The sequence below is a fragment of the Bactrocera latifrons genome, unplaced genomic scaffold (genome assembly GCF_001853355.1).
Source record: "Bactrocera latifrons isolate USDA-ARS-PBARC rearing strain unplaced genomic scaffold, ASM185335v1 scaffold_113, whole genome shotgun sequence".
Classification (NCBI taxonomy): domain Eukaryota; kingdom Metazoa; phylum Arthropoda; class Insecta; order Diptera; family Tephritidae; genus Bactrocera; species Bactrocera latifrons.
Genome location: NW_017534553.1, coordinates 406666 through 474379, shown reverse-complemented (window position 1 = coordinate 474379; position 67714 = coordinate 406666). Strand labels below are relative to the sequence as shown.

The 67714-nt window shown below is 35.3% G+C and overlaps 11 protein-coding genes across 20 annotated transcripts; 5 read left to right on the top strand and 6 right to left on the bottom strand.

The window, feature by feature from the left end:
* Positions 1 to 333: 333 nt before the first annotated feature.
* Positions 334 to 4400, bottom strand: LOC108975101 (serine--pyruvate aminotransferase, mitochondrial). Its single transcript, XM_018943380.1, has 4 exons — positions 4254 to 4400; positions 3656 to 4157; positions 715 to 1577; positions 334 to 656 (listed from the first exon to the last, which is right to left on the bottom strand). The coding sequence occupies exons 2-4, from the start codon at positions 3803 to 3805 to the stop codon at positions 494 to 496; spliced, it is 1176 nt and encodes a 391-aa protein (XP_018798925.1). The 5' UTR covers positions 3806 to 4157; positions 4254 to 4400; the 3' UTR covers positions 334 to 493.
* Positions 4401 to 12110: 7710 nt separating this feature from the next.
* LOC108975092 (NADPH:adrenodoxin oxidoreductase, mitochondrial) lies at positions 12111 to 14400 on the top strand. The gene is made up of 5 exons (XM_018943365.1): positions 12111 to 12436; positions 12931 to 13303; positions 13362 to 13533; positions 13594 to 13917; positions 13979 to 14400. The coding sequence occupies exons 1-5, from the start codon at positions 12207 to 12209 to the stop codon at positions 14305 to 14307; spliced, it is 1428 nt and encodes a 475-aa protein (XP_018798910.1). The 5' UTR covers positions 12111 to 12206; the 3' UTR covers positions 14308 to 14400.
* Positions 14401 to 14527: 127 nt separating this feature from the next.
* On the top strand, positions 14528 to 16137 carry LOC108975072 (UPF0605 protein GA14893). Its single transcript, XM_018943344.1, has 4 exons — positions 14528 to 14645; positions 14712 to 15126; positions 15184 to 15346; positions 15731 to 16137. Exons 1-4 carry the CDS (start codon positions 14605 to 14607, stop codon positions 16036 to 16038), a joined length of 927 nt encoding a protein of 308 aa, XP_018798889.1. The 5' UTR covers positions 14528 to 14604; the 3' UTR covers positions 16039 to 16137.
* A 77-nt stretch (positions 16138 to 16214) lies between these two features.
* Positions 16215 to 17220, bottom strand: LOC108975081. The gene is made up of 4 exons (XM_018943353.1): positions 17103 to 17220; positions 16744 to 17046; positions 16510 to 16685; positions 16215 to 16342 (listed from the first exon to the last, which is right to left on the bottom strand). The coding sequence occupies exons 1-4, from the start codon at positions 17205 to 17207 to the stop codon at positions 16222 to 16224; spliced, it is 705 nt and encodes a 234-aa protein (XP_018798898.1). The 5' UTR covers positions 17208 to 17220; the 3' UTR covers positions 16215 to 16221.
* A 265-nt stretch (positions 17221 to 17485) lies between these two features.
* Positions 17486 to 24032, top strand: LOC108975158. 8 transcript variants are annotated; one of them, XR_001993856.1, is made up of 11 exons: positions 17486 to 17654; positions 19913 to 20978; positions 21051 to 21413; positions 21477 to 21687; positions 21745 to 21914; positions 21988 to 22128; positions 22208 to 22375; positions 22443 to 22675; positions 22736 to 22870; positions 22937 to 23503; positions 23567 to 24032. XR_001993856.1 is itself a non-coding variant. In XM_018943533.1 (11 exons), exons 3-11 carry the CDS (start codon positions 19932 to 19934, stop codon positions 23244 to 23246), a joined length of 2778 nt encoding a protein of 925 aa, XP_018799078.1. In that variant the 5' UTR covers positions 17486 to 17639; positions 19588 to 19747; positions 19913 to 19931; the 3' UTR covers positions 23247 to 24032. The 8 variants fall into 8 exon arrangements, 7 of the variants coding, with proteins under 7 accessions (XP_018799078.1, XP_018799031.1, XP_018799052.1 ...); XM_018943533.1 differs by adding an exon at positions 19588 to 19747 and having other exon boundaries at positions 17486 to 17639; positions 22937 to 24032; XM_018943486.1 differs by having other exon boundaries at positions 22937 to 23287; positions 23361 to 24032.
* Positions 24033 to 25272: 1240 nt separating this feature from the next.
* Positions 25273 to 26928, bottom strand: LOC108975229 (putative serine/threonine-protein kinase STE20-like). The gene is made up of 4 exons (XM_018943582.1): positions 26474 to 26928; positions 25976 to 26413; positions 25667 to 25906; positions 25273 to 25604 (listed from the first exon to the last, which is right to left on the bottom strand). The coding sequence occupies exons 1-4, from the start codon at positions 26787 to 26789 to the stop codon at positions 25531 to 25533; spliced, it is 1068 nt and encodes a 355-aa protein (XP_018799127.1). The 5' UTR covers positions 26790 to 26928; the 3' UTR covers positions 25273 to 25530.
* Positions 26929 to 26990: 62 nt separating this feature from the next.
* On the top strand, positions 26991 to 29789 carry LOC108975219 (probable N6-adenosine-methyltransferase MT-A70-like protein). Its single transcript, XM_018943570.1, has 7 exons — positions 26991 to 27325; positions 27392 to 27700; positions 27759 to 27886; positions 27947 to 28539; positions 28603 to 28826; positions 28894 to 29017; positions 29085 to 29789. Exons 1-7 carry the CDS (start codon positions 27163 to 27165, stop codon positions 29530 to 29532), a joined length of 1989 nt encoding a protein of 662 aa, XP_018799115.1. The 5' UTR covers positions 26991 to 27162; the 3' UTR covers positions 29533 to 29789.
* Positions 29790 to 31192: 1403 nt separating this feature from the next.
* LOC108975199 (mitochondrial Rho GTPase) lies at positions 31193 to 37568 on the bottom strand. 3 transcript variants are annotated; one of them, XM_018943543.1, is made up of 8 exons: positions 37463 to 37568; positions 36145 to 36509; positions 35874 to 36085; positions 35662 to 35814; positions 34628 to 35479; positions 34218 to 34567; positions 33232 to 33294; positions 31193 to 31969 (listed from the first exon to the last, which is right to left on the bottom strand). In XM_018943543.1, exons 2-8 carry the CDS (start codon positions 36341 to 36343, stop codon positions 31831 to 31833), a joined length of 1968 nt encoding a protein of 655 aa, XP_018799088.1. In that variant the 5' UTR covers positions 36344 to 36509; positions 37463 to 37568; the 3' UTR covers positions 31193 to 31830. The 3 variants fall into 3 exon arrangements, with proteins under 3 accessions (XP_018799088.1, XP_018799096.1, XP_018799104.1); XM_018943551.1 differs by having other exon boundaries at positions 33256 to 33294; XM_018943559.1 differs by lacking the exon at positions 33232 to 33294 and having other exon boundaries at positions 37463 to 37567.
* Positions 37569 to 37873: 305 nt separating this feature from the next.
* On the bottom strand, positions 37874 to 38835 carry LOC108974897. Its single transcript, XM_018943004.1, has 2 exons — positions 38739 to 38835; positions 37874 to 38702 (listed from the first exon to the last, which is right to left on the bottom strand). The coding sequence occupies exon 2, from the start codon at positions 38639 to 38641 to the stop codon at positions 38168 to 38170; it is 474 nt and encodes a 157-aa protein (XP_018798549.1). The 5' UTR covers positions 38642 to 38702; positions 38739 to 38835; the 3' UTR covers positions 37874 to 38167.
* Positions 38836 to 39334: 499 nt separating this feature from the next.
* On the bottom strand, positions 39335 to 40840 carry LOC108974915 (ATPase ASNA1 homolog). The gene is made up of 6 exons (XM_018943029.1): positions 40628 to 40840; positions 40395 to 40512; positions 40151 to 40332; positions 39808 to 40066; positions 39575 to 39751; positions 39335 to 39520 (listed from the first exon to the last, which is right to left on the bottom strand). Exons 1-6 carry the CDS (start codon positions 40738 to 40740, stop codon positions 39374 to 39376), a joined length of 996 nt encoding a protein of 331 aa, XP_018798574.1. The 5' UTR covers positions 40741 to 40840; the 3' UTR covers positions 39335 to 39373.
* A 7208-nt stretch (positions 40841 to 48048) lies between these two features.
* LOC108974908 (protein late bloomer-like) lies at positions 48049 to 59195 on the top strand. Its single transcript, XM_018943016.1, has 5 exons — positions 48049 to 48951; positions 58147 to 58305; positions 58364 to 58519; positions 58592 to 58789; positions 58861 to 59195. The coding sequence occupies exons 1-5, from the start codon at positions 48892 to 48894 to the stop codon at positions 58930 to 58932; spliced, it is 645 nt and encodes a 214-aa protein (XP_018798561.1). The 5' UTR covers positions 48049 to 48891; the 3' UTR covers positions 58933 to 59195.
* Positions 59196 to 67714: the final 8519 nt, after the last annotated feature.

Sequence of the window (67714 nt, the reverse complement as noted above, 5' to 3'; positions counted from 1 at the left end):
CGACAACACTGATAACCCTCACCATCCCAACGGGGACTGATAATCGTTACAACAACAACATGACCACGACGACAACTTATCTGACCCTTCACACCCTAACGGAGACTAGATAACCGTTATAACAAAAACAGACAGGGTCAAACAATGAGTTACCCGATGGYTGCGAAAAATTCCAAGACAGCCGCAATAAAATCTTCAAGTTGCTAGCCGGTAGCTCACGGGGAGATGACAAGATCCTCAAATATTAGTGGATTTTCAGTTCAACTTAATAGATTTGGATAGACTCAAAGTATATAAATTTTTAGGGATTAGTCAAATGAAAGAGTTTTTAGATTCATTTTCAAATATTTTGCATTTACTCTATAATTATAACTAGAGGCATGAGTATTACAATGGATCTGTATGGGAAAGTAACAAAATTAATGGATAGCCTAAATTGATAGAAATGTGACGTATACGACTGAGGATGAGTAACTAAAAATCAATATTTCTGTTAAATCTTTGATTTTTCAACAAATTTTGTGCTTTGTATAGCTTCATGCAAAATGTTGAGTACTAAGTCGACGCGTTCGTAAGTGGCGTTTGCKCCCATCAGTCCAATACGGAAGACTTGTTCGGCTGTGGGTCCCAAGCCACCGCTGATTTCCAATTTGTATCTAAAAATTTGAAAAAGTTAATTTTGTTTTTAATTAACTCAGATATTTCCGCACTCACTTTCTCATCGCATATTGAGACACCTTTTGCCACTCCACACCCGCTGGYACTTTGATGGTATTTACGGTAGGCAAACGATCACTGGCTTTCACCACAAACATTTCCAATCCGATCTCCTCCACACCACACTGCAGCCGATGTGAGCACTCTTGATGGCGATGTATCACATTTTTGCGGCCYAAAGCACAAAACTGTGCTAATGCTTCGCGCAGTCCATATAAAAGCGTCGAGGAAATGGTGTGATGATAGATGCGTGGCGTGTCGAAACAGTTCCAATACTGTCCAACGAGCAACGCATCAAAATAGTAAGACTTTACGTAGGATTTGCGCGCTCTTATACGCGCGATGGCACGATCACTGAATGAGACTGGCGTAATGCCGGCAGGTGCGCCGAGCACCTTCTGTGAACCCGTATAGGCCATGTCAACTTTCCAGGCATCCATTAGGAATTCAACGCCACCCAATGAGGCGACTGTATCAACCACGAAAAGGCAATTGTATTTTTCGCAAAGCTCACCGATTTCCTTTAGTTGTGGCTGCAAAATGCCCGTCGAGGAGTCACCTTGTGCAATAAAGAAAACTTGTGGTTTGTGTCCCTCAAAGGCGAATTCGATTTCTTTAAGTGACAATGCGTGACCAAAACGTGACTCCACATAGCGCACATCACCATTTAAACGTTTAACCATTTCGGCGGCGCGATATCCCCACAAACCRGTGCAGGCGAGTAGCACAATGTCGCCATCCTCCACGAGATTAACAAAAGCTGTCTCCATGCCGGCATGTCCCGAGCCGCTAATGCACATCGTAGCAGTGTTTTTAGTTTGGAAAATATATTTGACGCCTGCCTTGATATCGTCCATGATCTGGAAGTAAATGAAATTATCGTAAATATTAAAATTGGTASAGGTTGGTAGGATTTCCTGCAACTACTAATGGCTGACATTGATGAGAACGCTTTAGGGGTATAGCTTTACGTTTGCATAAAAGTCAGATTGATCTGATGTGAACCGAAACTAATGTGGATTATTTTCCGTCCAAGGACTACAAACATAAAAGAGTATAAGATCTTAGTCGTAATTTTGATCGGTCAGTGAGTGTGGTATGCGATCGGAGCAGAACAATGTGTGCGGAGATTGTGACGTTTCCTTGATCATTAACATCTTAATTTTGTAAAGGTACATTGTTAAATAAAAAGAGTCTGCCTTACAAGGACTTGATTTGGATCGATTAGTTTGGTGGTTATAGTGGTCTAATACTACTTTTAACACAACTTCCAAAAAGGAATGTATGACTTTAGGTTGAGTTSAAATCTGTAATGAAATAATAGGTTCAACTCATTCACAGTAGGAAACAATACACCATTTAAATAACCCAAGTAAATCTTCAGACTTTGTACGGTTATTTTTATTTACATTATTTTGTTTTCTGCTTTGCCATTATTGAAAACCGATCGATCAGCACCGGAATATATGTACTCCTACATGCGTTCCGACGAAAACGCCTTGTAAGGCAACACAGTTGGGGATCAAAAGTCATTGGCGGCAAGCAAATATAGGCGGCTAAGTTATCAGGGACTTTTTTATTTGAAGCGRAGCGAAATCGTCTGTATCGCTGCAGATGTTATATTTTTATACAACAAATACAAAGGTGCTATATGTATTTAGGGTGGGTGTAGGGTGGTATTATGAGAACTATGTGGTCTTATAAACTAGGATATTTATTTTTGAGTGGAGAGTCGACCCCTTCGGAAAATTTAAGGTATCAAAATTAAAGAATAGACAATACATACGGAATTTTTCGTACAGAATTTTTCGAAACACGAAAACTCGTCTTAAATATTTCTACTTTAGAGAAGACAGTTAGTGGCTTCCATAATGTTTAAAGGCACATAAGAATCGCCGGGAAGAAGATACAAATGGTGTGATCTGAAAGTTTGAATAAACATACCTCCCAACATAAAAACTTAAGACGCAACAACCCACTTCGCTTCGGACAAATCTATTGAGCCAACACTGAAAAAAGGAATGATAATCCCGTCCACTCTCCATATAACGGTTTGTTTAGAACTACTAAAAGTGCGAAAAATCAGTAGCTAAATACACCAGAGACAATTGGTTTTACAGCCGAGATGGTACGAGAGGGATTTATAAGACACGCGGTTGAAATAAGACAAAGGACGCGTAAAAATGTTCCCACGATAGACGGGTCTAAGTAACCGGAACGGACTGTCTACAACAATAGGTGGAATCGCACATCTAGACGACCGATGTATCTCTTATGACGTAATGCTTAATGGCAGTCTGTGGACCGAATGATGACGGAGTTCAGAGCTTAGTACGTAAGCGTACTGTGCCGCAAGTCCTGCTTGGGCATGGTATCAAACGATGTGTATCTTTAGCGGCCAATACGAATCGCAAATATCGTCCGGGAAGATGAAGGCATCCTTGAAAATACCCAAGAACCAAAAAAACCGCCTTATGACCAAAAATTGTTCAAGTCCGATCAAAACTATTCAACACACTTCATAAATTCTCTGTGAAGAAGTTCGACTAATATTGAAGAGAGAAAAGATCGAAGAATTCACTGCTCTTTTAATTTCAAAAGGTTTTTGAGATTTTGAAGCTTTCGGTTATGAATATTATTTATTGTGAATAAATTGTGCTTTTAAGGGTAATGCCACGGTCACATGTTATTTAGAGCAAGGATTAAAATTGCGGTAAAAATTTAAGGTAAAGTTTAGTCTGCTACGTTTGCCTCAGACTTTGTTAAGCGTTTTTTGACCGAAAAAAGTCGTTATAAAAGAGATCAATTAAGGTAAACATCACATTTTAAGTTGTAATATTTTCATCAAAAAGTCCGTTTTCAAGCATTCCCGAAAGTCAGTTACACATTTGCACTTGATTTAGTTTCAAAACTTACAATCGAATAAATTTATACATACCTCGAAGCATTCTGGGTGCATGTGTCCCAAAACTGGATTGCTTAACGAATCGAGTACACGTTGTGTACAATTGGAGGGACCGGGTCCCATCAGCGTTTTATTCGGCACATATAACGATTGCTTCAATTGCTCGGGCACTGGCAATTCCATTTTGTTAAATTTCTATTATTCTTACAATAACTAACGCACAAAACTTTAATTGCAATAYACAACACCAAAGATTGAAAATAATGTGTGGAACTTTTGTAACTGCAACTATTTTATAGAATTTTTTAGAAACCACAGCCGATTATCACAGTATTTTTTCAACACGAAGCATAGGAAACCACAACTCGAATCAACAACAAATTTATTATATTTATTTTAAATTATAACTTTTTGTTTTTTTTTTTAGTCTTAAAAACCACAAAATTGTCTACTGCTATCAAGCGACTGCCTGGGAATGAAGCTGGTTTTCGGGGTTCACAGGCATCTTATAGGCGCCCTTATCGCTTAGTCGGAGCTTATTTAAATCGTGGAAAAAGGTAAATTAAAAGTTACATACTCGAACAGACAAACTTTGACATATATACTTTACTTTATAATTATATATACTTACATATATACAGACGTATGTATGGTATGTAATGAAATAAGCGGCTAGGAAATAAGCCACGTTATCTCTGCATCAGATTTGACTCCCAAGTGTGCGAAGTGATTACGATGAAGTAGACACATTAGTGCTTTCTAATGAATATAAGTATATATTCATATTATATTATATTATAATTAAATRCCCGTATGCAGTTCTACTTCTAAGCTTAGCTTATTCAATGATTAATTAATCATTTAGAAATGTTTTGGATTGCAGTCTACACCATATTATATATAACTGACTGTGGCATAAATATTCTTCACACTAAGGCGAAAACGGCATCAAGATGCTTTTAAATTAATGCGCCTATAAAAAACTAATAAAGAAAGTGAAAGAGCCATATAGAGACATAGATAAGATAATTCTTACTTCATATTAAATCTTTATCTTCTTTTAAAGCTGTCTTCGAGTAAAGAATACCAATAGCTAGATGCTCAAGAGTAAAAGTGTTATGTCATTGCGCTCATTTACTCTGATATCAGAAGCCGGCAAATGAATGAAGTTTTCGAATATAATTTTTTCCATCTAACACTGCATATTACATATAGDTTGTCAAAAAAGTCTTGCGGTATTTTTGCTTGTTGGCGCTGAGAGCGCGTAGTTCTAGTTTTGTTCGTCGCATCGGGTCATGCTATACCTTTTTGAAAGCTCACATCACGCGCTAACACGTGTTTGATTGATTGTCGTTTCTTTTAAGTCGTTCGTGAGTTATAGCGTCGCAATTTTTCGAAAGAGACCGGCATAGTAGCAGCCGTAGCATCGGTCAAGAGCTGGGCATGAGTCATCAAACCGTTATAAAATAAAAAAAAAATTAATAAAAAAAAAATTTATAAAAAAATACCGCAAGACTTTTTTGACAACCTAATATATACTTATACACATCTGACATAGTCTTATAGGCTTGATAAGTTGACTATGGGTTAAAGAGAGCGAGTTACGTTGAATTACTCGCCTATATTTGATTGAAAGTTTGAAAAAATCTGTCCAACACAAATTGTAGCTCATAATGGATCTATGTTGGGGTCTGCCTCGCTGTCGACAAGTTCCGTTTCATTATACTCGTAYCCCCGTGCATACTACTAAAACCCTTTTCAAATAAAAAAGTTTCCATATAAGAGAAAAGATAAAGATCATTTTGAGATTCACTTCAAATCTAATGAGGAATTTTTATTATTCGAAAGAAAATTCTTTGGCATTTATTTTTTGAAGATAATCTCTTTCAAATGTTGGTCGCACTACGTCTCAGATGATCCTTCCAATGAGTTCAAYTTTCAATGACTCGTTCGAGCATTTCGACTAGTAACTAGCGAATGACACACGTGATGYTTTGCTCCAAGGCCTGAATCGAAGATTAATCGTCCCCATAGACTTAAGACTTTACATATCTCCACAAGAAAAAGTCTAACGGTGCGGTATCACATGATCTTTGTGGCCAATCGACCGGCCCAAAACGTTAAATTATTTGCCCACCGAAGTGTTCTCTCAATAAGCCAAATGATTGATGCGATGTGTGGAAAGTGGCGTAGTCTTATTGAAAACAAATTTCTCCAATTTAACGAGCTTCAAAATTTGGGCATCAAATAGTCGGTTACCATGGCACGACAACGGTAAAAAAAAGCAATTGAAAAAAGTACCTTTAAGTGGATCACCCATTATAATAAAATACTTCAATGTAGAAGTAATCGAATCGATAAGCTAATAAAAATCTTGTTTAGTGACACACATAAAGCATAGCTAAGTCGATTTAGCCTCTCAGCCTGTCTGCCCATCCGTCTGTATACATAAAAACTAGTTCCTCAGATTTTGAGATACCGATGTAAAATTTCGCATTCGTCCTTTTTTCAACAAAAAGCTGCTCATTTGTCGGAACGGCCGAAATCGGTACACTATAGCATATAACTGCCATCAAGTGCTTGTATTTTTCATTTGACTAGATATCTTCACGAAATGTGTCATAGAATTTTATCCAAGGCAACAAGTTACAATATTCGAAGAAATTTTTCAGATCGAGTTAATATTCTTGTATGGAATCTTTTGTATTTGTTAAGGATAATACCCTTCGGTGCAACCGATGCTAATCTCTATACCCTGAACGGGGTATATTAAGTTTGTCACGAACTTTTTAACACCCAGAAGGAAGGGTCGGAGATCCTATAAAGTATATATATAAATGATCAGTATGTCGAGCTGAGTCGATTTAGCCATGTCCGTTTGTCTGTCTGTATATATACGGACTAGTCTCTCAGTTTATAAGATATCGTTTTGAAATTTTGCAAACGTCATTTTCTCTTCAAGAAGCTGCTCATTTGTCGGAACTGCCGATATCGGACCACTATAGCATATAGCTGACATACAAACAGAACAATCGGAATCAAGGGCTTGTATGGAAAACTTTCGCATTCGACGTGGTATCTTCACGAGATTTAGCATGGATTATTGCTTAAGGTAGCAATATAATCTCCAAAAAAATTGTTCAGAATGGATTACTATAGCATATAGCTCCCATACAAACTGAGCACTTAGTTACTAACAGAAATGCACCTGTGAAGGATATTTAGCTTCGGTGCAACCGAAGTTGACGTATTTTCTTGTTTTTGTTATCATTTGCATTTGATCTGAGCAAAAATGGCTATTCCTATCATAAACCAAGTCGAACACACCAGTTGTAATTCATACCTAATTGATACAACAAGTAAAACTGTCAAGTATCGACATTAAATCCGTTTAAGGGCTGTCAGTCCAAAGAAATTATAATTAAGATCACAACAATGAGTTTAATACATTCAGGGAATCACATAGAATCGATCCTCGTTAAACTGTTTTTGCCTATTTACCACTGTGAACAAAAAATAGTAAGACTTTGTTCTTAATTTTAAAATTCTGAATTTATTCTCAAAAATCTTTGTTGTCCCCCTTGGCCCCAATATACTTGTGCCAACGTTTAATTTTACCAGCCGTTTAAGTCAATTTCCGGAATAGCCTTCAATGCGAGTAGCGATTCACGTTTAATGTCTTCAATTGACTCAAAACAGTTTCCTTGGAGCGGTCGTTTGAGTTTTCTAAAAAACTCACGAAGACTTGTCGCCCCTCTATTACTTCCTTGTTGACAGTTTGACCGATCGGAAGAAATTCGGAGTGCACCACACCCCGATAAACGAAGAAAACTGTCAACATAACCATGATTTTTGACCTGCCTTGACGTGGTGGTGGTGGACCACAATATTCGGTCGACTTATCATCTGTTTTCGGATCGTAAGCATAGATCCAAGACTCATCGACAGTAGTAATAAGTTTCATGACAGCCTGATAGTCGGAAAACATTGTTTCACAGACGTTAACGCGACGCTGTTTTTCGAAAAAATTGAGGGATTTTGGAACCAAAAGTTTCAAAATGGTTTTCATTAATCCTACAGATAGTCCAACAATGCCAATAAGATCTTTTACTGTTAATTGTCGATTCTCAAGCAACAATTGCTTTACTTTATTCACGTGTTGGTCATCACTTGGACGTGGTTCGTAGTTTGCTTGCCCGCAGCAAATAGTTATCGCCGAAGGCCTTTTCTACCAATTCGAACGTTTAGTACCAGAAATTTTATTCCACACACAAATTTTAGTGGAACTTATTTCTTGAATAATTTCACTGAACGTAAAACTCGCTGAATGCACTTTAGGTACTTCAGAAAGATAAGCGTATACTAAACACTTATGATAATTTCGATGTAACCATTGGCAAAGATGTAACTGACAGTCAGACCTAGAACAAAAATTTCGACGAAGGTTCTTACTATTTTTTGCCCGCGGTAGTAATTATTTATTTTAATATTTTACCAATATAATATTTAATGATTTAGATTGGTGCAGTAATTGTCGGGACACACAACTCTGAGTAATTTTATATTCGGAAAATATAATATAATATGTACAGTAATATAAATATATAACATATACATTCCATGATGTCAGAGAAGTAGGCATGACGCAATAGAGTCTTGAAAGACCCAATTTTTTTGTGGGTATCTCGTATTTGCGAGGTATGAATTGATCTTGTTCCACAAAAAAAAAAATATGCTTCAAGTTTTAAGACTTAAATATTGGAGTTCGATGGTGAGTCAGCTGCAGAAAATATTATATTTAAATATATGCAAATATATGTATGAAACTTCATTTTAAGACATACATATGTAGACTGGAGGCAATCTATGGAATTTGTTTTCAGAAATATTGGCATTTAAGTATCTGACCTTTAGGCTTTTGAGTCTAGATTGAACTGAAAATAAAGCTATCGGCTTGATTCATAAGTTATATAGACATGCGTCATTGATATTGTTATATAAAAATCGTTAAATATATTTATATAAAATAGAAACACACGCCGTATCTGCTACTCTATTATAAACAAAATTATGTGTAAAAATCTATAAGATAAGAATTTAACTGCCTTAGTTGTGATTCACTGCACTATCACCTTCTAACATTACGCTTGTTGGGTAATGTTGCAAATTTCTAACTGTCAGATAATGAAGTTTTGTTTAAAGGTGAATTGCAATTTTGTTATTCTTATTTGGCATGTATGTGATAACCTTGTTAAATGAAAGTTCAAAACACTTTAATCTATCAAAAATGTACATATATATKTATTTTTTATACGTGTACTATAAAGGAACAAATCAGTTTATTAAGAAACTAACTAACGTTATTACAAAACTATAAACAGGTTGAGATTGATACAGCGGCATGCGTGTCGAGCGCATATATATATTATATTATATGTATTATAAAAGATGCACACGTTGCTAATGATTTTGAAATAAAACGAGAAAAAAAAACGTTAACTTCGCTATCATAAAGCGATAATACCCGTCACAGGTGCATTTATTATAGCATAAAATGGCATAAAAAGGTCGTTGGCTTACAAATATGCTTTAGGTGCCCGATCTGAAGAATTTGTTCGCAAGTTGTAGCGCGACTTTGGAAAATAATTCATTTTGTGGAGATATCTTGTCAACAATTGTTTTTTCATAGTTCTTCTTCTTCATTGGCATAGACACCGCTTAGGTGGTTATAGCCGAGTGTACAACAGCGCGCCAGTCGTTCTTCCTTTTTACTGTTTGGCGTTAAATTGGAGATTCCAAGTGTAGCCACGCCCTTCCCAACCTGGTCTAACGGAGTGGAGGTGTTCTTCTTCTTCTGCTTCCACCCGCTTATACTGTGAGGAATACTATCAGAGCTGGAGTTTTTTCGTCCATCCGGACAACATGACCTTGCCAGCATAGCCGCTGTCTTTTAATTCGTTGAACTATGTCAATGTCGTCGTATACATATCTCATACATCTCACCGTTCCATCGACCATAAATCTTTCGCAGAATTTTTCTCTCGAAAACTCGCAACGTCGACTCATCAGTTGTTGTCATCGTCCAAACCTCTGCACCATATAGCAGGACGGGAATAATGAGTGACTTTTAGAGTTTTGTTTTCGTTCGTCGATGTTGATATTAATGCTRGTTCCAAGATAGACGAAATCATCTAYGACTTCGAAGTTATGACTGTGAACAGTGACGTGGGAGCCAAGTCGCGCTGCTTGTCTGTTTGATAATAGGAGATAATTTGTCTTTGCTTTATTCACTACCAGGCCCATTTGCTTCGCTTCCTTACCTTGTCTGGAGAAAGGTTGTTGAGGCCAATGATATAAATACATCGGCGCACCGCAACAGTTGTACATAAAGGCAGCTCCTTTTCGTGCTGTCAAAGCAACTTTAAATTCACCGAACAGGTGGTGAGTGTCGATCCTCTTTTCACGTGTTTTTTCCAAGATTTGAGGCACGAAGAATATCTGGTCAGTTGTTGATCTACCATATGTGTACTTGAAGGCTACTTTTAGTTCGCTGGGTGCTATATAAGGTGTATGCTGATAAGCATGAAGTGCAATGCTTATTGAAAATTAATTTACTTATGTATGCGTGTTTAGTCATATGATGTTCCAATTTTTTTCATTTGCAGTTTCGCTGTACAATTGCGGCTGTAACTTCAAATGCGAATGCGGAATACAAAACATTAATCAATTGCCCTCAATGTCAATAAAATATCATTTTTTTTAGTCTTTTTTACTAACATCATTATGAACTACAATGTGCTCGTGTATTTTCATATGTACATACCATACATCCAAATCTGATATAGGGCTAACCGGTAACGTTTTCAAATCATATTCACCTTTRATGTGAGGCGAAGGAAGGAAGCAAGGAAGATACATTAGTTGATCTCGAATTTCATTCAAATCTGTCAAATAATTTGTGAAATATGAAACTTTCTCGATAATATAACTTTTAGTGGACTGTTATCCGATTTTACCCATTTTCACATCTGGCTTTGTAACGATAAAAATTAATATTTCCGAAAAGTTGTTTCAACAAAAATTTAGTAGATGTCGACGTACGGAAAATTTTTATAGTAACGAAGCCACGCCCACTTATGAAAAAAGTTGTGATCTACAATCTAAATGTACATATGTATGAATGTACATAAATAATAAAGTTCTCTGTCATTAATCGCATCAGCAATAAATAACACTTACACTAATGTTCTTAGCAATTTGTTATAGAGTGAGATTACAATTTCAGAAGTTTTGTAGTAATGTAACGTTATAATTTTTAAGTTCATCAAATTCTTCTTCATAGACAATCTATGTATGTCATTTGCATACAAATAGGAAAGGGCAAAATAAGCGTTCATACTTAATCCTGCCATAAGCTCTGTTACAAGTTGAAACCATTACAATAATGAAAAATGCCGTTAATATTATTTAATAAAGCACACATATGTATGTTGTATGTAGGTTGCCTTTTATATTTCGGGATTCGGCAACACCAGTGTTACAATCAGAAACTCAAAATTTTATCGTAAAATGGTGGTATGCATATTCAGAATGTTTTACGATATGAGTGCTATTTATGTTGTTTATAGTAACTTAAAATATTCAAGAAATGGAATTAAATCAGGAACATCTTGAAACGATTATTTTTAACAAYGTGAATTAACACATTAGGAGTGCGTCCATGAATTCAATTTTTGACGATGAAGCTCCATCAAAGACCAATGTTTATCGATGGTATGGTGAATTCAATCGGAATCCAAGACGAATTTTGAGAATGTCGTCAAAAATTACTTGTTGTTCCGGAAACTATGGATGCTGTGCGCAAATATTTCAAGACCTATCGTCACTGTAGAAAAAATTGTTCACGTTGGATCCCACTCAATTTATCAATCGCTCATAAAAAGACTCGTATCCACTGGCCGAGAAAAATGTTACCAAATTAAAATAGCGGTGCTTCGAAACACATCTATGACACCGTGACAGGTGATGAATTTATCTCGAATAAGTCTTGACATTAAACTGGTTGATATATATATTTGGATGGACATTATTTTCTATTTAAAAGAGAATGTCTGCGAATGCCTTCGCGAATAGTTTTTATGGTTGATTTGATTCTAACCACAAAAGTACGACCACTCCCCTTTCTGTCATCAACTGTAGACGTTTGAAAAAAAAAAACGATCAATAGTGCGATAAGGAAATATTCTCAAAATATTTAGTTATTTGAGAACCTCAGAAATTCCACTTGCGCTTTTTATACACTTAAATATATAAAGCAATCTCACAATATGATTGTCTTTATCTCAACCATTTAGCTGTCAAATCTACTCTTGAAATTATGGTAGCGAACGTATGTAAAACGTATTAAATAAAAATACTACCTTTTGAAGAAGCTAAAGCGAAACCCAGACAAAAACAAAAGCTTTCAACAATCAGCTGTTGCGGATAAATGATTACCAAAGCATTCCATTCTTTTGTTTATTAACTTCATTGATAAAAAGTGGATTCAGTTGTAAACTTTCATTTTGTGAAATTCTGTTAAAAAATGTTGTCATCACGGAGTTTATCGCTATCAGTAATCACAAAACAATTATATTTTAATACCATCAAGAAAGGGTTTAGCACAGGAGTCAGTGATAGCGGCGCTACAAAACGAATTTGTATAGTCGGCGCCGGACCGGCAGGCTTTTATGCTGCACAATATATATTGAAACATCTTAGTGACTGTGCCGTGGATTTAATTGAAAAATTACCAGTGCCATTCGGCTTGGTTCGGTAAGTGTAACCTGTGACGTTAGCTTTGCGGCAAAAACAAGAATAATTATTTATGTTAATAAAAAAATTGTTGATTAAAAAACATCTTAAAATAGGGTATTTCATTAAATTTACAATATTTATATATTAAACAAGTTTTTTCGTAWAATTTTTACTTGTTACTGTTTTTCACCTTGGGATCAATAAAATATTAAATTGAGTGTTCAAACACTGTGGAGAAAGTAGCTAGTGTTTGTAGRTAAATAAATTTGTACATATACACATTATACCGTGAACAAATCATGTATAATAAGTAAAGCACGAAGTTTGTWACATCCAGAAGAAAACGTCGGAAAACCACAATTTTGAAGTATCATTCTAAACTTTGATAAGCTGATAATTTGCCCTACATATCTTGTTGTTTATAAACACTGATCGTCTAAGAAAAATATACATTTTTATTCTAAAGCTAATCGGTAAATTCTGTTACCCTGCTTAAAATATTTCACTTATAGTTACGGCGTTGCGCCCGATCATCCTGAGGTGAAAAACGTAATCAATACTTTTAATAAAACAGCAGAGCATAAAGACTTCCATTTTTACGGCAACATAGCATTAGGCAAAGATATAAGCTTAGAAGACTTGCGTAAGCGTTACCATGCCGTTCTACTCACATATGGAGCTGATCAAGATCGACAGTTGAATATACCTAATGAGGATCGAACGAATGTGCTGTCTGCACGTAAATTTGTGGCGTGGTATAATGGTCTACCTGGCGCACAACATCTGAATCCCGACCTGAGCGGAAATACTGTAGCTATTTTAGGGCAAGGCAACGTAGCGGTGGATGCGGCTCGTATGCTGCTCAGCTCATTGGATGCATTGAGGGTTGGTAATAAAGTTAATATCATAATATATAATATTTTAGCGTGTTCAAAATATTTAGAAAACAGATACTACTGAGTATGCGCTGGAAGCGCTTTCGCGAAGCAAAGTACAGCAGGTTTATTTGGTTGGACGACGTGGCCCACTGCAAGCCGCTTTTACCATAAAAGAATTGCGCGAGATGCTGAAATTACCAAATGTGCAAACCTTATGGAAACCGGATGATTTTACAGGCAACTAACTTGAATTTAMATTTTTAAACCATAACCATCAAAACCAATTGTTATTTATAGATGTACCGGAACAATTACTTAATCTGCCACGCCCACGTAAACGTCTAACTGAATTGATGTTGAAAAGCTTGTCGGAACAGGCTGGTAGCAGTAGTGCTAAAAATAAACGTTTCTTACCAATATTCTTGCGKGCGCCAAAAGCAATTGGCGAAAATGAAGTTGAATTGACTGTTACGAAGCTGCAAAATGACATGGCCGTTCCAACTGATCAAACCGAACATCTGCAAACTGATTTGGTGCTACGAAGCATAGGCTACAAATCTACTTGCGTCGATGGTGGCATATGTTTCGATGAGCACAGTGGACGTGTRCACAATGAGAATGGTAAATACGCTTAAAAGCTCTCACACATATTTATTATAACTGTTATATACTTTTGGCGAAGGACGCGTTTTGTGTGATGCTGTTAGTAAAATGGTAGATCCCGGCATATATGTAGCAGGCTGGTTAGGTACGGGCCCCACAGGTGTTATTCTCACAACTATGAATGGAGCCTTTACCGTTGCGAAAACAATATGTGATGACATTTTGTCGAATAAGTTGGATACTAGCACGGCCAAAGCGGGTTTGGACACGAAGCAATTGCAACGTGTTGTAACATGGACACATTGGCAACGCATCGATGAAGCTGAAACTCAAGCTGGTAAAGTGTTGGGGAAACCACGCGAGAAGTTAGTGGATGTGGAAGAAATGCTTAAGGTGGCAGGGCTGTAAATTCTAGAAAATATCTTAGAATATAAGTAAAAAGTATGAAAACAATTTATATTTTTCTATTTCACGACATTTATCTATTTATAATTGTTAAAAAAAAAAATCTATGAATTTGTTGAAGTCAAAAAATAGTTTTGTAAAAAATTGTATGAAAAAGAACAAATGTATGAAGAATAGAACGAAAAATTAAAAGTGGTGTAGAAAATTTGTAAAAAATAGCATAGAAAAATATTCGGCAAAATAAAATTTGCAGTGATTTTGAAAAAAATAATATAAGTTTAAATAAATTAAGCAGTTATCATGGAATTGGTTATTACCCCAGAACCGCATTACATTCCTGGGTGAGTTATTCTTAACGCTAAGGTCACTTCGGATATAACATGATATTTTGTATTAATTACTAATAGCTATACTGGTCATTGTCCACAATTTCGTTTTCGTGCGGGTAAAACATATGGAAAATTAACGCATAAATTGCTGATCGATCCCTGTGTCATACATGCACCCGAATTAATTGTGACACCTTCAAATCGTGCACCAATTTCATTGGTGTACCCGACTACACTAGAAACAGAGCTCCTGGATAGACGTGAAAAATATGTGGATCCCGTTTATCGTAATCCCATAATTCCCGGTTATGATGGGTTCGTACCAAATCTGGCATCCAAAGTTGGCAAGCGATACATTGCTGCSGCCACAGCTGGTATGGCTGAACATGAACTACTAATGGATCAGTTACGTTGCGAACGCAGAAACTTGATGCATCGAGATCTTTTGGGTAGTGGATWTGGTGTGTTTGAAAATAAAATGAACGAACGCATGGTGAGCGATATGCCAATTGTATTGAAAACAAATTATGTGTGAAATTATATGTTTTAGCTACCTTATACACATTATCGTTCGCCATTGATGGCGGTGAATGCGCGTTCGAAAGCCTTTAAAAAATTGGACTGTAGTTTTATGGAGAAGAAAGAGCCATATTCCAAATCGACTGTACCACATTTCATGGAAAACGATGATGAGGAGAAATATATTCTTAATGGTATTATATTTTTAGCTTTAATACACTATACAGTGTATACTGTGTATTTTTTTTTTTTTTTTGTAATCCAACCTGACTTTATTTATAAATTTGGTTGTCATTAACAACGTTCACCAACTGACACACTTCAGAGCAAAAATTTAACCGATATAYTACAAATGTTGAATTTCTTTAGATAACTTATTGCAATATTAATTTGGACAATAATCGATCCAACAAATTCACTTACTTAAATTCAAGTCCATAAATTTTTAACGTGTAAAGTTTTAGTTTGTATTAAATAACATAATACATTGAAATGTCGTATTCCACGCGTAACTGCAACTTACGATTATTTGAATTTTATTCTAAACCTTCACAATATTTTATTTTTATCTTTATTAGGTTACGGTGGTCATATACCAATGGCGTTGACACGTTTTGGCGAAACTAGCAAACAGTTGACTAACAGCGCACTATGTGAGTTCACCAATAATTACCATCATAGAAGAAGTGCTGAGTGGTGTCCACAAGAAAATGCCGGTATTGGGAGTTCATGCCCGAATACTGGTCACTTTGTTATCTATCATCGTACAATTGGAATGGTGCCCAAATATGCAGGTCACGTACCAGGAGAAACTTTCACATTCGGGCGTACGTTTGGTGATGCTACTGTAGATGCAAAGCATTGGCTGGCACTACATAAGGACTAATCAAATAACTATGATTCGTGCATATGAAAACAAAAATAAAAAATTGCAATTTCTGTAAATAGTCCATTTTGTAGTTTGTGATAGATATTATTTCTGTTGTAAATTAAGTACTTAGTATACAATGTATGTACATTAAAATAAGAAAAAATTAACAGTTTTAAGTATATATAAAAGTTACGAGTTTTATTCGTAGAGATTGAGCTTTTCTTGTAAGCTAGCAATTTCCCTCAACAACTTATTGTTATCTTGCTGATATTTAAATTGCTTTTCCTTTATTGCGTCAATGAGTCGTTGCTGTGCAGCGCTGTTTAAACATAAACAACATTTGAGTAATGGTGTGCACAAATAATAATTATTATTGGTTATAGATAAATGAATCAAAAAAATCAAAACGCTTTAGCTCTACTGCGATTATAACCAACATTGCCAGTGATTTGATTTATATAATAAACTATATTGTAAGACACTTACCTTATTTCCGCTTTTATCGCTTCAAGTTTGTTTACTTCCTCTTGCATTGCTCTTAGTTTGTCTTCTAAAACTTTATTTTTGTCCTCKGTTGTTTTCTCAACAACATTTAGTTCATTTTTGACATTTGTAGTAAGTATTCCAAGTGTGTTTAGTTTATCCATCAACTGCTGCTGTGGCTAAATATAAGAGTAATATTGAATTTGGTTGACTTTATCTAGTTGTACAGTGTATTACCAAAAAAATTAATTCATCTGCTCCAAGCGATTTTTGCATTTGTTGTTCTAATGTGAACCGCCAATCTTTATAATCTTTATGAAAACGCTCTARCAATTCATTAATTCTTTGTCCACCCAACTGAAAAGTGCCAAGTTCGCTTTGCATTCGTTTCGATAATTGCTGGGGCAAAATTTCGTCCTCGTTTTTGCCATGTGTAATTGCAAATATGTCTCTTAAATATTTTTCCTTTAAAACCTGCGAATCTTTTTTTGAGTTTCTCAATTTATCGCAGGATGCTTCCAACGTTGAGATTTCACTAACCTATAAATATTAATAGTAAAACTGATAGTAATTAAATTGCAGAATATTCCGTTTACCAACTGAGAAATAAAATTCTGAAGAAACGTCTCAACCAGTGTATTGTCCACTATTTCAACATTATTTTTAATAAGTTCAATGTAAGGAAATCTTGGGAAATCCATTGTAAACTTGAATTCAATAATTTTTATTAAACATCTGTTATTCTAACGGAAGCGGAAACCAAATGTAGTCCAGTATATAAAATGTATAGAAATATATATAATTCATATATAAAAGTATACAACAACAGTTGTTTAAAATAGCAAGTGTTGCCAATGCACCAAGAAACTAAAAACACACAAAACACTAGTTCGTACTGTCCTCACTAAAAATTATCATAGATTCCCCACTAAGAATTCGCTGCATGTAGATGCAGAGAACGTTCTCTGGTAGATGTATAAAGGAATAGTAAACGAAGAAAGCAAACGCAAAAGTGGAATGTGAGTGGACCAATATAGAAATTTCAACATAGTTTGTGTTGAACAATACGGGAGTGATGCAGTTATAATAATAATTCAATAGATCTGTGCACGTCTTCTCTAAAATAAAGTTTGGTGCGTGATGAAATGGTGAGCGGTTCACGTATTAGTTAAAAGTGGACTTATTTACAATTTGCTAGTGTCCCAGAGGTACAATAAAATGAAAATTTACATTTAATAGGTACAAACACGTAGAGAAATTAAGTTAAGTGCGTTTTTATCTGTACCTGCTGCAATTGGCCAGAGAAGGTGAAGTGGATGAAAAAAAGCGTAATACAAACCAAAGTGAAGGTGCCAGTGTTGCATATATATACATACAAAGAAAGTGAAGTAGCGACATAACGGCGGTAAATTATCATTGGTAAACAATGTCGCATTATCTGAATAATAATACAAAAGATAGCCTACAAAAGTACAGTATTTTGTCGGTAAATAAAGTTTACTTATGCTATATTTGCAGGGAAAGTGGAAATTAARGTATAATCGCTTTTGAGCACTCGAATCAGAGAACTTAAAAAAAAAATGCTTTAAGTTCTCTGATTCAAATGGGTATGTGTGGGAGTGTGTAATTGTGTGTAACAAGCGGTTGCATATATTGTTGTCTCACTTGCGCGAGCACTTGTTTACGTTTGCATCGTCATTAGATTTGCAAAATGTTAAAATCTCTTMACGAATGCATCGTAGAGAGAGAAACGTAAAATAAATATAATAGTTTAGAAAGAAGATGGCAAAATATTGATGATTGTATTTGTCTAAATTGAAAATCGTTAGAATGTGTGAAACAGAGTGCGGAGAAAGGCGGTAAATAAGTGCTATATTATTTACAACTGGAATAACAGGTTTGCTATAGAGTAATTTTTAATAGTATGAAATTAGATAATAAAATATGCTCTAAAATAAATCCGAAATGAAGTGAAAATTGTTCTTATGTTTTGAATTATTGATGGTTTTTAGGCTTTGCATTTTTTATACCCTCAACTAATCGCATTGTTTCAATTGAATCCAAAATTGTTTAGCAGGTTAGAACGGATTAGAGTTTGTTTTTAAGGTATTAATTTAAGAACTTCAACATTTCGCTTAAAATATTACTAAACTCGTTGTATTATTAAATTATTTTGGAAACATTGTGTAGAACAGAATGATTTTTTAGGTTTACTCAACTTTTACTCTAAATATTGGAATCGAATATCAAGCGAGCAACATGACATTAGAAACATATTATAAAAATATGTGTGCTAGAAAATATAATCGCAGAAATTTTCATAAAACAGCTTGTAATATAATGACCTTAAAAACACAATGAATTCATTATACTGAGTATATTCTGTAAAATAGTGTTTTAATTAAATCCAAATTTATATTTTTGATTCAGGATCTTTAATGTTTTAAATAGATAAATTTCGACCACTACTAACAAATGCAACCCTACGTACAAGGAAAGAGAAAACAAAGCACGTAAACTTTATTGTATGTCGTACTTCGTCCGCTACACTACAATTTAACGTCGTTGCAGCGAAAATTTTTGTTGCGCTGATATTCTTAAGAAACGTGAAAAATTATATTGTGAAARCAACTATAACTCTTTGCTAAAGTTGATTTTCTAATAAAATTTAGTGCGAATAGCTAAAATGTGAAATTTATATAGTGAAAAATTTGTGATCCTAAAAAAAAACGGAAAAATTTTCCAACCTGCGAGAACCGCATACGCGGTACATTATATATTTCCATCTCTTTTGTGCAAATGTTATCTTTCCCATCCGAAGCTCACGTAGAATGGTATCTAGTGAGCGACCATAAGTGGGACCAAGAAAGATTTATATGCGAATTGGAATAAATATATCATTGAAAAGAGATAAACAGTTCTGCTAGTCGAAGGCGCGAAAAACTCGAAACTAAAAGAACAGAAAAAATAAACCAAAATTGCAACTTTTATATTATAAAAATATATAATAATTAATATATGTGATAGTACAGTAAACGTTGAGATTACAGTTAAAAAATTKTGGTTTGTGTTTGTCTGCAGTTTGTCGGACTAAAAGGCCAAAGAAATGCATTTTTACGCCTGCTGTGAAAGAGTTGAAAATATGTAATTGTTACGAATGAGACGATGTAAACAATGAATAAATAAGAAATAATACAACAGCGAATTAATAAAGTGGCACCGAAAAACAAAACATAAGCAGGTGAGAACCGACAAGTCCGTACACACTTGAGGGTAAACAAAGGAAGAGATATGCACAATATTCYGATTTCACAATTTATTAAAGTGGATAAAAATTGTATATGATGATTAATTAACTTTTAAATAATTACAATTATACAAAATTTATATATTTGTGTGTTTTTAGCACAAAAAATAATTTGAAAATGGAAATAGAAAAAAGGCAGCTTGAACCGAGCAATTGTAGTGGAGATGCAGGAATAACAAATGTTTCCCTAATGGCAACAAATTCCGTAGATAAATCAGATATTGAAGTTGCGGAAGATATGAACAAAACTCAAAATCATAAAACCCAATCTAATAAAGATGAAACAAGTGACGAAACAGCGAAGAAGCCTACACATAATTCAGCTATCAAGACCAATGAAGAAGATTCAAATATGAATGAGAATATATCAGATATATCGGTAAAACAACAAGAAGTCTTATTAACAAAAGCCCCTGAAAGCAATGAGTGCTCCRAAACTCCAAAGTTGGAAGAAAGTGTGAATAAAAATAGTCTTGATTTTAAAGAGACCAAAAGTGTAGAAAATTCAAATGATTTAAATGAATTTGAAGATTCGCAAGATGCTGTCGAGGATGACGAAAGTCAGAAGGGAGAAGCATCAACAGCTGACGATGACAACAGTCTTTCGCCTTCAACACAATCGCAATCACCACCACTTAGAGATACAATAATTGCGACATCAAGTGCATCCATTGCTTCAGCAATTGGGGTAGCAGCTTCCGTAGTTGTGGCGGCTGCCGGTATAAGAGCTTCTATTCCAGATACAATCTTATCGCCACCCAAGTCAGAAACACAAACAGATGATGCAAACACCGCTACATCATCCTCATCACCAGCATCGGATTCTCAGCTCTCGCCGATGATTACCGAGGCCTCTATTGCGAGCAGTGCAGCACTTACCCCAACTACACCACCAGAAGCACCAGAAATGTCTGTCTCAAATAATAGTGGAGAGTCAACACCGTCTAAGACAGCTACCAAGAGGGGTGCCCCTGATATTGACTCAGTTGCGGAAGGTGGTGGCAAACGCGTTATACAACCGATTAATCTTGTTGCAAATGGCACCATACCCAAATCTAGTGGGAAACCGCTAATGTCGGCCATGAATAAAAAATTGAAAGAAAAAACTATACGTGCACCACGACAAAGGAAACAAAAATCTACGTTGCCTATGTACGAAAGCGAGGTAATAAATTGAATTTATTATTTGTATTATTTACATGATTATTTGATTCCCGTATATTTAATTTTATCACAGATAAGCGACAATAAAACGGGAATTAAATTATGTATAAAGAAATCAGATTCGACCGGCAATTTGGCTGCTTCAACAGGTATTTTAGTACCAACCGTCACAGCGAAATTGGTGGAGACTACAACAACTACTGCTCCTAAGCAGACGCGCAAACGTTCCCGCAAAACGAAATCAAAGGCACGCGTCGATGACGACGAAAGTGAGCCTGAGGTAACGACGGTAAAGCGCGGGAAGAATAAGGCCAGCAATGCAGAACGTCAGAAGAAAGTCTCTTTTAGTGGCATCGAAGAACAAGGCGAGAAACATCGCGCCACAATTGAGCAAGGCGATTGGGGCGCACGCATCCCACAGGAAATACTTTTTAAGGTGTGCATGAAATTGAAAAACGTTTCAAAAGGAAAGACAACCTCAAATAAAATTATTTTCTAGATTTTTGAAATTCTAGTTGATCGTGAAGGTTGTTTGCCAACACTTTGTCGACTTGGTCGTGTTTGTACACTGTGGCGAAATGTCGCGCTAACGCCATCTTTGTGGAAAACTATGGATCTATCTACGTGGATAAAGGATAAATATCGCACCGAACTCAAGCTAAAATGGTTTGTAGACAATCGATGCAGCGAGTGCACAGAATTGAATGTTGGTAAGTATTCCACATGATGATTCGAAAATAAATCTTTAATCACTATAATCATTTAAGCTAACTGGAAAATGTCAGATATAAACTGCTTTCTAAACAAATTGGCGGTCGGTTGTCCAAATTTAACRAGCATTACTCTGTCAGGTTGGAAAGGTTTCACTTCAGATCATTTGGCTTATTTAGCCGAAAATATGCAAAAACTGGAACGCCTTGATTTGAGTTCTGTTAATGTAAGTTTCWGCGTTTGTAAATCTTTTATTGCGGATCCAAATTTGAAAAGATGCCTTTATTGTTACGACACAGGTGGAAATGAACGCGAGCAAGAGCGCAGTGGGCCCACAATCGCTGTGCAATGCATTACAAATAATGAATAAACGTTTAACGCATCTCTATTTGGCACATAATCGGCTGGCCGGGATCCCACAAATAGTCGCTACTTTGGCTGTAAGCATTTATACTTTTAAMCCCTTCTAATTTTATTAATTGTACAATAATTAAAAAATATTTTGTATACCTTCCGCAGACACATTGCCCCAATTTGGTGAAYTTAGATCTCTCAAATGTTACAACACAAGCGACTTCACACGGCATCTTTCACATTGAAAAGCTTCAGCAYGGCTGCCCGAAATTAAAAGTGCTACGAGTCACGAATTCACACATAACATGGGGGAATGCAACACTGCAAGAAGCGGTATGAGCAAAATATTAATAATCGTTAAACCGATTTCGTTTTATTGAAAGTCGCCATATATTTATAGATGGATTCGCCTGGTTTCCCAGAGCTTGAGGAACTTTCGGTGGCAGCTTTAACGGATGAATGTCGTGTTATCGGTGATGACCATTTGCAGCGCATAYTGAAAACCAGTTCGAAACTGAAGCTCTTGGATGTGCGCGGTTGCGCACGACTCACACACGAAAGTCTTATACGYCTACCAGCATGGGACATCAAGCATTTATTTTTGTCATTTTGCTCAGTGACACGTGATGTGGGGTAATTTGTTAACAACTATTTTTGTTTGGTTTTAAATTCACATTTGTATTCTATATGTAGCTCCGGCCTCGAGTTGATCGCCTCAAAATGGGCTCATAGTCTTATTGAATTAGATTTAGCTTGGGCGAATGTGCAGCAACCACTTGACAATGCATTACGTGCATTGGCCGAAAAGGGCAGCGAATCGCCATTAGCGTAAGTACAATTCAATCTTATTAAAGCTACATGAATGTCCATAAATATATTTTCTCCAATTTGCAGGCATTTGAATCTCTGTGGCTCGTCGGTTTCAGATGAAGCAGTCAAGGAAATACTTGCAAACTGTGCGCACATGAGTTCAATAAATCTGTCATCGTGTCGTGGTTTACCGCGCGGTGTCAAGCGTCTTATGCAAGGTCAGCAAGAGTTACAAGAACTGCGTGAAGTGCTTAAGGTGCAGATGAAAGTGAAATTGCCCGCTCAAATAAAGCAGGAGCAAGAGGAGGAAGAGCGACGGAAGCGCTCCGAACAATGCGGCGCAACTGCTGATGCTGATAGCGGTGGTGGTGGCAGTAATGTTCAATCTAATTGAAATAATGCCGTTACATCACACAAAATTAAAAAGCAAAAACTGTGCGTTAATATGAAAAAATAATGAGTAACAAAAAAAAAAATTATTTTTAACACATGGATTATAAATTTGTAGCTTAAACTAAAACTATGAACGCGAAGAATAACTTCAATTAATATTAGATTTCATTATGGAGTATGACCTTTTCAGTTTTACTATTATTAGCACATTCAAAAGAAGATGTTCTGCTGCTGGTGGCAGAAAGACATTAAATTTACGTATGTATTTTAGCATTAATGCGTGCAAATTTTTATATATGTAATTTTTTGTGCATCACACAGGTAGCTTCCAAATTAAACACGGAATTGTGTAACTATTATGTCATTTGGCACTACTTTATAACTTAACTTTTATATATTCCTACATTTAAGTAAGACTTTAAGTCACCGCTTAATACTTGATTTCTATTTTTATTTGGTCACATTCATACAATTATATATACATTTGCAATATACATTTACACCTATAGTCACTGGAATCCCCGCTAGTGTTAATTTTTTAGTAATACAATTTGGAAATGTTTAAGAAAAGAATGTATTAAGTTTCGTTTACAGTTATAATTGCTACGAATTTGCAGTGAAATTAAAATATTTTTTGTTACTTTAAAAAATATATGTAAAAACGTAAACATTGCAAAGAAAATTATGTTATTACATGTAAAATATTAAGATTAAATTAAGCGAAAATATCGATTTATTCGATAAAAATTATCGAACGTTATGAAATCAGTCAGTTATTTACATATATTCTATGATTAAATTGTWCTCTATACACACATATAATTTTAATTATATTATATTTTCTATATATGAGAATCCTTTGCAATTTATAAAAAAAAAGTATATGCAAAAACTCACCTCAAAATAAATAAATAAACGGAATGTTTAACAAAAGWTAATTTGTATGATTTTCTCAAATAATATTTAGTTAGTTTATTGAAAAATAACAATCCAGAAGTTGTATTTGAATTGAAAATTGTATAACTATCTAACTTGCTGAGCGCGTGAGCACAATATAATAAATCTTGTTTATAAATTAARTTGTGGTTAGGTCAATAGCCATAAACTCATTTCAAGTTTTAATTTATAAAATGACGACAGCCTGCAGTACCACTCTTTCTCTAAATCGTCGGGCTTACATAATATTTGCTTTAATTGTTGTAATTTAAAAATTAAAATCTTGTCTATGTATTTCAAAATAGTTCATGAAAACATTTAAATCAAATAACAAATTTTGAAATTTTCACAAAAATGGCCATTACGAGTAAAACAGTATAACTTTTTTAATAAACATATGTAATTACTTCGCTTTTATAAACCTTTAGTAAACATCAACCAAATGAAATGATGTTTGAGATTTTTTGTTTCCATAAAATGAAATGCATTAATTTACATTTTATTAAATAGAAGTATGTTTGAGCTGAAGACATGTCTTAAGCGGAAAGATAAAATGTAATATTCCACAAGTGCTTGGAATTTGTAAATAAAACAAAAGCAAGTGATGCAAATAGTGCAATTTTCAAAATTAAATCCACAATCTGCTTCTCTAGTTTTATGATTTTGTTTTACACAATCAACAATTGTATTAATAATAAAAAAATTGTTAAACCTTAATATTAATATTGAATAAGCAATTAAKAATTAAAAGTGCATAATATTTAATTTAAATAAAAGAAACATTTTAAATACAATTTCACAAGTTTTATTTAATGGTAATTGCCTGTGTAAACTACTACACTTCCAACCATCGCTACATGTTTTTTATTTAATTTGTTCCGATGTTGTTGTAACGCCAGAAAACATTCCAAATGCTGTTTAAGAAGGTTGCCGATTTTACTGTACTTGGCTGTATAAGAATCYGGTTCCGTTCCGATTGCGTAAACCCGTCTGTCGTGGGTTCACCGTTGCCATACTAAATCCACCTTTTTTGGACAATTAAGTAGAACAAAGTTAAACTGATTTTCAAAATTAAAACTCTTTTGTACAAATCCCTTGTGATGAATTAGCAAACTGCTTTATTTGATAGTCTTTAAAATTCTCTATTGGAGGCATTGCGTAAGTACAAACACTTGAATTCTAAATTTAACATGGAATTAAAAAATACAGACTAAAACTATAACTATATAATTGTACGTATAAAATCGTACATATATAAATATATATATATATGTTTGTACATGTATAAACGTGTGTGTTGGTATGGTTTGACTATAATATTATATTTCCAGTAATTCATTTACGGTAGATTAAAAATCCCAGTTCCAATCATTGCTGTGTACATTCATCTCACTCAAGTCGGTGCAAAGTACCAAGCTTTCATCTATAGTGATAAATAGGATTTTTCCTGTGTTCTACTTAAGTGCTTTTGGTAACATTACATACCTCTTATCTGTGAATAGTCCTTCGTCTCTAAACCGAAGCGTTGCAATTGATCTAGAATGCTTGTGTGCCGACATTGCTTGAAAAAGGAATGACTCAGGAGCTGTAATGCCGACCAACGACTGGACGGTTTTTTCTCCATACAAATTTCTGTAAATTGATGGAACTCATCAGAGAATACACGTTGACTGTAAATTTGCTGTGCCTGCCTAATAGAGTCTGAATCAGTACTGGTGACGATTTCTAAAATTTAATATAAGCAGAAAAAAATAGTGAAAACAGAATGCAAATATGTCTTATATGATTGCTTACCTATCATTTCTTCGTTTGCAGGACATGTAGAACGATCTAATAAAGTGGGCACATTGCCGCGTACTTTCTCAGTAAACATAAAGGTTGGTTGTGCATCAGCAAAGGGTTCTACGCCATTCGCTAGTTCACAGCACGTTATACCAATTGAGTAAATATCCGATTTCTCTGTGTAGCCAATTATGTTTTGTTCTAGCACTTCTGGTGCTAGCCAATTTAAACTACGTGCACTGCAGGGTGCTAAGTGATGCAAGGATGCAATGCGTTCACCATGCCCTACAATGCTGGTACATTCACGGAAACCAGCTAATACCGCTTTTGTTTGATTGAGTAATATATGGCTGGCACGTATCGAGCGATGTACATAACCACGACGATGTAGGTACTCGAGCCCGGAGAGTACATCACGCATTATCAAAGCAACAAAAATTTCAGGAAATCCTAATTCAGAACACTATTAAAGAAGTATTGTTTATATGGTAAGCTTTGCTAGCCACTTACCCGCCCGAAAACAATTAGCAATGGTGTCTTTGCAGCTGCCAAAGCACATCAAGGGTGCTATCTGAAAGAGCTCATTTCCATATACGAACGATGTATGGAATGTATGTATGTTAGGATGACTGAACTGACGCATGATAAGCAGTTCATCACGCGCTAAGATGCTCTCTTCTTTACTTGCTTTATCCATTCGATAYTTTTTTACTGCGATATGTTGTCCATTGGGTAAATATTGTGCTAAGTAAACAGTTCCAATACCAGTAAAACATCGTGATAATTCCACTTTCAAATCGTAATCCAAAGGATTGCACCCAAACATTTTGTATGAAATTTTCAAGATCTTTTACAAGCAATATATTGAACAATTAAGTAATTTCTGAGCCCTTTGTAGTTGTTGTTGTTCTCTTTTGCACTTGATATTGGGTTTGATGTTTTCATTGAGCAAAGGCAATAACAAAAATACTTTGTTGTTATTATTATGCTTCTTTATATCTGTCTATGCATTGCCCGGCTCATTTTTTGACTATTGTGAATATTGAATATGACAGAGGAAGCATACAAATTGCAKCAAATGTTTTCTTTTTTCATCTTCCGCAATTTATGATTTGTTAATTGGGAAAATTGTCACCGTATGTGAAAATAAGCACTTATTTTTAAAGAAACACTAGGAAGCATTTTGATTTCGTTGTATAATGGCAGATGCTTGGGATGAAATAAAAGCCGTGAAAAGTAAGCGTCATACACTGCGAGAAAAGTTGGAGAAACGAAAGAAAGAACGTGCCGGTTTACTATCTTCGTCACCAAATAGTGTTGTTGACACAGTTAAGGACTCGCCTAATCCAACAGGGGAATTGGGTTTGTTTGCAATTACAATAACAATTGAACAAACCATTTTATTTTGGTTAATATTTATTACCACAGAAAACGATGCTGAAGCAGAGAAAGCGGTATTGCAGGCGCTCTCCTCCAACACACTTGTGCTTCCTATCATTTCAACACAACTATTGGAAAAAGTTGCTACATTTTTGGATAAAGCACCTGCACAGCATGTAATCAATTACACGCTCAACAAATTGGCTGAGCAAGGTGCAGTTAATATTAAGAGTGTTACAATCGGAAAGGATGTGGGCTGCGAAGTTATTTCGGTGGAAACAAATCTAATTTTAGATTTGTATAAGGAAGTGGTAAATGATGGATACATTGGTATAAAAGAAGAACTGAAGCGGAAATGTAAGTGTTTTCAATAATTACAATAAATGCTTCTTAACCCATAAGCCGTATTATTTAGTCGATGCAAACGATGCGGAGAACAAGGATTGTAACCTTAATAAATCAACAAAAATTGATACGAATACTGGACCACATACCCGTAAAGGAACGGACGGCAGCAGTGTGGATGCTTCTGATGATATAATGGTTCGTATCTGCAAGTTATATTTGTTTTGTATTTATGTCATTTGTAAATCCTTTCACTAGTCTCTGCTCTCCATGCCTTCTACACGCGAGAAGCAAAGTAAACAAGTAGGCGAAGAAATACTCGAATTGCTAACAAAACCAACTGCCAAAGAAAGGTCCGTTGCTGAAAAGTTCAAATCACATGGCGGTGCACAAGTAATGGAATTTTGTCCATATGGCACCAAGGTAGAGTGCCTCAAAGCGCAGCAAGCTACTGCGGAAATGGCCTCGAAAAAGAAACGCGATCGCAAACTCGAAAATGATTCTCCTAGCAAGCTCAGCTCAGAGGCTGATGAATCAAATCCGCAAAGCAATGTCGAAGAAACAACAAATATAGCTGATGCAAATTCAACATCAGATAGTAATGGTAATAACAGCGCAAGAGAAATGGAAAGCGATAATAAGGCTAGCGACTCCGGTGCAGAAGATGGTGAGATCGTTTCTGAAAATTTGAAAGATGTCGAAGCCGATTCACAACAATCAACGGACGAATCAATAGAAACATTGGATACTTGTACGAAATTGCATTTTAAGAAAATCATACAATCACATACCGATGAATCACTGGGTGATTGCAGTTTCCTAAACACATGCTTCCACATGGCTACATGCAAGTGAGTAATGCTCGAAAGAAATTAAWTGAAAATATATATAACTATATTTTTAATTGTTTATAGATATGTACATTATGAGGTTGACACTCTACCCAATATCAACACTAATAAGCCAGTTGATGTTAAAACTAAACTTTGCATTAAGCGTAGCATCGACCCTAGCGTTACATTATATCCGCCACAATGGATACAATGTGATTTGCGTTACCTCGACATGACGGTACTGGGTAAATTTGCTGTTGTAATGGCGGATCCACCTTGGGATATACACATGGAATTGCCGTACGGTTAGTATTTTTATAAAAAAATCCTGAGTTTACATTTTTAATACACATTGAATGAATAATGTAATAGGCACAATGTCGGACGATGAGATGCGTCAGTTGGGCGTGCCAGCACTGCAGGACGATGGACTTATCTTTTTATGGGTAACAGGGCGTGCGATGGAATTAGGACGGGAGTGTTTAAAGCTCTGGGGGTATGTATCGAAATGTTGCGCTTAATAGCTTTTATAATAAAGATTGCTTTTTTTGTATTTTTTGAAGCTACGAACGTGTGGACGAACTCATTTGGGTGAAAACGAACCAATTGCAGCGCATCATACGCACCGGCCGCACCGGACATTGGCTAAATCACGGAAAAGAACATTGTCTGGTGGGCATGAAGGGTAATCCGAAGAATCTTAATCGTGGACTTGATTGTGACGTCATTGTAGCGGAAGTGCGCGCCACTTCACATAAGCCCGATGAAATCTACGGCATAATTGAACGTCTTAGTCCGGGCACACGCAAAATTGAGCTTTTCGGTCGTCCACACAATGTACAACCGAATTGGATTACATTGGGCAATCAATTAGATGGCATACGCTTAGTGGATCCCGAGTTAATAACACAATTTCAGAAGAGATATCCCGACGGAAATTGTATGTCACCACAAACAGCCGCCGTTACAAGTGGTTCAACAGCAAATTCGACAAGTGCTGCGAAAAAGTGAAATGCTTGCAAATTATCGACTTAGCGTTAAACATAMATACATACATATGGTAATCCAATATAAGTAAAAATAAAAATAAATACATACATAGTAATAACAGAACAACATCAAACTACAATGGTCAATTGAAATACTTCATTTAAGTTAACATACCTCATTCGTATTAAATTATTTTTTTTTGTATTCGCTTCTATGAGAATAACTTGTATTAATTTCCGAATATACACTTGTATTACTAAGTTGGTAATGTTTTTATTTAGTTTAMCTACAAAATAATAAAGTAAATGAACGAAAATTTGCATAAAATGTTTTCGGTAGTACTATTGCTGTAAGTACAGAAATGGTTTATTTGAAGATTGATCACTTTCGCCTCCAACTCAATTACCAATTGAAGGGGTTTTTTTTATAGGATAATTTTCAAGATTTCATCTTGAGTTTGGTCGAACAATTTATAGGGCAGCTATATGCTATAGTGATTCGATCTGAAATTTTTTTTGGGGTAAAAAACTTTGCTCAATTTAATGAAAATACCTTGAACAATAAAAAGTTCTGTGTTACCGATCATCGAAATAACAGGTATCTGACTGCGGCGTGCTTTAATGCTGTTGTTGTTGTTGTAACRGTMATCTAGTACCGTCAGCGTAGTAAGGTTGAGTTAAGTTGTCATCGAGGTCATCCAACAGTAGGTCCGCTGTTGCTGTTTCGTCGAGGTCAGACCATAGAGAGAGGGTTATCTGACATATACGGTTAGCTGGGCAAGCAAAGAGGTGTTTRCAGTCATGCGGCGACTCGTTGCATGCTGAACATATATTTGTTTRGTATGTTGGTGTTGATTATGGATAAGTAGCAGTTTAACCGGCTGCAGTATCCAGAGCGAAGCTGCGCAAGAGGCGTGCTTTAAACGATGTGCTCGCAATCTTGCTACAAAATCTTATGCCAATTCACTAGAAGTTTAAATCCATCTAAGCGCCTGACAATATTTTAACATCGCAAGTGAGATGATTCTCGCCTGTCTGATATTTTTTTGTTGAAAAAATTAAAAACATATCGATTGCCATTCATTCAGTGCTGAAATATAGTTGCCAAATGCAGTTATTGTAATTTTTATAGCCTCTGTGTTGATTGGCTCTGTGAGTTAAATTTGTTGTTGTACTGTGGTTTCAACTTTATGAAAAAACACCTTGTGGCTAGATAAAAACTCATTTTAATATTTGCTTCTCATTTCGATTTATTAATTGGAAGAATCGATAATTTCTTGAACTCGTGAAGCCGATTATTTTGTGTTTTTCTTTTATAATAAAGTTCATTTAAATTAAATTACAATATAAGTATATATATATATATATATATATAAGTAAATATGTAAGTGTATTTGTATGTGAATCTGTGAAGCAAACACATACAAAACATAAGGAGTACTTAATTTAAAAAAAATGCCCGCATATGCCGCTCCCGACCCGACGAATTACAGTTGGCGCTTTTCCAAGCGCGCAGCAGCCAAACAGTTCTTCAGTTTTATGTATTACTTATTTTATGATTTACAAAAATAATTTTATTTATGTGGTTAATATAGATTACATATGTATGTATGCATATTTGCAATTGTTTATATAATATTGGTATTGCTATCCGATTGTTTTCCAAATGATGCTCGTCGTCATTAGTTCAATGTTAAAATTATTTTATTACTATTTATAGAGTATACGTATGTATATATAAATGTAGATACAATATTACAAATGTGTAATATAATGATGACAGCGCTAAATTATGGATATATGCGGTAAACGAATCGCAGATATCATCGAGGTGCATTAAACAATTTTTTAAGGTTAGTAAATATGTATTTACAAACAAAAACATGTCATTTATGAAACGATATACATATGCGTATGTACGCTCCTTTACATAAATTATGTATACTCTTTTTAAATAAGCATTAAACTAAAGTTCTTACAATTTTTCTTACAATGGATTTTTCGATGTTTTTTCACGTTAAAATAAAATTTTTCATAGTAGTTGCAAATAATTTTCAAATCTTTTCCTCACAAAGAATTTCCACAAAACAATTTCTCTGGCGCCGGTTAAAGCGCGTTCGCCAACGAAACTTAACAAATTAGAATGTTTTGTACAATTTTCTAGATGGATGGAGTGTGGAACGCGAGTGTAGTGGGATCTTATCATAGTAGAATATTACAAGAGTTCCTATTGGAAACGCTGCGYGATTCTATACAGCTTTACGGTSTATGTGTTGCATTGTATGCCTGTATGCTTGCGTATTATCCCGCTAGTTTAACATTAGTAACGCACATGCGTACCGGCGCTGTGCAGTGCTTTGAGCACGACAAAACCCAGTACGGTGGCGGCGGCAACACCTAAACCGGCTTTCCACCAAAGTGTCGGATCCTCTGTCATCAAACCGAACTGACGTAGATGTCTATTTGTGAGCGGATGGTTGTAACGCGCGTTGAAAGAACACAAAAATGTAAATATTAGTTAAATTGAAATATAAATGGTTGTATTTATAAACATGCAATCAAATTTTAAGTTCTACTACAACTGAAGCAAAAACGCTTAGTAAGTTGTTGATGCATCTCAAAAGTATATAAAAAATTATTAAAGGCTCAAAAAATCGAGATCGAAAATKTAGAATGTACCTAAAATATTTACAATAATTAAGGGCGGTGTTTAGTGCGTGTAGAAAATGTGGGGGACAAAGGGGTTACAGGAGTAGAAGGAAATGTGCAAAGTAAATGTACTATAAATGCATTAAAGTTTCGGCAGGAAGAGTTTTTGTGAAGAAAAAAAAAACAATTAAGTTGTCGAGTCCTAATTTACAGGCGAGCTGTTTGGACGGAATCGGACCAAGAAAAGTGATGTTGGATATACATATATATATTGTATTATAGATAGCACACAAAAACATGATACTGTTCGTCAGTTTGTATGGCCGCTATATGTTGCTTGATCTCAACAATTTCMTTGGAGATTCTAACGTTGCCTTGGAAATAATCCATGTCCAATTTTGTGGATATTTCTTGTCAAATAAAAAGGTTTTCCATACCAGAACATGATTTTAATCGTTCATTTTTCAAACTTAATCAATAATAATATATAATTATATATTTTCCTTAATTATTCAATAACCTGCCACCACCTGAATGCATTTAATTATAAAACTTGCTATGAGTAAATAAGGTGCGCACTTGGATGGATGAGTGAAATACACAAATAACAAATAAGTTGAAACAAAATACGAAAGTAGTATGTTTTTACCAAAGAGTATRAATATTCAATGCACAAATATAAATGTTTATATAACCATACGATCATGTGCATACACTAACTATATGACGGAAAACATAAATGTGCAAAAACTCGCCAATCGCTTAAATAACATAAAAAATCATTGAAAAAGTAGTAATTTTAGTTTAAAAGAATATACAATTTTTTGTTTTAAAATAGTGATAGATATATTATAATATCTACGATTAAACATGTACTATAAGTTACTAATTATGTTGCTATTATTATTATTATTGGTATTTTGCTGTAAGGCTRTGCATATTTGACTATGGTGTATAGCTTTTTACAAAAAATATTTGCTCGAAAAGAGAAAAAATAAACACAATGTATGGATAGTACGATATTAGTTGCTCGTTCGGCTGTTTAAATGGCATTAAGAAGATTCACACTTACGCTGATTCCCACAGCTGTACCAACCTGTGCTTGTAAAAGAGTATCCATGCGGCTTGAAAGCGACTGAGATTAACGAGCGTAARCAGTCATTGTTGTTGTTGTAAATTAACGATAACAATTAGGATTTTTACAATTTTTCATTATCATATGATGGTATTTATTTGTTTTTGTGCAACAATCACCACAGCCAAAGCGCAGACAATCAAAATTCAGATTCAGGGGAGTGGTGAGGAGTTTTGARGCGCGTACGCGAGACATTGGAGCATATTCGTTTTTTTTTTGTTTTGTTTTTGATTTATTATTATATTTTAGTTSATGCAGCAGTTAGAAGATAAAGGAAGAATAATATTAAATTTATGTTTATTAATTGAACGATAATTTGTGCATAATTTGTATACATTTTTGGTGTTTAGATAAATATACTATGTTACGAAATTTTGATTTAGTGGAAATTTTAATAAAAAAAAAGATAAATGATAAATATATAATACTGCTAAGGATATTTAAATACTTGTATGGTTAGGTAAGCAAATGGATTTGTTAAATTAAAAAAAAAAAATGATAAGCATTTCGCGTGAGCTGTTATATTTGCAATAAATAAAAAATTAGCTGTGCCTGCAACAACAAATAATTGTTAAATTCAACAAATCTCTATGCACTGTGTTATAAAAAAAGATCTAATTACATATATATATATAACACTAATCCTACAAGTACGATAGTACTACTTCATAAGTAAATAAGCACTTATTAGTGAAGTACTCCAAGAAACACTTGAAACAAATAGAACAGTGGACATTAACCGCTTATAACCACAAACACATAAACAAACATATTCACCCTAACCTAACATATTTGTATTACAAATACCAGAATGAAACGATAAGCAATGCTCCATAGCCAATTCGTGTGTTAAATTTTAAACGTATTGCACATAAAGAAATAACTATGATAGATAATTTTAACGCTTTGTATGCACTACTTACGGGAATGCCGCCATGGTTGCCAATTTCGTGTAAACCTCCTTCTTATTACTCTTCAAGCTGAACAGGTGTGGTGGCAGTAGTTTATATTTGGTACAAAACTCTGACGGTTGCAGTAAGTAATCTTGCCGCCGCTCATCTAAGTCACCTTTGGTGCCAACAATCATCACTGGGATTTTACTCTCCGCATAATATTTGATGTATATGCGTGCAATGTACTCGAACGAACGCGGATTGGATGAATCATACACGAGGCAAGCGACATCACAATTCACCTCCTGCGGCTGCAATGGGTCTAGCGCATGCTTTACGTCTATATCACGTAGTATGAGATGCTTTTCTTGACCATAAACCTATTTTTAATATAAAAATTTATTAAATTTTATGCATTATTGTAAACAATAAATTTTTACCTGCACAGTGTTGACACAATGCACCACATTAGTCTTGAATTCTTTACCAATCAGACTTTTCATGTCCTCTACTAAGAAACCACGGCACAACCCCGTCTTACCAGCGCCTTTCGGACCAATCACATGACACATATACACGGATCGACTACTTTGTCGTTTGGCTAAATCAATACGTCGTTCGCGTGTCACATGTATCGCCGCCAACTGACTTTCGTTCTCATGMACATTGAAGCCCAAATACGCTAAGTATTCTAGTGTTTTTAAGACATCRATAAGCGTCATTAAAGTCCAGCGACACATCCAGCCATGCAACGTCACCCAACCCTGATCGTTGGTGGGGCATGATTTACGTATATCTGTCGAATATGACCAAGGCGCTGATGGGCATGTACTGAAAATCATTTTATGCTCTTCCGGTGATARTGCGCCGTCGCCGTCTTTATCGTAACGTTCGAACAGCGCTGTAAGAAATTGTTGACCGCGATGTGACAACTCAGTGCTACTACCRGGTGGTATTTTCAAAGTTGGCCGCAAATAATCCTTACACATTTCTAACTGTTCATTGTAACCGAAGCGACGTAGCACAGCCCATGTGGTCTCATTACGTCCGCGCTGTATGAACAAACAGTGCAGAAAAAGAAAGCCCTTAAGTGTAACTGCATCGTGGAAGATGCCATCTGGAATATTCTTCTGTATAACAACTTTGACTTCGTCTAGTATTTGTGGCTGTAGGGGTGTGTTGAAACAACGACGTTGAAACAAGTTCAATTCATAATCATTGAGCAGATTGTCACCATCGATATCACATATTTTGAATATGCGAACAAGTGATTTCTTGCAAGCCGGCGTAAGCTGAAAAAAAAACGAGTTTTTTAATTAGCATGTTTGTAAAGGAGAAAAATAAAGACTGTTGCAATTGTGCATCGAAACTTCTGGATGTATAATATATAATTTTACATAAAAAAAATGTTTGCACACATCAAATATTACATCCTGCAAATCTGCTTATTATTTATATGTATTACTGGACTTACATCTTGCTCTTCCATTATATAAAGCGGTGAAGTTGGATGTAGAACAGCCTTTTGCGCATAGTAGAACATTTCGGAAATATTATGTAGCGTTTTGGCAGAGCATTCCACACAGCTTTCAACCTCGGGAAAGTCTTCCATTATTGTCAACACACTCTAAAAATAAAACAAAAAAATTATATAAAAAGTCAATATTCACAATTTAATAGACTTACATCTATGGTTGAATACTCGATCAGATCAACTTTATTGCCAACCAGCACCACAGGCTTACGTTGTTGGTCCTCTCCAATTGCGGTTCGTATTAAAGGCAGCCAGTGCGATGTTATGCGATCAAGTGAATCTTCATCTTCCACACTATACACAATACATACAACGTGTGCTTTGACGATCTCCTCGTTCAGAGTTTCATCTGTTTGCTCGGTGTCTTAAAAAATATAATTCACTTAATTATTGAATGATAATATTTATGTTGTACTCAAGTACTTGAATAGTCGACAATATTCGTAGGCACCTGTTCAGGTGTTACATTAGCGGGTATTGTTATCTCCTCAGCTTTTGGAGGAACATCTTCAGGAAATTCTTCGCTTACAAGTGAAAGTATAAGTGATGTTTTACCCACACCRGGATCGCCAACCAACAATATGCGAACATTTTTTCGCTGAGCGGCGTTGTATTGGACCATAATTACGTTTTTGGTAAGTTGTATTCACTGGCAGGGAAGTGTTGGCAAATAACGTCTGTGTTTAGTATTGCAATGTGTTTCTTAAATCTGTGTTGTTAATGCGAATGCTACCATAAGTTATTTTGTACACTACTCATCTATGCCGAGCGAACTTGAGCAATGCTCACTGCAAAAAATTCAAGAATATATACATGTTATGTATGTGATACTTAAATATATCTGTAATGAAAAATAGTGTATTTGCTATAGAAGATTCTTAAAGTAATCAATATCAAGTATATTACTAAACAAGTATATCACACGGTATACTTATCAAATCGACAAACAAATTCAAAAACTTTCAGCAAAAAAAATATTTTACACAGCAACCTGACATGGGTTAATTTTTACAATTTCTCCTTTTATTATGCTAAATGGTTGGTACATACACACTACGTAAAACTACTTTTAGTTTCTTGTTTTGATTTTTCACACCTTTATAAGTTTTTAGTTCACTGACTCGAAAAGCTATAAAAAAAATGGAGAAACTCGATTTTCATATCTTCACATGGAGCACAAATTCATTTCACACCCGTTGGGAGTGTGAAWACTGAGTAAAATCAATAAATGCAATAACATAATATGCAATTCTGTGCAATGCTTTTTGAAAAATGTATGTGATTATTTGCACGTCACTCAAATCTGAAACTATTGCTAATCCATTAGCCAGCGCACTGTAGGGGGCCTAATGAAGTTTTTTTGTCAAAAAAGAAAAACACAGACTTCTGRCGTCACTTTGTTTTATCACAGGAATACTTCTTCGCAGGAGGCAGTTTTCGCAGCCTGTCTGTTTACTTTTCCTGGTAAGCATCACATACATTACAACATATAATAAACACAACCACCATTATCAACAAGACGACTTTTCAATCGCTTTAATTTCCGTATAGCCTGATTTTTGCAAGTCGGTATTTATCGCACGTTGTCACATGGGTGCAGTATTAAATGAAAATTCCCATTATATCACAATTTAATAATTATTGAAAATGATACACAATATCAATATATTAAGTAATTAATTGCTTTTTCATCCATAAAATAATTACATAAACCATACAAAAGTAAAATTTGCACACCAACCTTTTCTTCTCCAGATCAAAATTCGTTTGTTCGGCAACGTGAACGTGTGTTCAATGAATGAATAGATTACTTGACATTTATTATTGTGAATAGTTACGTTGTCAATTACGTGCAGTGCTGTCTGTTTGTTTAACCATACCTGTGTCAGAAAACCGAATATTAAAATAATTTTTATTAATTAAAATGCCAATTACTTAAAGTTATACGCAAATCAATAAAAAAAAAATAAAAGAAATAAAACTGATTCGATAATAGATAGGTAAAAAAAAAAAATGTATTTAAAGTATAATTTCCATTTTTTATTTTTCTTTGACTCCGAGTTTTTTTTTTCTAATCCTTTTAAGACATAATACATCTGTTTTGTTATACATTTATGTATTGATGTGTATACAGCATATTTATAGAAATTAATTAGCAAGTTTTAACTTTAAACTTTATTTTTACCAGACTCAAATTACAAATATTTTTAACATACTAATTATACAATTTCCACGACCAAAGGCTTGTCCAAATATAAACACGGATTTCAAGCAATAGGGTGCGGCACTGTATTTTACATATTCCACTTCAATCGCAAAATTCCCGTTGGTGTATTGAACTTTTAATTGCTGCATAAAAAAATGAGATGAAAATCGTTGCCTAAAATTAGATTTGTCCCATTGATTGAATGAGCATCAAAACATTCACCGATCACGCTATTCTTGTTTAATTCTTTGTAACCAGTTTGTCACAATCAGTAAAATAGTCAGTACTCAGCTTAACCAAAACTGCTCCCGAAGCCAGACCCGCAATGGTAGCAACTGCTGCGTTATCTCTTGGCAGTATCGATCTCATTAAAGCCCAAGCGAGCACTGAACCCATGCTGAAGAGTGAACCACCTAACATGGCATATAGACCGCGTCGGGAATTCGGCACACTACGCAGATGTGGCCGTCCATATATGTAAAATGCCGTACCAGTTAATGTGCTCAGTAATAGCACATTGGTCAAATCCTTTTTGGGTAGGACTTTTGAAATGAGTCCCGGATTCATTACGTTTACGGCTAGTGCTGAGTACGATACTACGCCATGTAGTGGTATGTAATAGTAGAATACGTTCTGTTTGGTGAATGGTTTGAGTCCGATTTTGTCACACAGTGTGCAAACTGCATTCTGGTTACTTGCTCCCTCGCTGGCCATTGTTTTGTGCTGCTGCTTTACTTGTTGCGTATTACTTTATTTAAAGCTGATACGCGTTAATAAAATATATAATATTCGTGGTTGAAAATGCGATAATTTCGTAAGTTCGTCTACCACCGGTGAATTCACACAAATGTCATTGCTTGTTATATAAAGGAGAGGTTGTGTCATAGCTAGACGTCACTTTTATTTTCGCTCTCATTTGTGATGTAATGTTTTCGGTTGTCGATAAGTAATCGGAACTTTGTAATAGAGTACTTTTGCCGATTACAAGTACTTTTTTAATTACATAAGTTTACAGTTATTTTATGATGTTAGACAGTTTATTGCAAATTTGTCATTACCAAAATTGAAAATGATATTAAAAATTCCTAACAATAAGAATTTTTTGTATTATAGAAAGACCTATTAGCACAAGTCACAAATTTTGATTAGTACTTTTAATATAATTTTTTACAGTAAAACTGAAAGCCAGTAAATACACTGTGTATCAATTTTGTTTGTTTTTAAATTGCTTMAACTGGTATCTTCTTGTAAGAGAAAAAACCTACATTACTGCATATATAATTAATTCTTATCGTTTATTATTAAAGTATATGAATTGCAACACAGTTGTGATTGAAAAACGTTTTATTTCATTTACACTTATATGTAATAAAAAAAACGCCATTTTTTGAAATTATATCACCATCGTTTCCGTACCAACAGCATATACATTTGTATATTTAAAAATTAATTAGGACTATAAGGTTTAACCAAGTTTTCTGAAAAATTCTTAATATTCTCTACACCTCGAACTTCCTTTTCGAGTAGAGGTAATTTTGTCACATGGAAATCTTCATACAGGTCRGCAATTTGATCCAGATACTTTTCTTGTATCTAAAATATTAAAAAGTTAAAAAAGAAATCAGAATATAATGCAAAATACCATACCTTATATCTCGCAGCACACATTCCACATGGTTCCTGGTTTTGTTTTTTGAATAGTAGTTGATTGACTATGATATTGTGTGTATCTATGCCACATTTTGTCAGTTCTTGCACAAGTCGTTCGGTTTCATATAATGAAAGGAATTCAGCGATGCAGACACAAACGAATGTAGCTTGATCCTATACATTTAGCGGTTAGAGAATTTGAACTGATGTTTAGTAATGAAAATACTTACTGGATTTCTAAATTGCTCATTCACTTGTCTTATGATTTTCAACATTTCATCRAGCTTTTGTGTTAGCGAGTCGGCGTTAAAATCTGCCATACCTAGTATGCTACCAAATTGTGAGATAAAGGGAGCAATTTTCATTTTCAAACGCAGCAGTTTGCCTAATCCCTTCTCGACGACTTGCGGGAAAGAAAGCAGACGTAATGTGTGCCCCGTTGGCGCCGTATCAAAGATGACCACTGAAAAGTTCATTGCTTTGACAAGTCTATAATTTGTAGTAAATAAAGTAGAGTATATGTTTATGAGGAACATGCACATTTATAATTTCGGGTTAAATTTTTGTACTCACTTCATTACTTCTGCATAGCTCATAGCTTCATCTATACCAGGCAGAGCGTTTATTACTTCATGTAGCACACCTTTGCTCAAATGCAGACCTTCATTTTCGCCCTCGAAATATTCATCCGGTAATTCGTTTAGACCCGCATTTGGATCAATTTCCATTGCATATAAATTTGTGAAGCCATTTACCTGCATTCCATTTAATTAATTGTTGAAATAAAATGTAGCATATTATAATATATTTTGCATACCTTTGTTGGAACTTTTGTGAATTTCTGATCGAAAGCGTCTGAAATGTTATGAGCTGGATCTGTCGAAATGATCAAGACTGACTCACGCACTGTGGCCATTTGTACGGCTAAGCTGCAGCTGTTTATTGTATGTGGGGCAATTAAAAAGATATGAAAGTGTTTTTGAATTAAAACAATTTTACTTTTAATCAAATGATATTACAAAAAAAAATAAAAATAATGGCATAGTTTACCTGCATGTTGTTTTACCAACACCACCTTTGCCGCCCACAAATATCCACTTCAAAGATGATTGCTCGACGATATTACGCAAGCTTGGCTCCATTGGTTCAAAGTCATCACCCATCTTAATTATACAAATTTGGCAAAGGGCACAAATCAATTAAATATTATTTATTGTCGACTTTAAATAAAATTCGCCAGAATGACGAAAATGKGTCGGTAAATGTCAGATGTCAAATTGCTTTTTCATATGTTGCTTTTCCGTGTAAAAAAATCATTCACAATAGTTTTTGTCAAATAATAATGGTGGTATTCATTTCATTTATTATTATTACGTAAGAARATGGAGTCATGGACTAAGCATCCTCACGTTAGCCAGAAAACATCCGTTTGAAGACGAGCTAAAGTGAGAAGCCGAAACTTCCCCTCCACAGTCTGAGCTGCAGGATTCGCTGTATAGTGGCGAGGTTGCGATCTGTGCCTTCCTAGACATTGAGGGTGCCTTTGATAACGCATCTCACACTAGCGTGGTCAAGGCACTCCAGAGAAGGAACGTAACCACCCCGATACGCAGATGGATAGAAGCCCTTCTGCGTACTAGGGTAGCAGAAACAACTACGGGAGAAAGTAAGATTCGTCTTGACACCACAAGGGGCTGCCCACAGGGTGGAGTACTATCCCCTCTGCTTTGGAGTCTGATAGTAGATGAACTACTCGAGCTGCTCATCAGCAATGGAATCCGCGGTCAAGGGTACGCGGACGACATTGTCATAATGGCGAGAGGTAGATTTGAGAACACTCTCTGTGACCTTGTACAAAAGGGCTTAAACTTGGCGAAAGGATGATGCAACACAGTAGGGCTAAATATCAACCCAGCAAAAACCACCGTGATCCCATTCACTAAGCGGAGATCTCTTCCGGGCCTGAGGTCCCTAAAAATTGAAGGCACAGAGGTGGAAACGTCTAAGTAGGTCAAATTCCTTGGCYTCACCTTAGACTCGTCATTAGGGTGGAGTARGCATTTGGACTTAACGCTGTCCAAAGCAAGGAGAACACTTATGATTTGCAGACGCCTTTCCGGCAGATCATGGGGATGCAAGCCAAGTATCATCAGATGGCTGTATACCATGAAAGTGAGGCCTATCGTAACCTATGGAGCGGTTGCCTGCGCACATGCCCCACGGTGGCATTGGAAGTCATACCAGAGCTCACACCGCTGCATCAGGTGATCAAGCTAGCAGCAAAACACACCATGCTGCTAATGTCAGCAGAAGGCTGTGGAAGGGGGAAGGTAATGTCCTCTAGACAGATGGACTCACTAGCGGAAAGCACATCGCACGGCACTGGCGGCAGGTAGCAAGCATGCGTCACGCCAAGCTGCTCCTGGAGGATACAATCTCTCCAGGTTTAAATAATTAATTCACCTCCTCCGAGGAAAATTTCGTCTCCTCGTCGCAATCTACACCTGTCACTTATACACATCTAGATGTGTATAAGAGACAGGTAAATAATTAATTCACCTCCTCCGAGGAAAATTTCGTCTCCTCGTCGCAATCTACACAGGGCACTGTAAGCTCACGAAATACCAACACGAATTTCCAACATGGGCATGGTCTCCTGTGCTAACTGCCGGTTCTGCGACCTAGAACAGGAAACACCAGCACACCTAATCCTGGATTGCACAGCAACCTATGGAAACAGGCTCAAGGCCCTGGATTCTGTCTACATCAGCAGGGATCACATCACCTCACTAGCGTCCGGCAAACTCCTGGAACTATTCAGGCTGCTGGGGCCCTGGGAGGTCATGTGATTAGGAGAGGGCACAATAGACCCTAGGTCGCGGTGCATTACCTCAATAACATTACCTATCTATCTCCCCTCCACAGGGTTGTGCGCTGGTTTTGTGACCCTYCACGTAAAAAAACACTACCAATGAAAAAGCGTTAACAGCCTCGTTTGAGAGACCCCTCTTTTGACCATGGCAAACGCTCTAAGGATAACGATTTAAGGGCATGTGCCTGGAATGACCGGTCCTTAAATTGAGAAGGTTCCGCTGGCCAGCTTATTTGWTGTCCTCGTTAGAGTGAAGGCTGACACCACCGCCGTCCAAGAAACGCGATGGACGGGATAGGAGCTGAGGCGAGTAGGTCCTTGTGGCATTTACTACAGTGAACATATAAAGGATCGCAAATTCGGTGTGAGATTCGTGGTGGGAGAGAGACTCCGTTGTTGTTGTGGTAACGGCAGAAATTCTGCCGAGTTGACAGTCCTTGGCCGGATAAAAATCCGGGTACGTTCCGGTTTTCGTGGACCAGACTGTCGTAGGAACGGAAAGAGAGAGAGACTCCGTCACTGAGTACTGTCATTCATYCCGGTGGATGGACATCTAGCCACAATCCGCATCAAAGCGAAKTTCTTCAACWTATCACTGTTTTGCGCCCCCTCCCCGACAGAAGAGAAGAACGATGTGACCAAAGATCGCTATTGCGAAAAGGACCATAAGTCTTCTGTAGAACCTCGCAACGTCGACTCATCAGATGTTGTCATCGTCCATGCCTCTGCACCATATAGCAGGACGGGAATAATGAGTCACTTATAGAGTTTGGTTTCAATTGTCTACTCAGTCCCAAGTATGACCTGTTCTGCGTTGGATTTCGAGGCTGACATAGTTATTGGTGTTAATACTGGTGTCAAGATAGACGAAATTATCGACGATTTCATAGTTATGACTGTCAACAGTGACGTGGGATCCCAGTCGCGCGTGGGACGATTGTTTGTTTGATGTTCGCAGTCSAATTATTTTCTCCAGCAGTAGATTGAATAAGTCGCACGATAGGGAGTCGTCTTGTTTGAAACCTCGTTTGGTATCGAACGGCTCTTTTCGGGCTGGCAAAAGCATCTTTAAAATTGATGAAGAGATGGTGTGTGTCGATTCTTTTTGMACGGGTTTTTTCCAAGGTTTGGCGCATGGTGAATAGCTGGTCAGTTCTAGATTTTCCTGGCCTAAAGCCATACTGTTTTGACGGTGGGCTTTAATCTTTCACTATACGCTCGATAGAGCCCTATACGCGATGTTAAGGAGGCTTATCCCATRGTAGTTGGCGCCGATTGTGGATTCGGCAGAGTCCACTTAAATTCTAACCTTTGGGCATGTTTTCGTCCGACCGACGGCCAACACCGACCGACAAAGAAGCTATGCATGATCTTTGTTCGTGTACACTAAACTTACTTACTTACTTACATATATATAGGTATATATATATACTATATATTTGATTCCAAAATTTATTGTCTACAAGAGTTTTCATTCATTAGCTTTTCAAATAAACTTAAGTTTTGAACTTAAAACAATATCATTCAAGACAATTAAAAATTTCTTATGAGCTCGTAATGCTCCTCGAGTTGAGCCAGAGATAATCTTTCATTAAAGATCCATATTTATTKTAAAAGAATAAAATTCCCATGAAATAAACCTGAGCTCCCAAACATGGCTTCCGTTTCGTTCATAGTCCGTTTCCCACCATAGTTTACTGGTGATCTGAACTTCAGGTGGTCCTTTTATAAAATCAACTAATTTGCCGAGAACATATCGTGATTCGTCGCGCTACAATGAGTAACTAATTTTCACGGAAGCTAACGTGGATAAAATCTATTTTTTCCCAAATGCAGTTGTGGTGCAATTCCATTTGTGGCAAGTTCTTCACTCAATCAACAAGGCCACCAACCGACCAGTTACACATGCGCATAAGTAGCGTGACRAACCATTTCTAAAATCAATGAATGAAAATCCTACACATTCTTACGCACACACTTTTGTGTACATACTTACATGCACACAAATGTACATATCATATGTATGTATTCTCACGCCTGCTTGAAAGGTGAATGCAATAATGCTYGCCGGCCATCCATTGATGCGAAGTTGGAGGGCAAAGTCGTGTGTGTAGTGAGCGAACGAGCGATATTGAGTAAACGTAACGGTGTTGGCCTACGCGCCCCGCACCGCAAACAAAACATTAAACAACATTAAATAGAAGCGCAAGCATAACTTTCTTACAACGACAAACTCAATGACCAAAGTCGTCATGACTGCGCTCCACATGGCCCGGTGTCTCAAGTGCCTGAGGAATCTAGTTTATTGTTTGTCTATTTAAATAATGTTGTTATTGTTATTTGTTTCGTTTATTTGAGGTGTGCGTAAATTTACTCGCACATATGTACATACATATATATWAACGTTTAAAAATTACRTGTGTATTAGGGCCATACCTAAAATTTCCAAACTTTTAATAGAAAAAAAGTGATTGAATGTTTTTTATCTTTACTGCAATAAACTTCCTTTAAAGAACTGAAGAACGTAGATATTTTCTCCTTAGTCGGAGAATTTTTTTTAGACTAGAAAAAGCTAAGAATTCATGGAATTGTCTGATTTGRCGAATACTGTCTATGAACTTAGTCTTAGTCGAACTTGTCTTTGAGTAAAGGAAATACTCTCCTCCAATGCACTTTCTGTCGTCGGAGGCTATGATATCCCAAAATTACCTACAATTGTCTAGGATAATATTCTTACTTCTATCATATGAATTGATTAGTACGAATATCGCTACTCAAGAAGTTGCAAAACTAAAAAAAATTCATAGAATGGCAGCTTATCAAAAAAAAAAAAAATTATTTTGAAGAATTCTTTTGGTTAGAAATTTTTGAACATTTGAACTACCGAATAATAAAATAAATACATTTTACAAATTTCTGTACTAGACTCCGATTTAGCGGCGGTAAACGAATGAGCGAAGTCTTTGGTTCGATTTGAATTTTTGCTGATGATCGGTTAAGCTTTCTTCTCTGGTATTGCTTAGAACCATTATTTTGGTAAGATCACTTCAACAATCAATATCAAATTGTATTGTTTATATCATCCCTGCATTTTTGGATCGCCCTCGTACTCTTATATCGAACATRCTCTTGAGTTGATCATGCTTTCATGAGTACTTCTAATGTTAGCTTGCCGTTCGTTAAAACTCAAGCAGCTGCCACAGCACAGTGTCTTTAAAAGATGTTAACCAATTAAAATTTCGACCATGAGAAGAACGTAGGTTATTCTCGTCCTTAATAAAAMAAGAGATTATATTTTGGAACAGCCGTTAAGCCTGAGCCAAAAYAGATAATCCTGAGAACGTATTTTTGTCATTACTCTCTGGCGATTTTCGGCATGGAAAAAAAAGCAACAACGATTTCGTTTGCAATTTTATGTTTCTACTGGAATTGCGTCTAATTAGTCTTTAAAACTRTTGTAGAAGTGTTTTTGCGAGTCTACTTTATCACAAACATAAGAGTGGCACAAAGCTTTCAGTGAAGATTGAAGAAATTGAAAGATTGCATAATGCCTGAAAATACTATTCCTGGACCTATGTAGTAATTCGTTGGTTCTAGACTTATCATATTTGAGCCATATCAGCTTCGTTATCTTGCAATTGGTTAATGATTTCCATCTGCCTAGTGAGTATAAAGATCTCGTTTGATCTTTCTCAGCGGGCATTGTATTAACTCCATTTCGGATTCATCTAAGGATACTCCTAATTTGGTTAACTCGTCCGATTTTTCATTAGCGTTACCTTGCCCATTAACGCAAATTAAAGACAGGTGGAGTTGACTCGTCTTTGGCTTTAAGATTAAAGCCTTTCTGAGATTGCTAACTACCCTGGAATTAATAAGTGGCGTTGACAACTTTCCGCATCCTTACGTAGTTATTCATTAGAGCACCACAGCTCCACTATGTACCAAGTACTTCCGCATGGAAGATGCTGGCTGAGTTTAGTAGTCGAATGGAGAGAGAGATTTCGAGATTGTCGGAGTATCCACCCGCACCTACTTGTCTGTCCATTTTGGACTCGTCGGTATAGGTAAAGACAATAACATCCGCTTCTACCAAATTGCTTCTCCACTTGTACAAATAGGGGGTATCCTCATCCGGAAGTGGCTATTGAAATCTAACCTTTGAAGGTATATAGTCTGATTAACTTATATTTAGGTAGTTCAAAATGGCGCTATGTCCATAATCTTTCCTATTCCAACCTTCTCCTGAAGGCGATAACAAAGATTTCTAATAAAATAATGACGTAATTACGAAAGGAGTGTTAGAATAGTGAAAGTAATGGAAGCAAATATCATTATGAAAAAAAAAAAAAACAAAACATGAGAACCTTACATTTAAGTTATTACTGTAAAATTCTTTCTTCGTAAGAGATTTTTTAGACTTGACTTTAATGGCATCGTAGTTATTTATTTACGTTGTCATTCTAATTAAGTTCAGTTTTCTCTCTTGTTATTTCTAATGAGTGTTGGTGACGGTTTGCTTCTTTCTCTGTTATCATCAGCTGTCATCACAAATTCGAAGACAATAGTGATCCCTATCATTTTTTTTTTATTTCCGGAGTCCTTCTTTCATGATGTATGAATTTATCAGCTTGATGGTCACCGCCATTCCAGCTTGATGGTCAACTATCTTGTTTAGCTTATAGCGAACTCAATCAAAAGTAACACTTGTTGGTAAAAGTATGTCTTTCTGTATTTCAGGATTGGCATAATTTTAAAAGTTAATGTCGAGATGGTCAAAACTTTTAATTATAGCTGACAATTGTTAAATTACTAGACGAGAAAGAAGGGAGAAAAATCGACTAGTCACTTATTTCCTACTATAGGGTGCAGAGGCTTGGATAATGACCACATCTGAGGAGTCGRCTGACGAGTTTTCGAGAAAAAGRTTCTGCGGAAATTGACCTAGCTACACTTGGAATATCCCTGGCCCAAARGCGCGCTGTTGTAAAATCGGCAATAACCGCTTAAGCCGTGTCTACGTCAATTAAGAAGAATCACTAACTGTTACCACTGTATTTGCCATTTTATGGGGGTACCGCTGGAAGCAGAAAACTATACTACACAGCTAAGTTATGGCGTCGTTGTAGTGATTACTAGGCCTATAAACATCTGGTAAAGTGTTAAGATTTCATATGTGCGTATATGTGTTAGCTACCGCCCGCCGCAAAGCGACTAAGACGCCTCCAAATGCTCACTCGTCACATTAGAAAAAAAAAAACAACGAATGACAGCAAATCAAACAAAAAATCAAAGCGAAAACCATTCAATGTGGGCATGTTTATATATATTACGAGTAAATATGCACACACACATACATACAAACATACGTGTGTAGAAATCAACAGTGTCAACAGTTGATGTGCCTACTATTTGTTGTTATTAATTATATTTGTTGTTAGTGCTGTTGGTAATGAGCTTGGTGGTTGCCGCGTCTATTCACTGTTTATGATCATACACCGGAGTACATAGCATTGTTTTTGTGCTCTTGCCACTGCTGCTCTCGAATAAATGCAAATAAAGTAGCGTGACGCTATTTAGTTTGTTCGTGACCGTGGCCGTTGCGTCGCCATTCCACCGGTTCGCCAAATGGTTCGGTGAAGAGCTTTGCTTTGGAAAACGCTTTGGCTGTTCGCTTAGCTATGCTTTGATAGTTGGCCGCCTGTTGAGCACATTTGCCTTTGAGTAGCAGCGGAGTCGAGTCGTGCCACAGCAGCCACCATCGTCGTTTGCCGTCGCTGGCTCTACGAGTCAATAATCGAGTCGAATTGCTGAGTAGTGACGTCGCTATTGAGTGTTTAGTTGGGACGCGAAAAAATCTGAAAGTTTATTGCTTTTAAATTATTATTTACATACACACACTCATACATATTTGTACGCGTATGTTTTGTGAGTTCGCTGTTAACGCATAAACCTTCTTCGGCTTTTATTTTGTGCGTGTCTAGTGTTTGGTGTTGTTTTTTGGGTGGATTTCATGTTTTTGCGTCTAAACTTATGCCAGCATATGTTATACGCTTGGTGCGAACTTTCAATATTGTTTTCGACAATTTTTCGCTATTTTTTGCCAATTGCCAACACTCGTGCATAGAAGCTGAAATGTGAAAAAAATTTCTTATTATTCAATCTACGCGTACTAAGGCATATAGAATGAACTATCATGCTGAGTGTTAGCAGACAGTATTCTATGCGATATTTTATTCCAAGTGTGTGAATTAATGATTCTCGTCGAGTATGTGGCGTGTTTATTTAATGTGCGATGCTTAAAAGTAGTCGTGATTTGGCGGTTTAAATGAATTGAGGCGCGCTTTCGAAATACCGGATAACTGAGTGTAATTGAGTGTGTTTTTGAAATTTTTACAATTATTGTTGTTGTATTGGAAAGGAATTACGAAATATTGCAAAAATGAGCTGCGCCACGGGCACACTTAAATACGCGCTATTCTTGCTGAATATGCTGTGGGCGGTAAGTTGTTGCAATTGTGGGAGTATAAAAAATATTTAGATTTAGACTTAGACCCTGCAGTGATCMCAATATGAACTTTATGAGAGACGTTGAATGGCAATGATATCGTGTACTGAGAATAAATGTTTAAAAGCTTATGAGTTACAAATATACCTTACACTAAATTAGACCAAAGCCGATAAGCCATAGTTAAATTCAGCAGAATTTGAAGTTTTACATTTTTCGAAATAACTGCTTAATTTACAAAGATTTTTGTGACACAAAAAGCAGCAAGACCGAAATTATGATCTGAAATTTGATCGGTCAGCTATATGCTACAGTGCTTCGATCTGCATAGTTTGTTGAGATATTGTAGCGTTGCCTTGAACAATAACCTATGCCAGATTTCGTGAAGATTATCTTATCAAATAAAAGAGTATTCCATATAAGCACTTGATTTTGATGATGCTGTTTGTATGGAAACCATGTTCTATATATCCTTTAGTGGTCTGATATCGGTTCCGACAGATGAGCAGCTTTTTGGTGAGAAACGAACGTGTGTAATCAGCGCAAAATTTAAGATCGATATCTCAAAAACTGAGTTCACGCATATACAGACAGGCAAAGAGACCGACGGACATGACTTAATCGACTTATCTCGTCGCGCTAATTTACGTTATGATAAAAAAGTACTCGAAAATTGTGAATAAACATTTTATTATTCATCAATATTTATTTTGTCGTCTTTACAGTAATCCTTACTTATGCCAACGATTTTTTCAGTTCTCTATAGACTTTTCCAAACTCATAAACTTATGTCCCGTCGGCAGGTTTAATGTTCTTCATGAATGTGAGATCGGAACGTACAGGTAGGTCTTTACTTACGGTTCTCCTTTTGGAAAAAATTCAGCTTAATCAGGAAGAGTCAAGCAAGAACGTGTTTCATACCCAAAATATTCACCCAAATCATTTCAATCTCTCGCGAGAGATGTTGAGCTCTCTTGCCATCTTTCTAACACATGCTTGACAATATTCAGGCACCAAATCTTTCCCTTTTTTAATATTTTCATCAGCTGARGAGGTCGAAGGTTGTCTAGAACGAGGCATGTGTTCAATGATATCTTGATCGTCTTTGAACGAATTGTACCACTCGGAGGCTTGTGCYTTTCATAAAACTGAATCACTTCAAATCTTATTCAACATTTCGCACACGAATTTTGGTTAGAAATATAAAATTTGAGACAAAATCTTTGTTCGATATTTKTATCCATGTGTATGTATGTAGTACATATGCTATATWTTTTCTWCTGAATGTTAAAAACTTCATKKTAAACTTAATAWACCCTGTTCAGGGCATAAARTTAGAGAAACATTAAACATTGACTGACGATAAATAAAATAATATTAGGAGATATACACGGTTATGYACCTTGTTTTCAGTTTTCAATTTGCTWTGTTTGAAGSTCATACGCCAAAAAAATTAAATACRAATTCAATATGGACTCGKYTYACAATACCAACGTAAGGATCACAGTTCTATGTCGTTGAAATATATTGAAACAAGAGAGCTCACCAACTATATTGAAAACAAAGATGAGCGAAAGAACAGTCCTCCTGTTTTTTGATTCTCTGATAACTTGATAATGATAATTGAATCATGGGATTTCAATGACCTGAGGACCATCCGTTTATATGCTTTTGGAAGACTTTTAATATGGAAAAATAATAGTAATATGGAAGACCGTATGGTTCTCCTATRAAGATATCACAGCTAAGGTCGTACAATAGAAAGGCGTTAAAGTAAAATCAGAAGTCTGGATGAAATCTTTGAACAACAAATAATGTAAAAGGGAACTTCGGCTTCGAATAACTACATATGTATGTAGTTTAAGTTGAATATGTCTCAAGATTCAAATATTTCGTTAAGAGTTCTCAGAGCTGATAAACCAATATAACAATTCTGTAAAGAGTGTGTTTCGCTCCACTTATGGTCAACATACTCGGCCTACTGAGCGTACTATTCGCAACACCATAACACATTTTGAGATCCAACCAGGTCCAAGACGCAGTGAAGAAAATATAGTAACGTAGTTGGGAGTATAAATGAAGACCGTGGACAGCAAGATTGAAGTATGGAACTACAAAATTCAGCTTCGTCCGTTCTATTTCTGGCTCAAACAAGAAAAATTTTCGCATTTGGGACGAAGAGCAACCTGAAGAAATTCAAGAGCTGCCATTTCTTCAAAAATGATGCCGTTGAGAACGTAACCGCCAATGGCGACCGTTATCACGCCATGACAATCGACTATTTGATGCCAGAAATTGAAGSTCGTGAGCTCGGCGACATTTGGTTTGGTTGTTACTTGGACTAGTCAATTTAACTRCTATACATATTGTTGCTTTAATTTATGTATATTTTGTTTTATTGCATATGAAAGAAGTGAAAAGTTGTTTTAGCCGCTGCGTCGTATGAGTAACTTTGATRGCAACATTGAAACKGATAATAGCAAAAGAAACATAAGTAGATTTTCTAAATTTCTGGTAAATGAGTAGAATTAAATTTTTGGTGTGGGGAAGGAGAGATATTAGAACTCAACTAYGAATTTTGAAATGTAGTGCAAAAAACCATCACGAATTAAAGCTTTTTCAACGCTTATAGCAATTCGAAAAAATTACTTATAGTAGTTTCTACTAGTTTATAGGCGTAGGTACCGCTCAAGCGATTATAGCCGTTATAGCAATTTACGCATTTCTTTTATTTCTGACAAAAAAAACCCAGAACAAAAAACTGTTTAAAGTGTGCAGAAGCGTAAAATTTTAAACTGATGCATATCTAAACATGCAAGTTCAAAAAGCACTCGTAATTAAGGCCTACTTACTCATCCAAACCATGYTCATTATCTTCTGCTGAAAAAAATGAAATTAATAATTTTTTAYACGCACAATTTCCCTGTTGCTGAACATATTGCACATATGTATATATAGACATATATATACCTAACTGAAAAACACGATTATATCTAACTTACTAACGACCTACCACACACATTAACGCTTCGCACGATAGGGCCACGAAGACCTTGGTGCGTAATATGCCCACACCTATTGTAAACGTGGACTCGCAACGCAACCCGTTGTGGTGGTGTTAACTTACTTAGTTGAAGTGGAAATGATATCATCTGTATTAATTTAAACTAGCAAGTTTACCTATGCTTCTCCATAGACACTGGGCTAGGAAAGTCTTTTGGCTTCCTGCGCAGCTCACACAACGCAACCTCAAGGCGGTAAAGTTCACTGCGGCTTGCTGAGTGAATGAGCTTGCTCGTTTATGATGCTTTTGTGTTTTTATTTATCTATGCTTATGTGTACGCATTTGTCATGTTTTTTGCTTGTCAATATTTTATTTTAATTTTCCACGTCTTAATTTCTTTCCTTGTCCCAGCATATTGTTGTGGTTACTGCCAACATACTCACGCATAAAATATTCTCCACAGATTGCGTTGGTTACTTATGGCGTTAACTGGATTAACACCATTAGCTGTTGCTGTCATTTTGGCTCAAGCAGTGAAATATTACCTACCTAAAAATATGAGTATATCGTATTGTGTGTGCACAATAGGGWGGGGCAAAGATTTACTTTTTACAATTTTCTCCAAAAGACTCAGTAAAAAAAGGATTTACAAAAATTCAATACATATCCTATGGGTCTGATTTTCTTTTCACGACCTTAATTGACGTATAKTTTATCTTTTTTTCGATAGCAGATAAAAAAGTTTTCTATGAATTTATTTGGGTCGGTCAATTAGACCTTATAAAATTAAAATCTAAAATAGTTCACCAAAGTTTCTAAAAAAAACAAACATATATCTTTGAGTGCTAGGATGTTTGAATGAATCACTAAGTGATTTCAGCAGTTATTTGTGGATTACTATTGAGACAATGAAAAATATTAAGAGACATTTTCTGGTCAATTAAATATTATATATATAAATTTTTGTGAAATCAAAGTTTTATTATTAAAAACAATTTTTCAACAATTTTTCCTCATATAAAAAATTAAATATATTGTTAGAAATTTTCATTGATACAAACATATAGTATGTACACTATTAGCWAAGAAATTCTGAAATTTTTGGAAAAAAATATTTTAAATTCGGCCATTGCCACGCAATTTCTAGTGATACCTCGGATTAGGCGTTGGACGATGGAAAAAAACAGAAAATTCGGTTATTGGAAAAAAATCTTTCTTCGAAGTCTTTTAGAATTGCATCCCAAGTCTTAGGTAAAAATCGGTTGATTAGTTCTCGAGAAATCTTGGCAATCGACTTCCAAAACACAGTTTCGAGAAAAACGCGTATAAAGGCGGCGCACTTAGCCTAGCTAGCCTCGAAGGCACAATTTCTCAAGGMTGTATCTCCGAAACTATTACTCGGATCAACTCGAAAATTTAGGAAAATATTTTAGAGGAAAAATTAGGAAAAACCCGTAAACCCGTATAACCCTCTAAGCATAGTGGCAATCGGGGGTCATACATTATGTGATGTATGATGATGATTATGTGTGACCCCCTAATTCATTATGTGAAAGTGCTGTCTTTGCTTTTTGTTAGTATGGACTATAGTAAAAGAGTTGTTTTTAAATTTTGTATTGTATTTTGAATCATTGTTAACTTATAAGGTTAAGAAAAGACATTAGACACCTCAGTTTGAGTAGCAGAAATTCGCATTTAATGTTTTTCTTTTATACACATATTGAATTAATCATTGCGTGAATTCAAAGAATTCCAAGKAAAACGGATGATGTGACCTGTATCTATGAAGTTAAATCTTCAAGTAGACGTGAGTCATATACAAGTGTATAATTGACTGCTAGTTTGTATTGGCAATTTTTGCCATGAATAATCAATTCTATAAATCRAAGTTTAATCAAATTCGAAAAAGTGCAAAAGTAATTAAATCKGCAAGTGAAGAAATTATACCACTCATCGSACSTTTGTTTGTATATAYCGTCACCTAAAATGCAAAATAACGTAATATTACTTTTTATAAGTTTACAGGAAATACGATATACTAGAAACCACTCAYATTGAAACAAAATTTGAGTTTTGGTAATAAAACGGTTATATATTTTTTATGGTACGCTGTTTTGCATTTTAGGTGACGATATGTAKTATATCTATATAATAWATACACTTACTATGTATTTTGTTAAATACCTATGTGATATTCTAATACTCTTAGTGGAACATTTCCTTGTCAATACTTACAACTTTGATATTAATTTATGCATATTCCGTTTAAGCATACACAATGGAATTATCATAGTATTGTCWGTTTGCAACTACAGAAATTTCAATTATACGCCCCCAATAATAACATGCACTTTATATAAGTACACACAATGTAATTTATTGTATGCTCCTACACCCCTACATGGCWATTCATTAGCAATTCATTTTGGCGCACGTTCGAGTCAAATTGTTGATTTGTCGCCATTTTTTATACCCGAGCGCAACAGAGTTCGAAACAAGTTTATTATGGTAATGGTCATTTAACGGTTGTATGTAACGGCATAGGCAATCGAGAAATGCATAAAATTTATATGTGAAGTTATATATGGGAGTTATTGATTTTATTAGTTTTTTATTACGCACACCCTGCTCTTTGTCTATRCGAAAAATCATTTGTATAGGAATGCCGTTGCCAGTCACAGTTCATATACATACATATAATATATCAAATGCAACTAGATTTCTATTTTGCTAGTTACTTACATATATTTTATTATTTGTGTCAAACGAAGTTTGCGTGTTGGGTAATTTGGTAGATTTTTGAATAGGATKCGCTTTGCTCTGTTCTCCAACCTCCTTCAGTCGAGCTTAACAGGCTTTTTCTGTGCATTCTATTTAGTATAATTGGTATGATCCGATTTATTGATTTATTATCAGTAAGGTAATTTCATAATGTCGCTCTCTTAGAARCCTACTGGCAAGAAACAGGTATAGTTGATTTTCGCTAACTTCTCTCGATTCGCATTTTTCACCAGCAAAATTATTCGCTRGAACAGGAAGAGTTAGTTATAAGGGCGTAGCTCATAGTAGATTATTCTCAGCTAATCCCACCAAATGCATAKCAACACTTTTATGACCGACAACTCTAGCTTGGACATCATTCGGGCCCATTTACAACCTCTTTCGCTGAAGTTGTCGTAAGTAACCCAGTTATGTAATTCGTTGATTGAATTCGGTTTAYTTTTGCTCGAAGGATACTCGTGATATATGGGAGGAAAAGTGAGTCSTTTATTTTCTCTATAAACTCCTGTAGCTGCTAAAATGAATTCATAACTGTTATTTTGTATCGACAATATCACGTTCAAAGTTAGTAGCGCCATCTACCGTAAGAAATTCAGTTCTTGTCGGTGATTGACGTGTTTCATTTCATTTTAATAATAAATTTCAAATATTTAACAACCTCTTTAGTTCTATAGTCTTATGAGGCTCGACAGTTTCGAGAATTCGGTTACACTCGTTTATCACCAATCCATAGGCGTGTTTAATTTGGAAATTGCTATGCGTGCACATTACGTAAGAAACCTAATAWGTGTTAAGTAATTGTCGTGCGCAATCATATTAGTTGCGCCATTAGTTGCGCCATTAGTCAGCGCTGTGTCCAGCCTATGCGCCGGAACGCTTGCAAGCTCGATTGCTTGTCCATCTCAAATGTCCCCCAACAAAAACGTTTGTCATGTAACATGCCATTGTTTCAGTGAATTTGTGCACTGTGGCTTTTAAAATTAATTCACACACKCCTGTCACTCACCCTCTTACAGACCTTGTTTTCTCCAACAGTTGTAAACTTAGCAGCGCTAATATTTGCGTTATAAACTATAAATACTGTGATTGAATCAAGAATCTGTCGGCATCATTCAAGTCTTCAAGCTTCAATTATGTAAAAGTTGATTTCTCAAGTTACGGCAGCTTTATTGTTGCTTGACTTTAATTGTCGTTTAATTTGTAAGAAGCAGTTTTTTGCCGCTTGTGATTTGAACAAAGCTTAGCAATCAATTAGTATTGCTTAGTAAACAAAAGCTTATAATATRGTCACAAATTGTATACAATTTAACTATTAATTTTAATTTCGAAAGGTATCTACTCAAACGATGAATCAGATGGAATATAAGATAGTAATTAGATGTATAGAAGCTTAAAACCGTTATTGGCGCGTGGTAAATATCTGTTTGTTGAAGGTGGGCATTAATCTTTCAATACGTTYGATAGACCCTTATATGCAATGTTGAGGAGGGTGTGCACAATAGGTGGCGCGGATTGTAGGGTCTCCCTTATTGTGGATTAGACAGAGCACAATCGTCGGGCATGCCTTCGTTCTATTATTTTGAACAAAGAAGCTGATGCATCATCAGTTCTTCGCCGTCGTGTTTGAATAGCTCGGCCGGTAATCCATCTGCCCCGCCGCTTTGCTGKTCTTCAGATGGSTAATTGCTATTYGAACTTCTTTTTSGTCGGGCAATGGAATGTCTGYTCCATCGTYATCGTTTGGGGAATYGGGTTCACCATYTTCYGGTGTTATGCTTTCACTGCCATTCAGCARGCTGGAGAAGTCGCTCCATCAGTATGCTCTGAGTATTAGTCACTAGATAACCTCTGGAGAGCATGTTATTTAGCTTACTGACAAATTATTGTTTACAATAAATTCCAATGAAAAACGGGCTCAGATATTAAGGAGACCAAAGTATGTAATGMAAACAGAATTACCATATTGTTGGTATAATGAGGCATATAAGAAAGTCTTCCAGTAAGCCTTAGGATAGGCTTCAAATTCGACATAGAGTTGCTATATACCGAGAAAAGTGAACTTAAGGCACATAAAAGTAAAAAAAATTAAATGTTTCGTAAGACAATTTTTAATCTTCGGAGTTAATTAAAGTGTTTTATTGCGTTTTTTGAAGTCAGAAATTCGCAGTAAAAATTGAAGGAGGTTATATGAAAAATTATAATGTAAAGAGTGTTTTTTAGACGTGTGGTTTTCAGCACTTTAATCGAATTTTGTCTCTTTGATAGCTGTTACWTGAGTTAAATTTTTGGTTTGTCATTTTATATTATATTACAAAGACTTACTATGAAATGCTATTACCAAAACAATGGATCGGTTAGTTCAACTTTTAACGAAAATTCACGTTGAGTAAAGAATTTTTCGCGCGATTCACTCAACTTTTGGTCAACATAATCGGCATACTGAGCATACTATTCTAAGGCGCAGTATTCATTATTGAATTATATTCGACATAGTCAAGCAGCTGTAGTTTAAAGTGTTCACGAAGACCGTGGAGAGTCGATTCGATGCCGTTCGTAGCAATTTGGACARCCGTATTGAACGACTTGGCGTATTTTACGTCGAGATATTAAATTGAAAGCGAACAAAATACAKCGTACAAGAACTGAAGCCGCCCGACCTTCCCAAGTGACATCTCTTCGTTTATGGGCTCTTGAAAAGTTCCGACGTTGATGCAAATTTCACGTTTTGGGTCAGTCGATTGGTCACCGAGATCGTGTGATATAACACCGTTAGACTTTTTCCTGTGAAAATATGTAGAGTCTWAAGTGTATGCGGACAATCACGCTTCGATTAAAGCTTTGGGGCAAAATATCAAGAGTGTCATTCGCCAGTTAGCAATAGAAATGCTCGAATTAACCATCAAAAATTGGATTGAACGGATTGACGTAGCCAACATTTGAAAGAGAAAATCTTCGAGAAATAAATGCCAAAGAATGTTGTTTCGAATCATAATAATAAACTTCTCCATTAAATTTCTATGTTCTATCATTAAATAACTCAGAGGGGCTTAAGCGGAGTACTATACGATACCTGCTTTTCACTTTTATTCATTCTCAGAATTTCATCGAAAATATTTTAGGCAGCAAGATATCACAGTTGCGGGTTATAGTTTTCGATTGTGTGATCGTTTGGAATAATTTTTGTTTAAACCAGTTCATTATCGGTTTTGAAAACTTAAACGATTAATTTCTTGCTTAAAAATATCATGTATTTCAGTTTATTAAGGAATTCACCCACATTGTAGTTTCTAATGAGAAAGTGCCCAACTCTCACMAAGTTTTCGAATATAAGATTTTATTGAACCTCAATACATTGCATTATAACTCCAAAGTCTACAAAAATTTATCTTTTTTATTTCTTACAGATATTGGGTATCCTGGTGGTAGTTTTCGGTGGGCTTGGCTGGGGCGCTATGCCMCAGAGTTATGCCATCGGCTTCATTACTATGGGTGGTGTCATCTTATTCATATCATTCTTCGGCTGCTTCGGCACAATGCGCGAATCGGCGCGCCTTTTGTGGACGGTAACAAAATTAATATTTATTAATTTTTTGTTACCACTAATTTTATATATTTATAAAGTATGGCATCTGCACCTTCGTGCTGATCATTGTAATAGTAGCGTTCATTTGTTTGAGCACGCGCGATGTTTTCAAGCGCTACGCTATGGAAGGCGTAGAGGAGCAATGGCGTCAGGAGCTGTTTCAACCGGGTTCCATGGACACAGTGCAGTCAGTGGTATGTAACATAACAGTGATTGCATTCAGCATACATAAATATATCTATTTCATATAATTATTTTTGTTAAAGTATGCCTGCTGCGGCCTCAACTCTGCTGAGGATTACATACGCATTGCACGCGCCCCACCCGCCAGTTGCTGCAAGGAATCGAATTGCATAAATCCCTTGAATCTCTACCTCACAGGTTGTTTGCCTAAGGTTGAAGAAGCTTTCGCCGATGAGGCCACCGTTACGGCGTACCATCAGTATGGCTTGTTGGCCTTTGGTGTGAGTATAATGCAGCTTCCATGTCAAGTATTTTTAACTACTTTTCTTTGCATATTCAAATTTATTTGCAGTGCCTCATTCTGCTTTTGACGATCCTACTGGCAATACATTATCAGAATCGCAAACGGCGTTTTAGTTACTAAGCTTTTGTTTAGAAGTTGTGAAAGCTTAAAAGCATTTGAGTCTCACTTGTGTAGCTTTTATTGAAATGTGAAACGATTTTATTACATTTAAATTTATATTAGATATTTGCATTTAATATTAATAACTGTTTAGCTTTCAATGAATGCTTTTATGCAATGTCACATGTACCTCCAAGCCAATCGAATAAATAACTCTAATATAACTATTGTACAGTGTTAGATATAATACATATATTTATTTATTTGAAACCCAGTGCATTTCACATTTTAATTAATTTTTCGAAAATATTTTTTGTAATTTAATTTTATTGTAATTTTAGTGTATAGAAAAATAAAAAAGTTGAAAAAAAGCTCTTTTGTATTTAAACTAATACTTTCTAAAGGGTATTATCCAGAGCTAGAAACCCCTACAAAAACGGAAGATGTTGAGTTCAACCACTCAGAAAACACTTCTATCGTTATGAGGTTTGAATCAAATGGTTCAGTTCTTTATACTAAAAAACCCATATGCAAATATCTACATTAGAGCGCGAATCATTCTGAACAACTTTGTATAAGAGACAATGAGTCTAAAACCCGGTTTCGAGCCTGCGATTTTTCAGGTGAAGTTTAAAAACATTAATAATCGGTTGTATGTATGGGCCGAGTCTAGCGTGTACTTCACAATACATGTACGTATTAAATTTCATTCAGCTATATCTAAAAAACCGACGAACAAAATTTTATGGCCCATAAAATACTATGTTTCTTTACTGCGTCTTTCATTTTGCTCTGAATTTTATCAATTTCCTTTACAAAATCAAGAATTTTCAATTGGGATCCGAACATTTTTTGAGTGGTTTTCGGTTTGTTTTTTGCATTTTAAATAATAATGGTTTGGATCGGGGTTCGGTTCGAAGTCCATAAAAAGGAGGCAGTTCAGTTTAAAACCTGTTTTGGTTGAAAACCTGTATTTTCACATTCTCTTTTAAAAAGTTTTCGAAAATTTACTTTCTTCTTTCCATGTCTGCTGGTTTGTGGGTTTCTTTGTTCTTTTTGTTTAAATTAAATTTTATCTGATATTTAAATAGTATTACGTACTGTAAGAACGCTCTCGTTGAAAGAATGATTTCAAAATCGCGTATTAAATTTTTTAAATGCTATGTAAAAGGCAAGGAGAGGATGGCACCATGTGTAGAAGTTCACACAATTAAGGAAAGTTTTCTGAGCGCTACTCACTTGGGAGTGGCCAGCAACAATTCTTATACATAAGTATCCTCTGGGTACCCAGAAAACATCCGTTTGAATGCGAATAATTAAGAAAAAGAAGAAAAGGTAAATGGATCATATATACTGTACTAGTATGTACATATATGTAGAGTATTCTCTTTAACTCCAGTTGGAGCGAAGCCCTACGCCTACCTTTGAGCATTGTTATTATTGTCACGATAAGTAAGAGCAAAGATTCTGCGTGCGATGCTGACGGTAGCTACTGGCAGGGCTCCCAAATCAGTAAGGTGGAAGGTTAGTACCGAAGCTAAAACAATCCACAGTCCTTTTGCTATGGAGGACATGTCTTCACATGATGGTGACGAATGCTACCCCAACAAATTAAGAAACCTGAGCTATTCATCCATCTTTCTGATGATACTCGATTACTGAAACCAAAAGATCATAGTTAAATAATATGCTTTAGCTAAGCGAAGTTTTATTCCATAAAAGTTATGGTAATCAAGGGGTTAGGTACACATTCAACTTGCGAATTCTTTATACCTTGTATATATTTCCAACCCTCATGAAGTTAAATGAAGTCGTCTGATTCTAAATGTTAATACATTTGTTTCAAACGATTTTATTACCGTTTGCGGAACCAAGTTCTCAGTATTTTTATAAATTATTTAAATAAAAACATATTAATAAGAAATGAGTATTACACTTCAATTAAAAAGGTATTTATTATTTCTGCGATTTATAAATACTATATTCTTAGGGTCCTGTGAGGGTTATCAAACAACAGTCAAACGAACCGCATAGGTGCTTCGGTGAAAACACAAATATTAAGTATTTATTTTACGATGTTTTTAATTTAAAGAATACACTGATAAATTTTCGAAATAAAAATAATCTGCAAACAACATTCATCAAAAATGATAAGGAAGTTGAAGTCATCTCTCTGTATTCAATGCGAATAATTCCGTTATACATTGTGGCAAAAAAGTACCCGAATTTAATTATTTATCATTATTTATCCTGTCACTTTCATAGTAATCCCGTCTAATACACTTACATATGCCAAGTATTTTTCCAGTTCTCGTAACCCTTTTCATAAGTATGTACATTTCGGTATGGTCTTCAGTCTTTCAGCGAATTTTGTTTATCTCTTCGGTTAACAGTCAGTCAGGTGAACAAGAAAAAAATCATATGGAGCTAAATCTGGTGAATACGGTGCTTAATCTATGACCTTCATTGTGGTTWTGGCTTTAAATTCGAGCAAGAACGCGTATCATACCCAAAATATCCACCAAAATCATTCGAACGGACCCGCGAATGATTCAAGCTCTCTTGCTATCTCTCTGACACTTGAATGACGATTTTCAAGCACCATAGCCTTCACTTTTTAATAGTTTAATCAGTTAATCAGTTGAAGAGGTCGAAGGTTGCCCGGAACAGGTTGCCCAGAACGAGGCTTATTTTCAACGATCTCTCGACTGTCTTTGAAGGTTTTGTACCACTTGTTTTGTTAAAACTGTTAAAACTTAATCACCGTAAGGTTTTTCCAACATTCGCAAAATATTTTTGAAATATGATTTACCCCTGGAATTTAATTACAATTTCCGGGTGCTTTTTCATTCCAAACTAAATTATCACATGTGTGTGTACAATGTACTTTTATATGAAAGAAATATGAACATCGCGTTCTGTCTAGGAATTTCAGTTGCAACATTACATGTGTTGACTAATTACATCTCTTGCAGAGATAAGAGTCGCCAACGCTGTAAAATATCTCTGTGTTGACAATTTCAACATTTACGGTTTATTTAATTTGTGTAACATTAGGTACATAGTGATAAAATGTGATAATTTCGGGCGATGATTTAATGAAGGTCATTTGATTAACTTCTAGGCCATAATAGACCAATACTGCAGTTTGAATCAGCAGAATAACAAAAGCAGTTTAATAAGTCTATCTTTTTTTCGCCTAACTGCTGTTTAATCACCATTGTAATGCTCAATTAATATCTACTCGCTACGATGACTTTGTTAATAACGCCTTAGTGGAGGCGATATCTGCATTTCCATACACCCCAGATCACTCTAATTTTTTCCAAAGAACAGTTATGGGACTGCACAATACTGAGATCTTCTAACAATGGTTACATGAAGACTACGGTCTCAATATAACTTTAAATTCATTCACGCACCTAATTGAGCATATGAAGACACTCTTCTAGATCTTTGCTTTAGTAATTTATTTTCCTTAGGTCTTATAACTTTTTTCTAAAAGCTGCATCTGTACTCACACCACTATATCAGAATATCTAAATAATCACTTTGAACCTCAACCGCTTATGGACATCAATCTGTGTATCAATAGTTCTATGACATACTAGTTTTTTTAATGATTTTTCAGAAAATTTAACATGTTTTATATTATATTTCCTGAAAATGTAAACAGTTCCTTAGAGGATATATTCAGTATAATTAAAAAGTTTCTCAAAAAACTGAAGATAAGCTTTTGTATTTCGTTATTTTTGTTATTTAGTTGTATAAGTATTATATTATAATCAGATAGCCTAGCCATTTTAATGTAGAACCTCAAATTTAAATATTAATTAGGAACGCACTATACATATATAAAAATAAATCGATTCATCATAACTATTGTAATTGTTTGATATCATCAAAAAGTAGTGGAACGATAATAAATTACTCACATTCAAGACAAAACATTTTCGTATATTTACTAATTATTTGGTGATATCAGCAAACCAATAAAAAAAGTCTTCTTCAAATGGAATTTTGGAGATAACAAGGTATTTATACTTTGTGCTAGCGGCAAAACCAAGAAAAATATTATACGAAAATGAGTAATATTAACCGAATCATTAGAATTGGAAAAGATCTCAATAAAGTGCTCGAAGGAATTTAGTTATTAATATAATATAAGAATAATTGTAAGGCTATAAGTGGATGTACCATTTCATCAAATCTGACCTGCACTGACTAAAAAATGATAGTTTTCTCAAGTCATTACTATTTTTACTACTCATTTTTTTTTTATTAGTTATTTATTAACATAAAATAATATAGTGACCATATCCATTATTTCAATCCCGTTAGCAATATGGAAGCAAAAATATATCAATTGAGAATAATAATTCTTCTGAAAAGTTGAAAAAAAAAATTGTGTTATTTTTCTTAACTGTTTCCAATTTTTAAAAAATAGTAAAATTTGAAATTTGGGTATATGGATAGTTTCAGCCTTAAGATGTCTATAAAGAAGACTTTTTTTAAGTTCTAGTAAATCGGTTCAGTGGAACCGAKGGTATATTTTTGAAAAAGAAAACGCTTTTAAAGTTTAGCAAACTTGCCAGTTTGGATCCTGGGTGAGCAAAATAGGTACATATACATACATATGTATGTATCTTCGAAAATAATTTGAATTTTGAAAAATTCTCTTATTTTTTTAAATAGATAAACTTTGAAAGTATATAAAAAATCTATTTGTTTTATTACGCCCCTAATACAAACCTTCAATATGGCTTTCATAATAGGCCTCTGAGACAATATAAAAATGCCAAAGCTTAATCTAATTTTTTTATTTACTTGTTATAAGCCTCGACAGAGATGGTCTGACAGTGACTTCATATAAATTTGATTTTTTCGGTTCCCGTTCATTTTTGGAGCTAAAATTGTTGGACAGTTTCAACGWCATATTCGTAAACACATGMCTCGTAACGAGTAATGATGCATTACATGAATGCAGGGCCCTCGTGTACGTTGTCAAGCATAACTGTTGCGATTTTGCARAAGATTCAGGTCTCTTGGTAGGAGTTTAGCATTGATACGAGTTATATCCGAAATATTAACTAAATGTGTTGAGCCGATTCATAAGAAATATTCAGATTCTCTACTACTTATCTCTCTGATGCCAACACGGTGATTTTCAAGCACTGTTTTTTAACTTTTTCAAATCTGTTGTCTATTAATCAATACAATTCGTATGAGCCAAGTTTTCGATGACTTCACACCTCATACCCATTCAAATGCATATATTCGTGACAAAATATACGCCTCAAAATTATTTGGAACATTTTTATTATATGTATAGCTGTTATTCCTTTGCAGCACAAAAAGTTTTAACCAAACTCACTGTCAGAGAATTTTTTTATACAAACAGCTACTAAACACACACTAACTGACATATGTAGATCAAACTTCAAACCAACATAAGAAGGGTAGTGCCACTTTAGGAAACAATTTTTTATCGATTCGGTCTGCTCGCCTGTTTAAATTTACCAGTCCTGGTCAAATTCAGGTCAAATGATATTCCTTTGRAATCTTCTATTATTCTTAATTAACCCCGAAATTTACACCAATGAATGAAGTTTTATAAAGGTTGTAATATCAAAAATAAATTTCCATTAGTTATTTACAAAGCTTTCAATAAAATATCAATTAGTTTTGAGTTTTTTTTTTTTTAATTTTAACAGAGGAATACTTTGTTAAACTTCAARCCGCGTTTATCACAGAAATAATTTAATTGAAAAAGCTCCAGTGAAAGCTTAATTCTACACATCACATCATAACCTGGATTTGAAATTCCCCATTATATATGTAAAATAACCATCTATATACTATAAATACCTAAATGATTAACATAAATTTCTAGCATACGTTTGTCTTTCCTGCCCGTCTGCAAATCACATCATATTAAGCCTTTTAATGAGGCTTTCAACTTTTATTAATTACTAGTCGCGACCTTTAACAATTTCATATCGCATAAATTGTTTGTTAATGGAAATATATATACAATCTATACACATGTGTGCATATGCACAAGTATATAAGTGTGTTGATATTAATTAAAAAAGCTCAATTGAGCGATTTCTAGAGCTTTTTGACTTAATGTGAGCATTTCATAGCAAACTCTCAATCGGTCGAGTGAGTGCGTTCATAACTTTTGAGTGTGTGGGTGTAGTCACAAAATGTGAATTCTAACATCTGGTTGTGTTTGTTTATTATTGTTATGTTATTTGGTTACGTTTTCTGCTTTGCCATTGATGCTTTGGTTGCWGCTGCATTTCTTCATGTGCTTGTGGTGGCACATTGGAACCGTTTTCTTGCAGTTTATTTATTTTTTCTTGATAAGCTAATTAAAGTTTGTGTGGTTGAATTCTTCACTTTCGGTTTCCACTTAATTTTTGAGCGTTCGAATATGTCATATACATACCCACACATATTTTTATGTGCCGTAAATCCATAAATGCATTAATATATGCATACATTKCTGCAAAAAAGCACCCGGAAATTGTAATTAAATTTGAAGACGGAAGAAAATATTAAAAATGTGAAGGATATGGTRCTTGAAAAACGTTAGGCATGTGTTATAGACATRGACTTGCGAGTCTGATCGAATGATTTTGGTGGAAATTTGGGTATGAAACGCTTTTTTGCTCGACTGCTCCCGATAAAGCTGATTTYTTTTYAAAAAGAGTAGGYACGATTTGACGGAATTCAAARCCAAATCGCAATGAATATCATCGWCCAACCACTGTATTCACCAGATTTGGCTACATGTGCTTTTATATTATTTCCCAAATAGCAACTGCCGCTTCGTGGAATCCTTTTTCAGTCGATCGAAGCGGTAAAACAAAATTCGGTGAAGGAGCTATAGGTCATCCCAAAAATTTCTTAAGAAAAGAGAACTTTCGAGAACTATAAAAATCCGGGTACTTTTTGTCACAATGTAAATCGAAGAATCAAGCCATATTTTCATGAAAAAACTCGATCGTAAATTTAAATATTTGTATTCTATTTTCATACAGTGAAATATCAGCCAACTCATTTACCTTCGTTAAGATTCCATAACAATTAGATCACTTCGTTTAGTAACCACAGGTATTTCCCATGTGCAAATGCCGTTACTAGAATGTATCTTCAATTGATATTTTTCCAAGAAAATAATAATATACTTTTTGGTACTTTATTATATTTAGTGCATATTTAGAGTGAACAACASATGATGATTGAATCCAAAGCGTGAAAATAAGCAACAGTCAGTTAAAAMAGTTATGGAATCTGGATTCGAATGYAATAATTTTCATCRATTAATTGGTATAGTAAAATCCATTATACTATTACACTATTATTGGAATATTTGATGGACAAAGCGCGGTCTAATTTGAAGAATAAAAAAGCTTTGTGGTCAAAAGGATTGCTACAATGAAAAACATTTGTATATATGTACTTAAGTATATGTATACCAGGCAAMCCATCGTGTCGCAAATCAATGAAAATGGTAGAAACCTTTGATGAATTGATATTCGTAGTTTTTCAGGTTCTGTGATCTCAAGGTAAAATTTGCTGGGTAAATATTTATTGATGATGAGTAAGTAATCGCCTAAGATTAACTAAAACCAAATTTTGACAACTGATTTCCCTTCGACGTATGCCTGCTGTTTGAACTTCAAACGGTTGGGTGGAATTTGTAGTTTGATGAGATTGTCGCAAATCCTTTCCATACTTCTGAGTAGGAAGGATATTATACTGATCGGTCTGTAAGATTTTGGTAAGGAGTAGTTTTTCTTTTCCTGTTTTGGTATGAAGATAACTTTTGCCTCCTGCAACGCCGGAAAAAGGCATCATACAAGGTGCGTTACAAAGTAAACCAGACTTAAAACAAAAAAACAGAACAAATTTTTTTTCTTTCATCAAAATCAATTTATTTTATTCAAAATAGTCTTCTTCTGCTTCAATACAGCTTTTTGCACGGTCCAAAAACATGTCGAACCAGTGTTTTAGCTCATTGGCCGGTGTGGCCGCCAGTATGTCGGTGCAAGCCTTTTGAATGGCCCCTACGTCTGCATAACGCTTTCCTCTCATGGGCAAATGCATTTTTCCGAAAAGGAAGAAGTCGCACGGTGCCATATCAGGTGAATACGGGGAGTAGTTAAAGGTTAAAATGTGACTTGGCATTAATGTGGTAAGAGCTAAGTCCAGTTATCCCGGCATTCATAGGTACTGGATTCCTGGGTTAAGGTAAACTTATATTTTTCTAGTCTGTCAACCAGGTTTGTGAATGCCACGCTACTTCGGTGGAACTTAAAGGGGAGCATGCTTTACTAAAAGCTAAAAAAATAGATTTGTTTACTCAAATCTCTTTAAAAATTATCTAAGGAATATGTCCCCAAACTTATAGATGTGAATGCGAAATATTTTCTAAGCTAGAGGGGGAATATTTTTTYAACTTTAAAAAAATTTATAAAATTTTACACTTTTTTTTGGAATTTTCTTAGTTTAACCAGAAGATAAATTATTAGAAAATATGAATATCGTTGAGTATTTTGTTTCCGATAGAAATTGCGACCTGCATTCTGGCCGCCGTCCGACAAATGCACATGTGAAATGCATCGGGCAATTGTTTTCCAAAGGCAAAATATCAAAGATTTTCTATCCAAAAACTTGTGAATGATGCTTAAATATATAACTATAAACTCTAGAAATTTCGCTTTAATCAAATATTTCTTTCCTTCTCAAAAAAATCCCTAATAAAAATCGATATTTTAAGCCTCTAAAGCAG

Excerpts from the sequence above, each read along its gene's own strand:
- LOC108975219 (XM_018943570.1), top strand. The coding sequence starts at position 27,163 with ATGGCAGATGCTTGGGATGAAATAAAAGCCGTGAAAAGTAAGCGTCAT. Across the intron at positions 27,701-27,758 it reads AGAAGAACTGAAGCGGAAAT|TCGATGCAAACGATGCGGAG; the intron begins GTAAGTGTTTTC and ends CGTATTATTTAG. Across the intron at positions 28,827-28,893 it reads ACACATGGAATTGCCGTACG|GCACAATGTCGGACGATGAG; the intron begins GTTAGTATTTTT and ends ATAATGTAATAG.
- LOC108974897 (XM_018943004.1), bottom strand. The coding sequence starts at position 38,641 with ATGGCCAGCGAGGGAGCAAGTAACCAGAATGCAGTTTGCACACTGTGT.